Genomic DNA, 64,475 nt, shown 5'->3' on the forward strand with positions numbered 1-64,475 from the left:
GCGTCGGGGAGGAGGAGGAGGGTTTGGGCTGAGCGCAGGCAAAGGGCAGCGCATTTCTCAGCACCACATCGCTGCAAGCACCTCTGGGGAGCAAAGGGGCGAAGACAGAGAGAAAACTGGGAAAGAGGGGAAGAGCTGATGGGGGAGAGCTAGCAAGGAATGAAAGGACAGGGTGGAGACATAGGGCTGGCAGGATGATTAGCACCAGATGGCAGGTATCAATTATTTACCATTTATGCACAATAAAAAAATACAGTTTAACGATGGGAAGAGCACAAAACAAGCTCAATAGCAATTCAAAAGCATATGGAAATAAAATGCGGCAATTTAAGGGGTTGTAATAAATGTGCATCGTTGGTTGTAATGCCCCTGCAAGAATTACAAATGGTAAGCCTTAGTGAATTACACTTAAAAATAAATGTAACATAAAAAAGAAATTAGGTACACAAATAACTTTACATTCAAGCATTTATAAAAGAAAATCTGTTTGCAGCGGCTAATTAGAAAAAGGGCTCTAATGAGCCTCACTTCTCTTTACCGTAGAGACAAGGCTGAGATGTTAAACGTCGATATAGGTATGGTGGGTGCCATTAAAAACTCGACTTCCCCAACTTCCCAGTGATTTCAGAAATGAGATATCTCTTTTCCAGAGACGGGAGCTGAAACTGTGGTGCCGTTAAAGCTCCGCCGTGTCTGGAAAGGCCATCTGTACCTCTCTGCGGACACCCAGATACTGGCACCGCCTTCCTTTAGTATTACCACTATTACTCAGTCGCTGTATCAATAAATTAATGTTGACTGGTGGGAAAAGAGGTGACTACCTTAAATCTGAAACCTGCAACTCCCAGGGAAGATCCTGCATTGCTGTTAGTGGTGGTGTTTGGTTTACCGTAGGATGGGTACCGCTCTGGTGGGAAGAATGACCTTACCGCAGCGAGCAGTGCCAGTGCCACCCGAGCGATGCACTTCAGGTACAGCAGTGTGTCAGAAGGAAACAAGGAGGTCAGAACAGATTACTCATTTCTAGTGAATTAGAAACTTCCCATCAAAATATCATGGAACTGATCACTTCCCACAGAACATATGATTTTCACTTTCCATCGGCAGCACTGTAAAACAAAGACAAGTCAGCTCTTTGATCTGCTCCCCCCAACCCAAATTATTGGGAATGACTTTGAAGTTCTCCACAAATGCTGTTTCACTGGGAAGAGGCATTTCCCCCCTCCTTTGCTAAGGAGCCCTGGTAGCAACGGGAGCAGTTGCTGAAAGGGGCTGGCCCTGTGCCCTGCGGTTTCCCTTACAGAGAGTCGCATGGAGAGATGCCCCGTGGAGGCTGTGGGCAGCGATGCCAACGGACAGGGCGATGGGCAGGGTGGCTGCCCCCAGCCTGGAGGAGCCTCGCCAGGCGAGTTGGCCACGGCAGGGCCGCAGGACACCGGTGTGGACCACGACCTGGCTACATCTGAAATGAGAGCATAAGCGCCTGGCGTGTTGCGGGAGTGTATGCTCACCCCTCAAGACAGAGCAGGGAGATGCCGCTTATCCAAAGTTCTTGCATTCACCTCGCACGCCGGCATCACTTCCATTTTTTTAAATATTTAATCTTTGCAGCCTGGTTGCCATGGGAACCTTCACGCAGAAATCTGGACTTTGGGTTAATCAGAAGGATCCTTCCCATGGATGGGCAAGAAGTTGGATTTTCCCCCAGTGCAGTCCAGCACAGTGCCATCCCTCGACGAGGGGTTAGCTCTTCTTCACTCATGCCCAAGGGTATTTCAGCACCCTAATATGCTGACCCGAAGTCTTGGGGAAATCCCCTCACGCTCAAATAATTCCAGCTGGAAGTTGTGGAATACCTTGGAGCACTTACTATGGAAAAAGCTCTTTTCCACAAACGGTTGAGGACACGGCTGTGACGTCTGGTCGGATGCCATGGGGTGGCCCTGGCTCCCCCCGCACAGGCCGCTGGGCTTTCAGCACGTGGCGAGAGAGCAGAAGCCACAGGCTGCCTTTTGCTGACTGGGGAATAAGGGCTCCCAGTTCTCATCGCTGGCTGAAGGTGATCGTTCCCTTGCTCATTCCAACACTGCTGCGAGCAGCAGGACCTCGGGCTGGGAATGCAAAATAAAGCAGGCAGGTTATCAGCAGGGCTCACACTCTCCGATTCAGCCAATATGCACCGGTGCGTGTGGAAAGGCAAGCCCACTTAGGAATTTCATCGTTCTTCCAGTTCATCCTCCAGCCAAGCTACTGGAAACCACAGCCTGACCAAAGCACAGACTCCTCACCCCATACAGTTGTCCCAGTTACTCCCCAAAAGGTTCCTCAACCACTGGAGGTGCCTGGGAGTGCGAGACGCTGGCAGAAATGCAGCAGTGGCCGTGGCCATGCCGCCAGCAGCGAGGGGGTCACGGAGCAGAAACCAGCGTTACGCAGAGTGTTTTACCACTCATAAGGACCAGGGCGCGTGCTAGCCAGATCGTTCTTACAGCCTCACTCCAGACTTTTTGTTTAGCGTGGACGATTTTACATTACTGAGCCCTAATTGGGACCAAATTGGTGGTTCTTGCACTCCTTTCCTGGCCACCTTCCCCTTGTGCCACCCAGGGAAGGCAAGGTGTGACCGGTACCCCCGCTCCCAACCCCTGCCAGCAAAGGGGGGAGAGGGCTCCCTCTGCACAGACAGCATTGCTCCTTCCCTCTCCTCTATTTTTAGAATTCTCCTCCCACTCCTGTTTAAACATATTACCTAGATCCATAATATTTGCCAGCTGGGGGTAGTAATCCTGGCTCCCAAGGTGCCTGCGGCATTTACACAAAATTAGGGAATGGAAGGAAACCATCTCAGCAATTATGTGAGAGATGATGGTGAGCCAAAAAGAAAAATGCATGCAAGAGGTGCACTCTCCTGCCAACAAATTAGAGCTAAATTACAGAGTCTGGGAGTCTTCAAATAAGTTAAATGTTGCATTACAAATTTAGTTTAAATTAACAAATTAAACAGGAAACCTAGCCGCTGTTGCATGAGGGGAGGCGTTTTGCAGCTACAACCTTTTCTCCTGTCACCAAATGACACAGTTATTAAAAAAAAAAAAAAAAATTAAAACAATTTCCTTGATGCCGTCACTCGCAGCCCTCCTCTGCTCCGAGTTGGCCCTGGTGCCGGGGCCGGCAGTGGGTGAAAGCCGCCCGAGCCTCTCGCAGGTCCTCTGCAGCCCTGGCTGAGCCTTGGCATGTGCCGGTTGTTCCACCAGCCCCGTGCCTCCCCGACAGGACCAAGACCCGGCCACGCTCGGCTCCGCTGCGGCCGCTTGCAGGCACGCTGGCTGTGGGGAGCAGCAGGTCCGGGGCGCAAAGCATCCCCAGCTGGCTGCGGCAGCCAGGTCTGTCCCGCTGCATCCCCTCCAACAGCGTTTCGGCAAACAACTCACTGCCGACTGCCCTTTTTTATTACTTTACAGCACAGTTTTTCCTCGAATTTTATGGCATTTCATTAAAGCCGCCAGAAGGTGATACTGCCCCCTTTCCAGAAGTGAAATAAATTCAAGTTTTATCGCTTCTGGAAATGCTGGAACAGCTGTCAGGACATTTGATGGATTTTCTCAATTACAGGACTTGTGGAGCATTTTATACTTACATCCGCACCAAAGTCTAATATACTGTACTGGATGTTTGTTCCCCCCCTTCCGCCCCTTATCTCTTTGGATCTCCCTCCCTAATAATGGTCAACTTGTTATTTTTCTCTTAATTCCTTTTTTTACTGTAACCTTTCTTCCTCCCTAATAATCATCTAGCGATTTCTGTCTTTATTTCCTAATAACGCTTAACTTTTCTGTAAAAGCAGACGGTGACCCCAGAGCTGGCGAGTGCCCCCATGGCAGCTTAATCAAAAGATCACACACACCCTCCCACATCTTGGTGTCTTGTCGATTGAGGGGCATGGGGGGAGAGGCTGAGCAAGGAGGACTGACTCTGACTCTCTGGGAAATGAATCCCCTCTCTACCTCCTCCTTGAATTCAGAGCTTCCCGCTGTGGGCAGCATCCCAAATGCAGGGACCCATCCTTCTTGGCAGGTCCCCTGTCAGGGCCGGGAGCACAGGAGGCAGCCCACAGCCATCCCCACCTTCTCCTAAATACATCCCTGATGGATGAAGGCTCATTTCCCAGTGCTCCCGAGGGAGCTCTTCTCATCCAGGCTGCTCTGGGGACTCTTTTCCAAGTGGTCTATGTGAAATCATTTCTCAGGCTCTTCTCCGCCCCATCATGTACCTGACAGGCTGCATTGGCTCACGTGCCATCATGAACGCATCCCGTATGGATGGAGGCATTTCTCCATGTTGTGTTTTTCAGTGAGGATGCGCCACTGAGGCCTGGGGATCAACGGAGGGACGGATTTTACCAGGGGGAAATTATCTGAGCTCACTAATAAAATGCATGAGGATTCCAAATTACCCCTTTCCTTTCTTTCTGGCTCTAATGTGAAGAGGAGCGGGATCTCGGGGTCTGCAGCTTCCTGAGGCAGCAAGCAGCGCAGGGGTTCGGACAGGAACGTCCCCTCACGGGCAGCCACATCCTCCCTCCAAGGTGAGGAGAGGGCTGAGGGCAGCAGAGACAAGCGCTGTCGAAAAAGGCTGCTGCTGCTTTGCACCGCTTCAAATAAGCTTTTTAAATGGGTGCCTTCCTCTGAGGCACAGGGAGAGGGAATCCTGCAGAAGCAAGTGCCCCAGCACTGTGTCTGCCACTAGGAAAAGTTGCAATGGTCAAAAAAAGCACGTGTATTTTGAGAGTTATCTCATTTAACCCCAAACTTCATCACTTTGAGAAGATGGGGGGAGCCAGGGGGAAGAAGGAGATGTCTGTTCTCTGCAGGAGCAGGAGGGAAATAGAGTTGAGATGAAGCTGTAACCCGTCCTAGAGGAGGTCCAGCATTTGTACCCTCTTTTTGCCGAGATCGGGCACCATGTGGGTTTCCCACCTACCCCTCTACACCCCACACCTCACCCGTGAGAGCTGATGGAGAGGTCTGAAGGAGCAGCTCCACGCAGAACACCACAGATCCTCAGCAAATTTCCACAAGCCAAGGTGTAATCCCAGATTTATTCAAATTAGAACAATTAAAGCAATTAAAGGCAAAGAAGTGCTTGGGGAGGGAGGGAAACTACTACAAAACAGGATTGCTATTACAGTCTATCAAATTGGCACAAAAAGATTAAAAACTTGATTTAATTTTTTTTAAAAAAGGAAAAAAAGAAGTCTAGTGTTCCCTAAAATAGATAATGCATCCTGCTGAGAAAATCACTCTGCATACAAAAAAGAAGCCAAGGTGATTATATATAACAAAACTAATCTTCTCTATTGCTTTAATCACCTCAGACCATTTCACCTGCTTATTTGGAAACTGTTAACCCGGGGAAAAAAATTATTGTGAGAACGTCCTCATTTCCAGCGCTGCGCTTGAACGGGCTTGTTTTCCTAAACACCCAACCCCGGAGTCTTTAACAACAGCCATTGCTCTGCAAGATAAATGTTTGCTTAAGACTGCTCTGTACTTAATACATATATTCATGCCTTGAGCGCGATGCAGCGAGGGAAGAGGGTGCCGGGAAGCCGCAAGAGACCGGCCGGGGTCGTGGCAGGAGTCTGTCTGTCCTGCCACTACCAATAGCCCGCAGTAAATTTTACCAAAGTTTTAGGGGAGCGTAGCATGGGGGCCTGGGGGGCAGCCGGGATGTGGGGCGCGCAAAGGCAGCACTGCCCGTTTTCTTCCCAAACTCCTGGCTCATGAGGACAGGACGGAGCTTACCTGGGGCCGTTCACAGAGCTAGCAACAGGAGCGTCTGTGGGATGAGCAAGATGGAGGGTGAGCATCTCCCCTTTCATACAGCACCTTCCACCACGGCAGTTCCTGGAGCTCCTCGCACGCCAAAACCGCCGTCACTGGGATGCTGCAGCTGGCCAGCAGCTCATACCCGCACCCTCGAGCAGGTGGGCACCAGAGAGGGAGAGCACTGCGTGCCATGAGAGGCTTTAGGTTGGCAGAGTGGATGTACCCCACAGAGCTATCAGCGGGTTCAGGCTGGCAGAGCAGTGCGTGCACACACGCGTGTGCACACATGTAGGCATGCGTGGCGTACAGCAGCATGGTTGACCCCCCCTGCCCTGCGCACCAGGCCCATACACAGCCTGCATGCCGCCATGGCACGGCCAGCGCTGGCCGGGGGCTTGATGCCACGCTCGAGGGGATGGGAAGGTGCGGTGGCTGGTGCAGGGGAAGCAGCGCTGTTAAAGCATTCGCACGTTCATGTGCTGGCTTCTAGACGGGGTGAGCTGGGAAGAGCCCTGGCTTTCAGGTCTGCAGGGTTTATTGGTGGCTGCCGCTTCTCCACTGCCAGCAAGAGTGGGAGCACTGCGCCAGGCTGTGGAGACCTTAGCAAGCTACGTCCACAGAGATGGATGTGTGGGCCCTGTGCCATATGTGCGTGGTTATCTCGATATTAATCATATCTGATTCTGAGATGCAACACCTCTTTTGCTAAATCAGACACAGTACCTTAAGCACCGATTCTTTCTTTGCCCAAGCAGTAGCTTGTGAGATTTTATAGATGGTTTATTTTTATATGTCACTGCTTTGATCAGCAGCCTGCTGAAACCCACAGAAACCCACCGACACAGGAGGTTTTGTGTCAGGGCTACAACAAACAGGCGGAGAGGAGGCTTCCAAGCAGCAGCAGCCTGGGCTGGCACCAGGCACGGCTGCCATCACTGGCAGCTCCATGTTGTGGCGGTAAATTCTTGCAGGTCTCCATAACTCACCCCAATCGCCTCACTTGCTTTCCTTTCAAATGCAGTTTCACCATGATCTCCAAATTCAGGGCTGGCATGAGTGATACTTGTTATCTTGGGATGTCAGCAAGGACAGGTGAAAAAATTATTGGTACTGGCATACAAATCGGGCTAGGCAGGAAATATGTGCACTGTCCTTCCAGAGACTAATTACCCCGAAAACCTGGGATATTCAGAAAAAGAGGAAGACATGGAGCCTGGGTGCATGGAGGGAGTGAGAGGACAGCAAGCGTCCGCCTCTTAGCCGTAAATCACAGAAATCGAATTAGATCATCTCAAATTGAGGGACAAAAAGCCAGTTATAGATCCATTTTGCAACGCCAGCTGACATGGCTTCCATTTGTGACTCGCTGAGTGACATTACTTATCCTGAGTGCTGCTCTGACAATATAAGCACTTAATGTGAAGATGTGTAAAATTACAGCAAAATGAATGAAACCCAGGAAATTATGTAAAGTTTATGGGGTTGCTATTTTTTTTTCCCCTTTTTTGAGGCCTCCTCTCAATTTCTGTCTTTTAGATGAGGATCCAGGCAATGCATCAGCTGACAGTGCCTTCCCAGAGCAATGGGCTCTTCTGCTCTTGATGCATCTGAACAACTGGAAACTAATACTGGTGTGCACCGAGCAGCAAATAGACCTTCATGTTGATGAGGCAAATCCTGCAGCACTTAAAAGCAAGCTATTCTGAAGCGTCCCATGTATCTCCATCTTCAAAGTGCAACACACTTATGGAAATTGCAGATGCTGTGGTGCTATTTGTCTGGAAGGAGACATTACAGATGACATATGAATCTGATTTCTGAAACAGATGAGGTCCGTGAGAGGATTAAGGAAACGTCTATAAATTAAGATGCAGAATAAAGTTCCTGCTTTCTTCATGGGCCTCTCTGTCATTGGCTTGAGAGTCAAGTGCTCATGACTGCTTACTTGGCAGAGCACCAGGCATCCCTCCCTTGCCTACTGCTAGAAACAGGCAGATCTTATGCCACAATCCCCCTTTGGTAGAGCAGGTGAAACCCCAGTGCCCAGGGCAGACCCCCTCTCCAGCCACCCACAGCCAGTGCCTTGGCAATCGACCCCTGAGAGCAAGGCGTGCAAAATGCTTATTTATCCTTTTTTTTTTCTTTTTCTAGCTGTCTGCTGCCAGCTCATGTGGTGCACATTCCTGAAAGCCATTGGAGGTAGCATGGAGATGTCACTCCAGCTGGGAGCACAGGCGAGCGGGCAGCTCACAGGCCTGGGGGTACAGCCCGCGGTCCCCACACTGGATTCAGAGTCCATAGAAGAGGCAATCACCTCAGTTCAAGACCCACATGGAGATTTCTGGCTTTCTTCAGTGGTTTTTTTTGTGCATGAGATAGGGTTAAATGCAAGGGGAGGCAAGTTCATCTCTCTCTGCAGTGACCGTAGTGTAATTAAACCCATCTCACAGCCCCAGTTGCACTCCGCAGCAGCCCCTCTTGCAGCTGCACTTCCCAAGGAGACAAAATGTGGTAAGAGAAACCAAATTCCTACTGCCATCTTCAGCTCTGCCCTAATAATGCATGTGCGGTGGGGCTGTGCGGGGGCAGCCGTGCTGGGGTAACCCACACACCCCTAAAAGCTCCCACAGGCAGACCCCATCCCGGCTGCACCCAGGAAGAGTGCCCGGCGCCATGCTGGGAGCGGGCACTGGCTGCCAAGCCAGGGACCTGTGCTGGATGGACACCACCCCAAAATCAGCACTCAAGAAATAAGTGTCTAGAGTCCCAAGATGTTTGTATGACTCTTATAGAGCATTCACAGTGAACAGTGACAGACAAAATGGGAAAGCATCAAAATATTTTGATTTTTCTTCAAATCAGATTTTTTTGTTGTTGCATTGGATATAGATGAATTTTTTTAGAAAGGGTGAAATAACTTGAAGCCATGAAGGTCTGTACCAGCCAAACAATCTGAACCGATCTGAACTACATCTTTTTCCTTGACTTGGTCAGAAAATGCACTGTTTGTGTGACTCCACAGACTGCATAAGAGAAAACACACAGTAAGAAATTACTCTTTCTTTATGAGCACAAATCTAGGTGGATAAGGTCAAAGGTAGAAAGGCAAATAAAGGGAACAAAGATAACCTGGTCTGACTGAGGTTACAGCAGATGCCATTGCTGGTACCCGTGTTTGCTTGAGCAGACTGTTGGCCAGCGCTATCCCCGCGGGACAGTACTGTCCGCACAAGGAATTAGGAAGGAGCAAGAGGTGAAGGACCAAAAGATGAAGGAGCTTCCCTCTGCCTTTACAGCCTCACCTTTCCTGGCTACAGTGGAAGCAGGGCAGCAGGCACCCAGCTGAGACCAAGCCCCAGAAAGCAGCCCGGGAGCGTTCAGGCTGCACTAGCAGCACGAGCCACCTCACAGAAGCCGGCTGCAAGCCATTTTCCTTTGTGTCAGCACAGTCTGCTTCACAGGAACAAGGAAAATCTCCAAACCTGGAACATAAAAAAAGGCATCAAGCGAAGACACAAAAGTATTTCCATTTGTTTCATTGCAGATAACGGTGGCAGCTACCATTTCAAGATCAAGTCTTGCTCTGCTGAAGACCTCCAGCTGACACATCACCAGTCATTTACAATCTGCCATTAAACATATACAGTCATTACAGCTCTTTTCTGTACTAGTTGCAGCCTCAGGACTTTTTGCTTAGGCTGCACATAAGTTCTTGTTTGGAAGATTTAAAAGGAGAAAAAAAAAAAAACAATCTTAGTCTCCCAGAAGCTGTCTCGCAGTGCTGGGCGGGAGATCATGGTGGTGCCCCAGTGAGGCGGCAACCCCGTCCTGCTCAGCGCTGGGCATGGCACTTGCACAGACATTTCAAGGGGGAGCGGGGCAGCATGCCCTGGCACAGAGCCCCAGCAGGAAGGTGCCTCCCCAGACGCCCCGCGCCCCCAACCAGGCTCCTCCAGCCCCGGGAATGGGGGTGGCTGCAGGAAGGGTGTGGGACGCAGGGTCCGGCCTCTGCCTGGGCTCTGTCTGTCTGTGGTGGGTTGACCCTGGCTGGACACTAGGTGTCCACCAAAGCTGCTCAGCCACCCCTCTCCTCAGCTGCACAGGGGAGAGAATATAACAAAAGGCTGGTGGGTCGAGATAAGGGCAGGGAGGGATCACTCATCAATTACAATCACGGGCAAAACAGACTCGATTTGGGGAAAATTAATTTAATTTATTACCAATCAGATCAGAGTAGGATAATAAATAAAATCAAATCTTAAAGCACCTTCTCCCGCCGTTTTCCCTTCTTCCTGGGCTCAACTTTACTCCTGAATTCTCCACCTCCTCCCCTGCAGAGGGATGGGGAATGGGGGTTGCAGTACATTCATCACACATTGTCTCTGCTGCTCCTTCCTCCTCAGGGGGAGGACTTCTCACACTTTTCCCTGGCTTCAGCCTGGGGTCCCCTCCCACAGGAGATAGTCCTCCATGAACTGCTCCAGTGCGAGTCCTTCCCATGGGCTGCAGTTCTTCACAAACTACTACAGCATGGGTACCTTCCACAGGGTGCCATCCCTCAGGAACAGGGATGCTCCAGCATGGGTCCCAAGTCCTGCCAGCAAACCTGCTCCAGCATGGGCTCCTCTCTCCACAGGGCCACAGGTCCTGCCAGGAGCCTGCTCCAGTGTGGGCTTCCCATGGGCCACAGTCTTCTTCCCCCGTGGGGTCCTCCACGGGTGCAGGTGGATCTCTGCTCCTCCATGGGCCTTCATGGGTTGCAGGCCTCACCATGGGCTGCACCACAGGCTGCAGGGGAATCTCTGCTCCGGCACCTGAAGTACCTCCTCCTCCTTCTCTGACCTTGGTGTCTGCAGGGTTGTTTCTCTCACATATTCTCACTCCCCTCTCCATTGCTACTTTTCCCAGCAGCTCTTTCCCTTAAATATGTTATCACAGAGGTGCTACTACTGTCGCTGATGGGCTCAGCCTTAGCCAGCGGTGGGTTCCTCTTGGAGGCGGCTGGCATTGGCTCTGTCAGACACAGGGGACGCTTCCAGCAGCTTCTCACAGAAGCCACCCCTGTAGCTCTCCCACTACCAAAACGTGGCCATGTAAACCCACTCCTGCCCTCCCAAAAGCAAGACCAGATATCCAGGGAAAAGTTATACCCTCTGTTGGACTCACTGCTGCAGTAAAAGCAGACGGAGGAGTTTCGCTGGTGTCCCGCAGGCCACTTGGCAGCCACCCCTGCCCCACACTGCACAGCAGCATGGAGAAGGGCTTGGCCCAAAGTCCGCCTGGTTTTTCCAACTGCATCCTTTGTTCAGATCAGAAATATCACCTCTCCCTACAAACCTTTCATCACTTGAGATACCTCCCCACAGAGGTGACATGAGAGGAATGATGGGGAAAGAAATGATCAAAGAATGCTATTATCAGGATTTTTGGCAGCTGAGCTATCATTCCAAATGTAGGCACGGCAGACGCTGCTCTGAAGCACTGACAGGCTCATGGCTGCGTAGCAGCACATACAGGGTAAGGTGTCCTTAGCAAGCAAGGATCTAGCGCAAAGAAACCAGACTTCCCTCCAAGGTGTCTAACCTGGGGTAGTTCGTGTGAGCTGGCCTAACAGAGCAGACACCATTGTCCGAATTTTAATTTGGTTGAGTAAACGGCATCCAGCCCAGCACCCTCTGCAGATGAAGCTAACCGCAGGTTATCTGGACTTCACAGCTCTTTAACCCAAGGTTATTCCTCTTGGACTGGAGTTGGGCGTGCTCTAATAGAGCCCCAGTGCTGCACTCACAGAAACAGCATGTTTCTGAAGTATGGTGGTTTCTCTTGCATTTTTGGGTTTCTGTGGGTCTCACACTTCTGCCTTGCTGAGATGTTTATGTCAGCCAACACATGAAAATTTGGCACTGAAATAATACCGTGTTGCATTGTTTTCTCACTGTATAGCTCATGATCCCTCTCATTCCTCACAAATCACAGTAGTTTTAAGGGCTGCCAAGCCTTGAGGCCAAAAGCAGCTTTGGGATATCTATCCCACCGTCATGTTTGACATGTTGTAGTTGATGTTGCAATGGAACTGTTTCCAAGATGGAAATCGCAGTGAAGGCAAGCCCAGAGAATGAGAAGAGGATGAAAGTCAGTGCTCAGGAGCACAAAAACTGCTGTGACTCAGGACGGGTCTCATGTCAACCATGAGAATCTGCAGTGGGAGACATCAGGAGGGAGGTAAGACCTGGCTTTGCAAACTCCAGAGTTTCTACTGCATTTCCATTTTGCAGAAATCAAGATTCATCCAGAGGCAGTTCACTGGAAACTCCGAATTTCAGCAAGAAACCTGGATAGACAGTGTCCAATTTGTTTCTTCTCTGATAAAAGGATCCATGAATGAAACCAAACTGTTGCCATGGATCTTTACATTGATTTTGTTTGCTTATGCTCCCAGAAGAGATAAATGTATTTGGCAGATTGACACAGGTGTGGTGAGCAGAGGGCTAGAGATCACCCATGCCTTGGAGCTCAATAAAAGTGAGCAAATACTCTCCACTAAGCACCCTCAGGTCTCCATGTGCTGCGCTCCAGCAGCGTCCTTGCCGCTGTCCTCCTTAATCTCTTCCTACAGATAGAAATGGGCAAGAGAGTTCCTCTCTCAGAATAACTTACTCTCCATCCAGGGCAGAGTCTTTCCAATGTGACGCTATTCAAATTAAACCACAAATCTTCTCTTCTAGGGATAACACTCTGCTGTCTGCCCAAACCTGTTCTCCTTTTCTTTTGCCGTTTTGACACCATTAGCCTTCTGAAAATGCTAGCACACACACAGAGATAATACTGTTCATTTTCTCGTGCTTGGAAAGGCACAGAACAGCCTAAATTCAGCCAAATGCTTGGCTTTGGCTTTTCCCTATTGTATAATATCCTTTCGTATATAGCTCTGCGTGGCAACTCATTTATATCAAATCTTACCAGTTACAGGAGGGGGCAAAGGGGAGCAATCAACAGTTACCTTGCCAAAGACACCTGAAGTCAACGGCCTCCCCTTTGCCCGCGGGCAGGGATGGTGTGACAACTGGTGCAGGCTGCCTGCTGTGAGCGTGCCATGAAGCTCACTGCTCTGCAACCCAAAAGTTGGCCAGGAGATACAGACCCACGGAGCGGGTGGCGCGGGCCAGCCAGCTACTTGCAGAGCGCCTTGCAGTCACCTGCTGCCTTGCGGCTCTCCAGAAACCAGGAGCTTCCTGGGGCTGCTGGTCGTGGCTGTGCATTGGAAACACGAAACATTTGTAGCCCTAAGGGTTAGGGGGAATGGCAGAGCGGGAGGGGAGCTGGCACTTCCACAGCTGTAAGGACAGGGGCTTTCCAAAAAAAAGGATGCTTTGTATTTAAGCTGCAGGTGAGAAGCTGCTCTTCAGACACTAATTTCTTCTGCAGATTTTCATGCAGGTGGTCTGGGTGCCATTTCCCCAGCCCTCGGCAGCGGTTCACTGGGGGTCACTGGGAGCAGCCAAGGTGGGTGTGTGTTGCAGCATCAGGAGGCCCTGGGCAACACTGAAAATGCTGCTGAGCATGTTCCCAGCAGTGGCATGTGGGGGTCACTTCAGTGGGACTGAGGGCCATCGTCCCAAAAGGAGGGACACCAGGTCAGAAAGGGGCCTCAGGGAGGGCTGGAGGCCATTTCCCACCACAGCCCTCACCTACTCCAGGAGATCACCCCGGGGGGAGAGACGGAGGGAGACAGCAAGGATTTGTCCCCCCATCAATGACCAAGATTTTTTAAATGAGTAGATCCCTTCTGTATGCACAGCTTTTACATCAAGCATGGTGTAGAAAAAAATCAATTTGTTTTTCTCAGTCCAATTCCCTTCTGTCTAATAGGTCTGTTGTAAACGCCAATTTTACTGTCACTTACACTGTGCCCATCTGAGCTATTTTATCAATAGTTAAATAAGAATGCTTTAAAGTAATGTGATTCTTTATTTGAATTCCAATTTGTGTTCAGATGGTTTGACACAAATCTAGTAAGGAAGGCTCGCTATTTTCATAGAACAAATTAAATTATATGTTATATACCCATACAAGTGAATATGTTATATAATTGGATAAATAAATATTTGTGATTAGATACAATATCTCATTGTTACCTACACATAATAACAAGGCTCATGGAAGTATTGTACAAATCACGGTGCTTTAATAGTTAGCAGTCCATGAAAATCGACCTGAAAGGCAATGGACAAGAACATGCACAAAAAGAGGTTAAATGTAGTTATTTGAACCAAGGCTTCCTGCTTGCCTGTTTAAGTGTGATTCCAATCGGCTTACAGTCATTTTCGCTTAAGCCAATGCGTCTGGGCAGAGAGGTCAAAGCATAATCAGTTGTGTGGAAGATGGCAGTGGTGGATAAAAGGTGATGATGGACACTGTTGGCGGGATGGATGATGGGGATGGGGATGGGGATGGATGGGGATGTGCCACCAGCTACAGGGCACAGTTAAAGCCTGCAGAGCCAAAATTGGTACCTGGACAACCAAATGGTTGAAATTGCCTGTTCGCAGGGAGTTTGAGAGAGAGCGTCGATCTCTGTTCGTGTTGTCAGACACTTTTCTCCTGACTCTGGAAGAGAAAATCAGTTCCTTTTAGGCTAATAAACACAGCCCAGCTGGGACTCAATTTGTTGTTTGGATATTACAGGCTGAGAGACAGACCGGAGTCCTGGCATCTTTTGAAGAAATTGTGGCTCCCTCATGCAGCTAAATTAGTAATAGATAGCACACGCCTGCGATGGAAACCGAAGAAGGCTAATGGTAATCATTCCTCTCTTCCACCCACACTCTTTTTTGCCCACATTTTGCTTCAGATCAACTTGCACTACTTTTTAAGTGTTTCCACTGTTTTTTTTTCTCTTCTGAACAACCTCCCCCTCCTTCCCACAGCTCCTGCAACCTGACTTTATAGTAAATGGGCGTGCTAAAAATTGGAGCTGTCAACGTACACAGGCATTTGTTAAACCAAGACAGTGAGATAGTGATCCTGAAACCAAGCGGCACATGCAGGCTCCTGTCTTTGTACCACCACCAAAATTATTCACCCAATTAGTGTTTGCTAGCTTCTCGCGTGGAGGAAAGATAGCTAGGGAAAGGTAAGATTTATTTTTTCAAAGTGTGAAAGTCAGTATAAATAATATTTTCTATATGATAGGAACTGAGTGAAAACCAGCAGGCTGTACTGGTAGAAATTGGGTATTTACCAGCAGAGTAATGTAGAACATACCCCACCTCCCAGCATCTGCCTTTAAGCTAAAATGTGGGCACTCAGGGACAAATCTGAGAGTATTCCACGAATTATTCCCTAACAATTTCCTCTCCTCCTCCTCATTTCACTCTGACAGCAGTTACTGGGTTTGCTTTGGTTTTTCATTTCAGCTTTGACTTCCACTGGGCCTCATCCAACAGCTTTTTCCTCCATGTGCGACAGATGAAATGCCATTCCCATTTGAAAGGAAAAGCTCTCCGACCAGTGTGTTACTGGGAAGCCCAAATTCCTTCTCCCTCATGCACAGGGCCGATGTTGCCTCACAACAGCAATTGCTTCATGGCACGCAGGGTCCCCAGCACCTGTCAACGCCAGGTCAGTATCCATATTATATTTGCCGTGTCTGGTACTTTAATGAGTGCTCATAATATCAGCCTTCCCTTTTTCTAGCTTTTACAGCAACAGAAAGTTTTGGAGTACATGAGGCCCACAAGCTGTGAAGTAAGTGATAAAAGACAAGAAGAAAGTCACCATTGTCTGGAGCGTAAACAGGCCTTTATAGCTTGTCTAAGCCCCTCCTGGTCAGCAATCCATTTTAGTTCTTCCTTCTGTGTGACAGTCTGTCACATGGAAACGCAAGATGCTCTTCAAAGCCTTTGTGACCTTTGGTTCAGCCCAAAGCAGTTTTGCTGACATCTGGCACACGAGGGACTTGCCACAATATGAAATAACAATAACCAAGCTTCTGCAGGGCTGTCATCTGTCGATCCCAAGGCAGGGAAAGCAGCACAGGGAAGGGGAGAAGCTGAAAGGCCGTACCTGAGCTTGCACTGCAGCGCCCAGGCAAAGTCACACCTTCGCTAAGGCATGGAGGAGACTGAGACAGGGGCAAAGGAGGCAGCCTGGTGGGAAGGGGGTTCAGTGGGAACACAATTCATCACTTATTTTTGGATAAAGAGTGGGGCCCCCCAGAAGACACTGGGACTATGTGAGCCAGGATGTCTCTGCAATGAGAAGACACTGTGTGAAGAATTTGGTCTCAATTCACAGTTAAGTCAGAAGAAAGCAACCAAAACCAGAGATGGTTAAGCAGGGGTCAAGCAAAGTGAGAAGAAATTCAGCTTAATGAGGAAGACAAAGAAAAGTGAAACTATAGTGGCAAGAAAACAATGACTTTGAAGAGGCATTTTTAATAAACTGAAGGAAAAGCCTAGACTTTTCCCTAGTCTGCATGGGAGTTGTTCAGATGAGGGGCTAGGCTGGGCTTGCTGCAGTGTGCTTGGGGAGCCAGAAGATGTATTTTACTGGCTATGCTTGGAAAACACAGCACATTGTCAAAGCATTGAAAAGCTGCTTGTGCTCATCTGTTCCCATGCTCCTGCCCTTGAAACATCCTCCCTGATTCTGGGGGAATTGTATTTGAGATTTCAGAAATGGGCCGTTGTTTAGCAGAGAATGTAACCAAAAGCGTACAGGGCTCAGAAATTCATTGCTACACTGGCCGGAGTTGGCAAATCCTGCTGCAGCAGCCTGTGAGCCGGGGAAGCTCCTCTGCTTCTCACAAGGTGAGGCATAGCAGGGAACGGCTGTGTCCCTGGCTGGGGACGAAGGGCTTTCCCTCCCCGGCTGCTCTGTCAGTGGAAGAAGCGTGATCCTGCTCCGGTAGGATGGTGCAGCAGTGGGGCTCCATATTTCAAATGGCAGGGGTTAAGCAAAGTGACCAATTTCCTTGGGCTAATTGAGCATGCAGTCTGCCTACTTGTAAAGCCTGTATTTGGCCAGGGAGATTTATTACTTTTAGCAATAATGAATGTCCAAGAGCAGTGAGGGCAGACCTGAGCTGCAGTTCATTAACTTTAAGTGGGATGATGTTGAAAAAACATTTCTATTTTTGGTCACTTTGTTCTGAGTTAACTGTGAATTTAGACCTACTTCTGTAATAAAGTGCTCAGGGAGTCCAGTGAATCTTGTTCTCTGTGGCAGATACTAAACCTGTAGGGTTTTGTCCTTATCCTGATGAGTAAGCAGTTTCAGCTGGTCCTGAGAGGCTATGAAATGATAGAAGACTGCTCTGTACAGGAGTTTGAAGTTAAACCTCCATCTATCTAGCCTTTGCCACTGAGTTTCAGAATAACACCTCTTTTACTATCTTCATCTTCGCCTCAGAAAGTCATCATCAGCTGATTGTTTTGTCTGTGCTACTGAATAGCCATGACCATCACAGGGCTCTGGTGGCACCCTCCACCTTCCCCTGCATCTGCTTTAAAATCAGTTGCTCTGTTTGTATAGGATGGAAAGTGCGATGCAATATTCCTTACACTGGAAAGTGCTGGACAATTTACTGTCTACATCTGTCCCCCTCCACATTCATTATTTGCAAATACTCTCATTTTCTCCCTTTCCTTGGGAGAATACCTATTAGTGGATGTAGCTGTGAAGCTGCAGAGGATGTCCTACCTTCTTTTCTCTCCAGCAATTCTTGTGCCTAATGTCATACTTGTACAAAACACGGTCTGTCTATATCCCTGTGCTGCAAGACCGCACTGGTCCTCTGGAAATTGTCAGCGAGCATTTGATGCTGAAAGACTGTTTTGTTATAAATCATTCCCAGAGGTGGCTGTGGCCTGTAAAAAAACACTTTTGTATTGCTCTCTTTACAATGGTGTGTAGACTGAAAATGCATCTGTATCTGTATTCCCACAATAAATATTCTCTTGCATGCTACCAGTGTCAGCAGTGCAGACTGCTCCAGGTTGCAATGTACACATCATGACTCTGCCACTCCTTACCGCCAAGCGCAAACCTGTCTGGATCACCCCTTAGCCTCTACGAACCCCAGGCCACGGACAATCAACCTGCAATGCTGTATGCAAGGAGTCCCCTGCCCAGGGCAACCAACCCAGAAGCTGCAAAGCTAATCAATTTGCCTCGGAGGTTTAATTGTAATAAAAGTAATTAATCTTGCTGGGTTTCACTCATCATCAAGCAAACTTTTGCTGCTGAAAAAGAAAACTGCTGAGCATTCCAGTTCACTCTGCAAGCCCTCCTCTCCCTATTGGACTTTGTGGGTAATTGACACATCGTTACTATCCCATTTTCTACAGATTCCCCAAGAGGAAACGGTAAAAGGAATGACTAGATGTTAGTGAGGGAAGGGGGTTTTGCAGCTCAGACTTTCACTCCTACTCCCAAAGAAGTTCTGGGTTTGCTTAGTGTCCCAATTTTGCTCAGATGTGATGAGAGGGAAAAAAAAAAGACAAAAAAAAAAAAAAAAAAAAACACACACAAAAAAAAACCCAGAAAACCTGTAAGGGAAGGAGGAACATGCAAAACAGCCGTCAGAAGGTTTCACAGCAGTTGTGTAAGGGATGTTCACCCAGCCCTGCCACTCAACTGGTATGAGTCAGGGCTGAATCCAACTCCCATCCACATACGGTCTAAGCCTCAGCCAAGGGGCAAGAGATGAAGATACCAAAGACACACAACATTGGGCATAATCTCAAATCACTGCAGGCATCTGGCCTATCCGAGGCATCTGTTTTAGTCTGAGATAAATTCCTCTCCTGAGTTGTTTGTTATATGGGAAGCCTAAACTGGCTGACAGAGAAGTAGCCAGTGCTGCAAGCTGCCCTTTGCAAACTCATCAGTGAGCTGACAGACTTTAAGAGAAGTGCTGAGGAGCTGGCTGGAGGGTTGTGAGTGAGAGCAGGGCTGGCAGGGATCAGCAGGACCCCAGACTATCAGCCATGCCCTAAACAGGCAGCAGGATCAGAGCCACACAAGGAGCTGCTTAGCTGCCTCAGGGCAGTCCTGGCCAGTGTGGGGACCATAATTCAGTCCCACCAGCGGCACTCTCATCACTCAGGTTGAGCGTGTTGCCCAGGTTTCTGATGGGAGCTGTTCATTGAGATCTGGTTAGTGCATTTTAGTTGCCTTTCGAGGACCAGAGTTTACTCCCTTGAAGGCTTATTGCTGCAATTCTTCTGCCTTGCTGCACGAGGGCAAGCAATCCAGTTCTGGGAAACATGCATGCATGGAGAATGTATAGGATTTTAGTAATTTGGGGGAGCAATGAAGCTGACGCAACACAAACATTAACAAAAAGGGAAAAGAGAAGGATGGGAAGACAGATAAAGAAATGCATGAATCAAACAAGAGACACTCAGATGGCTACATTTGTTCTGCTCATTATATGTATTTTCTCACAGAAAGTACTTTACTCCTAAGAAGAGCACAATGGCTGATCCCTTATGCTTTGATCTCAGAATCACTCTCTGAAATGCATGAGTTTTAGCAAACTTCAAAATCCACACAGCAAAATGTCCATGTTTTAGATGAATTAAAACATATTTCTTAATTTGAATTTTCTTAGTTTGATTTACATCTGTATATGGTAACAAAATGCATAGAAGATACTTCATTAAACACACATTAAAATATTAAAACTCTATGCAATGGGGCTAGAGTTCAAATGTCAAAACACTATCAAAACCAACCCTCTACCTCAGTATCTTGCAGAGTGAAATGAGAAGGATGTGATTGTGAGACAAGCCTTTCGCACCTCTACTGGTGATTTCGAGTGAGAAGCATTTCCGTTCACTGTCAATGAATAAACCAAATTAGAAACACTGATTTTAGATTTCTCTCCTGTCTTGAAAGCTTTAAATGGCAGAAAAATTCTGTTCCCAGTAAGAGTTGTAAAAGACTTTTTTAGTGGATCAAGCTTTCATGTCCTAGCAGACTCTAAAAAGAGAAAATAATTTCCAAAAATGCTGTCAGCTGCACACTGCAGACAGGATCAGGTACCAGCCAAAGGCACAGCGCAGGGGCAGAAGCGGGCACGGGGAGGGTGGCAGCCGAGGCCATGCTGTGCGGCAACATTGGCACTCCTGTCCGCAGGCAGGGCAGAGGAAAAAAGTGCCGCAGAAGCAGAAAATGAGCTGTGGCTCAAACCATAGTACATGTTGTCAATAAAACAATGTTTCATCTGTTTAACTTCAGCTGCCTTTTTTTTTTTAATATCAAAGGTGGGGGTTTTTTTTCAGTTTATTTTAGAATAATTGTAATAAACAAAATCAAAGGCAAAGTAAGTAAACCTGCAAACGCTCTCTGCACTGCCTCTTGTAATTTTTGATGGAGTTAAATGAAACTCAGCATAAATAAAATCAGTTCAACCTTTTTGAGAAAATAAGACTTGGCAAGAGCAAAATGAATTTAATCCGCACACCGGTGTTGTCCAGTGCAGCACCTGCAGCAGTTACGGCCTTGCAGTTGTGTCTCACTGGGTGGCCACAAAAATGAACTAGATTTGGAGTTTCAAATCTTGTTATGCAGTGCCATCTTGAGGTTTTGTGAAATGAAAAGTAGTGTCTTCAAGGCTATGTGTAGTTTTTATCTGATTGTAGTTTGAGAAGTTCATTCTTTAGGGTGTACGATCGGGTGCATTCGACTATTTGTGAACTGGGGAAGACAGGGCTGGATTCAACCAGCTGGAGCACCTCTGGCCCGTTCCCTGCTCCATGGTGGCATCAACTCTTCGAAAGACCTTTCCTAGAAAAAGTTCACCTATCCAGCATTTAAAATCCCCAGCGATGGATGTTACACTGGCACTGCAGAGGAGGTTGAGGGTCACAGCACGTGGCTGCTCCTTTTCTCTGTTTCTCTGACACAAACCCATCTCTTGTCCCCTGCCCTATCATGACGTCTGTCCCTCCTGAGAGGCGGTGAAGCACGGGGCTGGCGCCATGGCTGCAAACTGTCACCTTGGCCATAGCTGCTCTGAAAACAGTGAGTTTACAGCTTCCATGCCTGGTGTCTGCACCTCTGCCGGAACAGGTTTGTCCCTCCAGCACCAGTGGAGGCCGGTTGCTCAGGGCTGAGGGATTTTGCAAGGGTACTTGTGTCACGATGGAGCAGCAGTCACCCTGCGCCTGTTTTTGGGCCACCATGGCTGGCCAGCCACAGGGCCAGAGAGGGCCAGGGAGCGGGACAGGAGTTGCAACTTGGAGTGAAAACCAGGCAGCAGAGGAAGGTTTAGAGGAGCAACAAGAAAGACGTAAGCACTTCAGTACACAGGGCAGGGATGGTGGGGACGCCAGGCAGCCAGGAGGCATCGAGGAAGGGCAGCATGGCCTCGCCGCAGCACCTTGCTCACCATGTTGTGCCTGTGAAGACAAGGGATGTGTGGGGCTTGGGTCGAGAATCGGGGGCCAGAGGAAGGGGAACTGGGTGGCTGCCCTGGCAGCAGGGCGCCCAGGGAAAGGAGCGCTGCGGGGCCAGAATGTCCCCCGGTGGGGAGGCCGCGGAGGGGCATTTGTGCGCGGGGCCGTGCTTGGTGCACTCGGGGGGCCTGCCGCCCTCGGCGGGTCTCTGGGGAAGCCGGGCCCGCGCCCGCCACCGGACCGACTCGGCCGTTTCCGTAAGCGCTCGCGGCTTTTCGGGCCTCCTCGGCCCCGCTCGCGCGCCCGGCGGGAGCAGGGCGGAGGTGGGGGGGGGGGGCAAAGGGGGCGTGCGCCCCCTCCTCAGCCCCGCTCAGTGTTTCCCGCGCGGGCCACCCCGGGCGGAAGCGCCGTTCGCGCCTTCCCGCGGCCGCTCGGCTCTTTCCGCCTCCCCTCCGGGGCGCTTCGTTCGTTTCCGCGGTCGCTCGGCTCTTTCCGCGGGGGCCGGCGGCGCGCTCGGCCGTTCCCGCCGCCTGCCGGGCGCTCGGCGTTTTCCGTGAGCGCTCGGCGTTTTCCGTGCGGGCCGCGGCGCGCTCGGCGCTTGCTCCCTGGCTGGCGCTCCTCAGTCGGCCGCTGCCTGCCTGTCGCCGGGCTGGGAGCGCCTGTGTGTGTGTGAGTGACGCGGCGGAGGTGTAGTTTGACGCGGTGTGTTACGTGGGGGAGAGAATAAAACTGCGGCGAGATCCTAGGCGCGAACGAAAGCAGTGACGGAGCAGCCTGGTAACCGGTAAGAGGAGGAAGGCGCCCAGCAAACAGGGGCGGGGGGGAGGGAAGGAAATGGAGCCCGGCGGGGACCAGGGGAGCCGCCGGGCGGCAGGACGCGGGGGCCCGGCCTCGCACCGCCCGCGGGAGGGGCGCCCGCTTTAAAGATGGAGCCGAGCCCTGCAACATCCCCGCCGCCGCCGCGCCGCGAACAAAGGATAATGGCGGATGGGAGCCGGCCCCGGCGGCGGCGGCCACGGCCGGGCGGCGGCGGCGACTCTGGCGGCAGCCAGCGGCGGCGCTCACCGCGGCGGGGACGGGGGATCGCGGCCCCCGGCCCCGGGAGGAGGCGGCGGCGGAGGAGGAAGACGACGAGGGGGGAGCAGCGGGAGGCGGCCGTGTACCCACCCGCGCCCCCTCCCCGCGCCACCCCTCCGTGTTCTCGGCAGCCCCGCCGCAACCAGCCCCTCTGCCTCCCCCCGGCGCTGCCCGCCTCGCTCGGCGGCGGCCCCGGGCGCGGCCTCCCGGCCGGTGCGGCCCCGCCGGGCTCCGGGGACGCGGGGCCGGCGGCGGGGCGAGCGGGCAGCCCTCCTGCGGAGCCGCCCCGGCCCCCTGCGCCCGCCGCCCCGCGCCCGGAGAGTGTCGCTTCCCTGGTGACTCGGGTGCGCTGTGTAAATAAACAAACAAACACACTCCGGCCGTGCTGGGAACGAGGACGTGGGGTGCTCCTAGGCTCTGTAACGAGAAGTTCTTAATAAAATCTGTGCACGGAAGCTTGGGCCAGCGCTTGGTCTGGTGGTTTACTTTTATTTGCAGCGTGGGGCACGGCCGTCTCCGGCAGGCTGTACCGGGGGAACGGTGCTCGGTCACCCAACACCGCACTCCGGGGAAGTGTCGGAGGGAAGAGCCTTAAGCCCGGTGCGCAGATCACGTAACAGCGATACGGTTCCCTTTTGCTGCGTTGTTTCTTTCCTGATAGTATTTTTAACCCAAAGTGAACTTGAGCCTGGCTGTGGCTGGTAAATCTCGGTTTGAGATTGGCTTTTGCCATTTTTCCACAGACTCTTAGGTGCTGCACAGCGAGCAGGATTTGACCTCTATCCCTGCTTTAATAGCAAATGTCAACTCAGCTGCCTTTTCCACCTTACACTAGCCTTACCTCGCTGCAGCTGTGGGGCTTTTTTTCCCCATTTTCTAGAATAAAAGATACTATTTTGACTTTACTTCTAACTTCAAAACCTGGATATCTGCATTTTTGTGTACAGTAATAAGTAAAAGTGATGTGGCAGTCTTCTTAAAAAAACTTATTCTAACCAGAGATTGTTACACCTCTCAAATGTATACAAGGATAAAAATTTTTTTTTTTTTTTAGGTTATATGACTTTTTTTCCTGAAAACTTTTTTTTTTTTTTTAATTTTCTACTGCCTCTTAAATATTGAAATGCCTGCACATAATCAGCTTCTGAAATAACACCTCTTGTTTGTTTGTTTGTTTTGTTTTTCCCCTGCGGTTAGAAACAAGCTTCCCATTTCTTAAATAAAGGACTAGAGACTTATTTAGGAATATTGAGTATCTCTGTTCAGTCCCATTGTGGTCACCAAACACTATTTCAAAAACCAGGAATTTTGAAACTCTACTTACATGTACTGGAGTGTCTGCCATTCTCTGTATCAATAAATGTGGATTTTTACAGTAAAATATGAAGTCCCTGAAATAAGTTTTTATTCAAGATGGATATTTGTGATTCATGTGTGTAGACAGCTTTATTCCTCCTTGTATGTGAATTTCTGTTTTCTGTCACTTCCACCACTTCTTTTGAAATGTAGCTGTTCATAATGATTAAAGAGAGCATAGTGGTTGGTGTATTTCATTCATTCTTGGTTTGATGGAATATGCACTTCATTTTAAATACAAAAATGTGACAGTGAATCCTTATTTGTTGTTTTTTTGTTTTTTTTTTTTGTAGCTCTAGAAACACAACACTTTATTTCATAATAGAGTGGAAGACTCTCAGTTCTGTATTTTCTAATACAGATCTCTGCATTTCCTTGACAGCTTTGTATCCTCACAGATCAGAGAGAAAAAGAAGCAGAGAGATGGTTGTGTATTTGCTAATCATCACTCACAGATGACCTAAAATTAAATATTTGCATGTAGGAAAGAAGGCTATAATAATTTTTAATGCTTTAATTTCATTGATAGAACATCAGTGTTTAGATTAGTACTCTCAGTTGTGTGTCTGCATCTGTAATGAAAGGTCTGCATCTGATAGATATATCCTTTTTTTTTTTTCATCCCATACTTTTGGTGATAAGGGTGTCTGCTACTGTGGGTGGGGAGAAAAAAAAAAAACCAACAAAAAACCAAAAACCCTAAGGGTCTGAAAGGGGAGAGGGGTCTGTTGATGCAGAAAATTTGGGAACATCTCATTTAGACTGTCAAGTCATCAATCTGTCTGTTTCCTGGAAGCCTGCACCAGTGTAGCTATTGCTGGTACTGATGTCAAATATAAAATATTCTGTAGGAGCTGATCTTATTCTGGAGAGTAGCTGTTCTGCTGCAGTAAGAAGCAAACAGCCTCTTCTTGCCTAAGTTCAGCTACGGTTCTGTAGGTGCAGATTTTGATAGTAGACAAGGCCCTCACTAGGAATTTCTGTTGACACCCTGTTGAAACAAAAGGGATATTCACACTTCACCTCTATTTTCGGATCGCTGGAAGCAAGTGGAGATCAGTTACTCATGCTGCGCTTCTCAAGGCTTTTGTGCAGTGAGAAGGCTGTGCTAGCTTTCTGCCACTAATCTAAAGTTAGTTTCATGGGACGTGACAGCAGTCCTCATCTACAGAAGCAACCCTGCTGAATTCATTTTGAGCTCTCTGGTGCCCTACCTGCATACAGTTAAAGTTTCATGAAAAGGCAGTGGTTTTTCTCTGAGTCAAAAATTGTGTTGCCTCAGCTGCAGTCTATGCAGTCATATTTCATGGTGATTATGAAAATCTGAGCAATCTGCCGTTAATGATCTTTGTACATCACCCAGCATGAAGGCGTTGATACCTATTTTATTCTTAAAAAATGTTAGATCACTTGTTTGTACTCCAGTTAAAAAGGTGAGTGAGAACAAATGCAGGATCTTCCATTATTCCATGTTTCTAAGACAGCCTTGTGAGCTGTGTAGGAGGTTAAGATGTGCCAGGGTCTAGTTGGTCTAGGTAAAAAAAGCATTTGAAAACAGACAAGGATTCCTCATTTCTTGCTGCTGCTGTTTTTTTTTTTTCTGGCAGTGCTGGATTTAGAGTATCCTGTGTGAAGTGGAGAGAATAGAAAACTGTAGGTGGTGGAAGAGCCACTTAAAGGGGAGAGGATAAAGAATTTGGACCAAGTTTGTTCCTGTTTGGATGCATATATATGTGTTCTATATCTGTAAAAAAATCATACATACATGCAAGTTTAAAGCAGCACTAATGCTTGTTAGGTACTCTCAATGATTTTGAGCAAAGTGCATAGGTACATGATTTCTTTTACCGCTTAAGATAATAAGCATACCTGGTTTTCTCCTGAGAGTATTGTGAGATCTGATGTTTGTTGGAAATTAAGCCCATTAGGTGACAAATGGGAAAAAAGTTCCAAAGATAGGAGAATCCTGCCAATTGCTGTCAGGATTTCATTGCTTTTCAATTGGTCTCTGACACAAGACTACACTAGCTACTGTAGACAAAGCTGCAGGAAGCCTTACAATGAACTATTTTGGCACTACCTTCATGCAGGAAACTGAAACAAAAATGTTGGCCCTTGATGTTTTCACACTTTTTGGAGGGGAGAGTTCCAGTGATGTGTAAAAAATCTCTGATCCTTTACGTGTTGTTCCAGCGATAGTTTGTTTGGTCAATGAGGTTATCAGGAAAACTTTTTTCCCCACAGTTGGAAGAACTGTAAAGTTGGATTGTGTTTTCCTCTTCTGGAAGAAACTTTTTCAGATAGCTTTTTAAACTCAGAAAAGAGCAGGTTCTTTTCTTGAGCATACTCCAAAAAAAAAAAAAAAGGCAGCCTGAGAAATCCTGGAATTTCTGAAGTTTATCTGCTTCCTGACAGACTGAAACCATAGTTCCACTTTTTTTTTTTTTTTTTTTTTTTTTTTTTTTTTTTTTTTTTTTTTTTTTTTTACAGTATAGTGGCTGAAGCAGCCTCCATGTCTGGTGATTTGTTCATGTCTTTGTGCACTGGCACAAATGTTTGGGCTACTGCATGGTAGACCTGACTGGGGCAATGATCCAGCAGGATGAGGGGTGGGGAGCCTGGTTATTTTTCACCTGGATCGTTCCCTGCCCTGATTGCTGCATGGCTGCACAGTAGCCGTACCAGCATAATCAGGGGAAGGGATGGGGCTAGAATCAGGAAGAGAAGGGCAGCCTGAACAGCAATGCTGCTAAATGAGAAAATGCAGCCTACATAATTATTTTTTTTTTTAATTATTGAGGTGTTTATAACTAAGCTGGATAGCATAGATCCTGTTGTGGTTGTTGCTGCAGCGCTGGATCACCTAGCTAAATTTAAGTTTTTGTGTGTGCTAAATATGAACAAATGAACATGAGCAGCAGCTGTTCCCAAACTTGAATATCTTGTATACATACTATTTGTTTTGTTACTTATTTACTTGGCTGGAACACCTTTTGTCTGGTTTTTTTTTAACAACTATTATATTCACTTCCTCAGTCCTGCTCTCACATACTTTTCTAACTTCAAACCTCCCATTGCCGTTCTCTGTAGCTCTTTGGTGCAGTCTTCTTATAATCTCTCCAGCAGCTCTACCACCTCCTGTGAAATTTTGGCTCCAATATTATATGCATTTTTCTGATAGATGCAGTCCTAAATCCTCTCTTGTTCTCTACTGCTATTAAAATATCAATTGGGTTTTGCTTTCCCTTGCACCTTTCCTAGGGCTTGAATGTAAAATCTCTTCTCATCTAGCTTATCTTTTGTACTGCATGAAATAATGGATGGGAAACATTATTTTCTTGCCTTTTTCTGATGACTCTTCCTCTGGCTGTGTGTAGTTGGCCTGGCCTCAAACTCTGCTGGTGCCTGTCTGCTCCTCCAAGTGACATGCAATATGAGCAGGATTTGTAAATTTATGCCTTTGTAGACTGTAGGGAGCTTTTTCTTGGAAAAAAAAAAAAAGCCTAGGGCGTTACTGTATAAGTAGGACCCCTGCCCTTCCCAGAAAACTCATCCAAATTTTTCTCTTTTGTGCTGATAGGAAAATTCTGGAAGATAACTAAGGGAGAGAAGATGTGAAAAAGCAGTGTGTACTAATGCCATAGCATAATACTAGCAGAAGTAGTCTGTTGTGGTTTCATCTGAGCTGATACAGCTGTATGTGGCTCTCAAGAGACAGATGTCTTGCTCCTTCCTTTTCTCTTGCTCCTCGTTGTGTGGTGTTTGCCCATTCCTTATGCTGGCTGTAACATTCATTGTGTGTAAAATCTAATGAGCCAGTTCAAATCACTAACCTGGGAGAAAGCTCTGCTTTTTTGTCATGTTAGTTTTCTTCTACCCAAGTGAGCTGAATTGGTTGGTGATTGTGATGCTGTTAAGCACCACCACTGGTGCAAATTTGCAGGGAGACTGTGGGGAGAGGGAGGAGAGGGACACAACTTTCTCCCTTCAGCAGCACAGAGCTGGGTCAGCAGACCCACCTCCGGGAACGGCAGTGCGTCTGTGGTTCGGAGTGAAAGAAGGAAGAGTAGGGCTCTGTCCATGGTGATCAGAGCCGTGTCAGTTTGTCTTTGCAACTGGGAAAGCTAGAGCACAGTAAATGTCTGAGTTGAAGGGGAAAAAAAAAAGGGAGGAAAGTTTATCTCTTGAAAGCCTGATGACACCTGTGTGGTTGAGCTAGCTGCTCCTCATCAGAGACAGGTTTCAGTCTTCTCAAGAGGTTGGATCAGTGTAACTCTTGGGTCCCTTTCTTTATGAGGAGCCCAGTCAGCTGGGGAGAATTATATATAACATTTCTTTAACCAAGCCCAAGTTGAAAGACAAAGCTCCAGAAGGGGTCCAAGTCCAACAGCTTGGTGTAAATCCCAAGGTATCTGGGCCATGAGCTCGTTTTAGTTTCACTGTTACTACAAACTAACAGATGCCTTGGCGTGTCATCCTGATTTTAAAATAATAATTGTGGCTGAAACTACTAGCATGAAAGTTGTAGCATAAGGTTAATGTGGAGTGTATAACCAGTGCACATTATCCTGGGCTGGGTAGAGGAAGAAGAATGTTACCTACTGCAAACAACTGCTTTGTCAGCAGTGTGGCTGCTTTAAAAATGCTTCTCTCTGCCCAATCCTCAGCACTCCAACTGCAGAAAGATTTCAAAAGTTTTCACTTAGTTGAGAGCGTTGAAGCAAAAGAATAGTCTATACTGCCTCTTAAAAAAGAAACAAAGCTATTAAACTGTAACAAAAAGTATCTTGCTTCTGCAGATACAGGATATTTTGAATTTGTTGTACACATGTGGCTTTTTATATGGTGATTACCAGCTTTGTATAAATAATTCAGTCTATCTTACTTTCAGGTAACCAGTTCTAATGATAATCTATTAATAAAACAGTGAAAGCATTGGTCTGAAACATACATTTTGTTGTGTTTTCTTTCTGAACTCATTATAAGTGTTGTGGTTTTTTTAAACAAGACTTTCCAATATTTACCAATTCACATAACTTCATGCTCTTACGCTCTGGGTTGAACTCTAGAAATAGCACATACGTTCCAAGCATCAAACTGAATGAACAGTGTTTGTTTTAATAGTTTATGCCTCTAAAGCTTGCAGTGTAAACATATGAAGTGACATTTTTTATGCGTTAATCCTTTAGCCACTGACATTCAGGAGTGGGTTAGAAACATTAGCAATGGAGCTGTCCCTTCTTCCCAACAGACAAAATCTCAGCATGAACACAAATTCTACCTGAAATTCCCTTGTCAAGTTTAACTGTGCTGCTGATAATACCTAAAACTCCATGCTTGCCCTGAATTTCTTAACTGATTTGATAATGCTCTGAAGCAGAAGAATGATAGGAAAACAAGTGTGATCTATATCACTTTGAGATTTCAGCCTCTGATCTATTTCTATCTGCAGTGTTTTGCTGAGGTGACCTACAGTATTCAAAGCTCAGGCTTTTAAAATTGTTTTTACATGAACAAAACAAATGGGCGATGAAATTCAGATATCTAATTTAATGTTTTAGGTGACCAAATAAAGAACTTTAAATATTGACAGTTGCCCTCCCTCATTATAGGGTGAGAAAGGAAACATTTATTTTATTCATGGGAAAGTCCCCAGAATTTCTGGGACTTTTCAGAAGATTTGGTTTCAGGACACAAATTTACATTCATATTACATTAGAATGTCATCTTTAATCAGTGTAATCTTTAAGAACCTTCAGTCCAGTCTTACATGATACTATTCTGAAGTGAATACTTCTATGTGAAGTGTGTGTTAATATTTTCACATTAAAATTAACAGAGACTCCAGAAACATATTACTTTGGAATGGAAAGTTTTCAGCTAATAATAAACATTTGTATGGTTATCTGTCTTTATCACATTCCTGCATATACTTCCATTAAATCATACCTAGTATGTGATTTAAATTATTACAATTAAGGAAACACCTGTATAGAGGTGATTCCTTTCTCTCTTAGAGGTGTAAAATTACTATATGTTGTATTCTTGGCTCTTGGGCTTGGAGCGCTCAGGTTAACCAGACTGATGTGAGTCTGTCTAATGCTCTGATTAATAAGTTGTTCCTGATCTGCTCTGAGCACCAAAAGAGAGCTGAATGGGCTTCTATATAATTTCAAAGTAGCTTTAGCTTTGTTCACTTAAACATTTGTCATGGACCCAGTGAATCTCTGTACCATGTATACAGAGCAACGCCTGTGCAAGAGGCACTGTTACTAAATACCTTTGTCTTAACAACATCATAATCCTACTTCAGTCTTTCTAGGAGAGTAGCTCTGTCAAGCAGTCAATCATTGCTCCTGCTGAGAACAAGTTTGGTAGTTGCCCCACCTCGGAAGTAACCATTTATTTAGTACAAACGCGTGTGGAGTCTCTCCCTACAGAGTTGCATGCTGCCACAGGTTTGGGGTTGCAGCAGTTCCTCCAGCTGATGTCTCTGACCTGGGATGTCTAAAGGTTGCTTGGCACACGGGCAAAGATCCTTACAACGTGTCAAAACATTGTCAAATACTTCATGCAGCATTGAAATGGAGCTTACTCTGCCAGAATGAGTGATGGGGCAGTAAAAGGCCATAAGACACATACATGCATATGGAGGAGAACAGATACGATCTATCCGAATGACTCTGGCGGGTCAACTGGAAATCTCAAGTCCTGACAGGTCTACCCAGTGGAAAAACGGAACACATGCACTGACTTTGAGGATCTTAATGTAGCTAACTTGGCATCATTTTCTGCTCCAAATACTCCTTTCATTGGTGGTAGAGACACAGTCCTCTTTTCTCCCTGTCACTGGGGAAGGAGGTCTCTGTCCGCTTGCAGAGTTAGCTTTCCTTTCTGTCACTGTGGACTGCCTTAGCTTTTCTGCTGGAGCACCTTCACGTACCAATGTTTGCTGTGAAAAGAGGTGGCCCAAAATGTTCTGCTTGTTGACCAGCACAGCAGGATAAATTATTTATGTGGCGTATCTAGATAGCTGGGTGGTACCAGAGTGCTGTTTCTAAATTGTTCACTGTGCCAGCCAGCTGCAACCTACCTCCTTACACAGGGGTCATGTAGGTGTTTTAGCGTGGCGTGGAGCCCAAGCTAGCAACCCGTACTGAGAGGTAGGGTGTACCAGCTTGTCACAGGGCCGCATTAGCAGAACAGAGATGTTAGTTTGTTGTACTCAGTGCTGTACTCTCGTTCCTTGGGTTCAGACTGCATTAATACGCCCTGTGGCTTTTAGATGGGTGCTGGTTCATGTCCAGTGCACTTTGGCCACGGGCTGAGGAGGTGCTGTCCCCACCTCTCCGTGTGCAGTACCTGCTGTTTGCAGAAGTGAGCACTATTGGTGAACTGCAGCATCTGGTAGCATCACAGGGGCTGCCTTTTGGAGTCATACACAAACACACACACACACAGATACCTCACTAGTCTTAGTACAGATGTAATTGTTATCTTCCTTTTTTTATTAAAAACTGCCATCAGACTAGCGTATAGTCATGGTTTAGCAGTGACATTAAAGTGGAAATACGAGAAGTGACTGGCTTCACATCACTGCAGTTGTTTGTACTAAAAGCTTGAGATCTCATAGAATCGTTTATTTCTCAGTTCTCCATCCACTGCTGTTCCAGTCAAAGGTAAAATGAGAGTTTGACTAGGGCCAGAAATTAAACCGCTTCATGAGTGGCTATGCTGATTATTAATTTGCAAGGTTAGTAAGAGATTGCAAGAGTTGCAAAGAGGCTGTTCCTGGAGTTTGTGATGTATTCAGTGGGAGCATTAGCTGCCGCATGCTATCCTAAAAAATCATTTGATGTCCATAATTTGTGTTGTGTTAAAGATGTCTGTGTACAAATAATACTGTTCAGATACATCGTTGTGATATTTTTTATTAAGTAACCAGCAGCCGCACAGTACTTACAGCGGACAGGTGGAGAAAAGGGGCATGTTTTTTGACAATTTCACATGGTTTCATTTTTGTGAAAGAAAAGCTTGTTTCTGTAGTCAGTAGGAACTACAAGAAATCAGCATAGGTTGAAAATCAGGTGCTTTTTGTTTTGTAAAACTCATGTCAGAGAAAAGATGGTAAGCTGTAGTAAAGCGTGGTCAGTTTGTGTGTAGATGCACTGCCTAAATACGATATTGGCAACAGATGTGTTAGAACTACGGAATGTGCTGAATTCTCAGAAACAAGCAAGTTCTCATTAAGTCTTCATTAATAGATTGTATACGCTGCCCTGGTCATCCTTAAAAAATCTCTATTTTCTCTAAAATTGAGTTTGCAGACATATTTTGGGGTGGGTTTTTGTTTGGTTGGTTTTTTTTCCTACACGTAGTCACTAACGGTGTTTATAAGTAGTTATCACAATTCTGTCACAGATGTAAAGCATGTGAATTAGTCTTTTAATACCCTAAGTGCATTCAGTAAGAGGACAAATCATTTATAAACAGAACATATTTATAGATTATATTTTCAATAATAATAATAGTTACCCAATGATTTCATAACCTTCTGGGAATTTGTTTTGACATTTTGTTTTGTCTAAGTGAAATCTGACAGTATTTGGGGGGAATTTCTGAATGCAAAGGGGATAAGACAGTGCAGAGGCATTTGTTTGCTTTTCATGGTTAGTGCCTTAGGAAACGCTTGCTCTGGTCTCTCACCTCCACCTTATACTGGGCTCTTTGCAGAACTGGTGCATTCACATAAGACCTATCCCAACTATTAGATAAGGTATTGTTGTTCAAATGGGAAAAAGTTTGGCGTTTAGTTTTTTATATATTTTATATATATATATATATGTAGGTTGTTTCTTTTTTTAAACTGAGCAGGAGGGTTCATCCTTACTTTTAGTGCTCAATTCACAGTCTTGAAGGGAAAGGTTGTAATTCACTAAGGTCCCTTGGTGATTCTGTATTGAGCAAGAAAAAGCAGTCTAGATTAAACTTGAATTAAATTATGTGCATGTACCAAGTGTGTGCTGGATGTTCTTGTATTTTTCATAGAATCTGTGATACAAGAAATAAATTGCAGTCAATTGCTGTCAGAGTCTCTTTTCCTCCTAAAAAGCCTGAAGACAGAAACACTAGATATTAGTACAACACTGATAGTGTGGATTCAAATCAGGAAAATTTAGCAGTGAAGAGTGTTTAAGCAACTTGCACTCACACATCTTACCTGGGCATACCAATACACCTTCTGCCTGCTAAATGTCAGCTTTCTTGTGTTATGCTAACAGAAAACAATAGCTGGAGGTGATCACTGGTTTGGGTACTTGCTGCTGTAGCTGTGAGATGAAATTTTTGGTCTTCTTCCCTTGTTTTAAAATCTGACAGTGCTTTTTCTTCAGTGAAAGGGAGATTGAGCATGCAACACAAGTAATTTGTTCCAATACTTTCATTATTTATATATCTGTATCTGTTAAGTATGAGAAATTTTCACTGACTTTGGAAGTGCAGCTTCAACTGCACTAAAAGTTTTGGTGGAAAAGTCAGAAAAGCCAGAAAAGTTTGTTATGTGTAATCGAGGCTCCTGGCATTTTTTTTTTTTTCTGTGATCTGTAAGAAAATAGTACATTGTTCGCCTCTCTTGCATTGGCTATTACAGAGTGTATTCAGTCAGCAGAGAGCTTTCAGACACTTCTCGGAGTGTAATACTGATGTAGACAGAAGTGGAACTACAGGTATTACATTCAGCTGATGATCTAATTCTGCTCTGTGCAAGATCTCTCTGCAGTGAGATTCATTTTTTCTTGTAAGTTCAAGATGAAATATTTTAACTTCAGTGACAAGGATTTTTCCAGCTTTTTATTCTTCAGTTTGCTTGGCACATTGCTGTGTGTGAATGCAAATAATCTGAAGACTTCTCCATTTTGGGCATTTTCAGTAAAGGTGGTTGTTTGGGCCATTCTTTTACTTCCACTTCTAGTTGATTTGCCCAGCCCTTGCACTGCCCTGGCCCAGAAGCTGGCATGATCATGAAGTGGCTGTGGGGTGAGCCTGTTCAGAGAAGTGTGAAAAGGTAGATTTAAGACGAAGCAGCAAATGTAGATTGTCTTCACAGTGTGACGCACCATCCTGTCACCCTGGGGAGAGGGCAGGAGGAGCAAACGCCCTGGGGGCAGCAGCAGGGGCAGTGCCAGCTTGGGATGATGGAGAAGCTCTGGTGTAAATTGCAGTTCGTGTGCCAACCCACTGTAGTCATTAGTGACAGAGAGATAATTATGGGCCTGTCTTGTCCTGTTAAGCGTTTATTACTGGTTATTTGAAGTCCCATGTGTTAGCTGTAAATAAAATTATTTTTCTCTGAACATTTTCTGTCTGGCAGCCGTTGAATGGAGTTCATAAAGCAGCTATTAAGCTGCGGCTGAAAGGGCTGCCATGCTGCAAGGTAACAGTGGAAATGTTTACAGATTTCATGTGAACGTCCTTGGTAATTACACAGAGCAGGTGAAAACAAATAATACAAGAGTGGTGTTTGATGACCTTTTCAGTGCTTTCATGGTGGATCTGTGGCTTTATAAAGCCACATATAGTAAATACGGAGTCAGATTCCTGGAACTTTGGACGGTGGAGCTGTATTTACTTCCTGAAGAATCGTACTGGCACTCCTACTGTGAATAAATCCAAATACAGGGCTTGAGAAACGGGCATTGTCTCCATTTCCCTTCCCTCAGCCCCTTTGCTGCACTGGCCATTTGCTGCTGTGAGCAGCTGGGTGTCTGGATATTGAACTGGATCCAGAGCCTAACGTGGCAGGAGAGGTGGCCTCTGCAGGTGATGGCTGGGTGGGTGTCTGACTGGATGTGGCACAAGTTGGGCTCAAAATGGGTGTAGGTTTGTTGAATCTCTGCTCTGCAGTGTTTGTGGAGGCTGTCATGTTGTTCTTCAAAATCTGGGTGTGTACTTAAATAAAATCAACCAGAAGTCATAATCTAGCTGTGGAGGAGAAGGAGACTTGAAAGCGTGTCACTTTGTAAAGCTGTGCTTGCCTGCTCCTTGCCTGCGACAGTAGGTTTGAGGCGTAAAGCGAACCATATTGCCTCCAGTTGTAGTTATGTTATGTGGCCAATAACTGTCAGCACAAGCTGACAGTTAACTGGTAACAGTGAATTGTCACCATGATGTTGCTAAAGACAGAAGAGAAAGGCTTTCAGGGAGAGGTAGTATGTTTTATGGTGCCAGCTGGTACAACTGAAAAGCACAGAAAGCTTTGGGGCATTCAGGACCTTCATGTACGAAAGTGGATGGAAAGTTATACCTGCTGTAACAGCCACAGTGAGGTATTTTGGTTCTTGGTTTTAGTGGTGTTTGGGAAAAGACCTCTACCTTTTTCCTCCAGTCCATCCTGGGAGACGAAGAGCAGCCTTGTATGCAGAGCAGGAAAGCTCCATGGCTCATGTGAGCAAGGAGAAACCAAGCAGCAGAACCTAACATTCAGGAGAGATGCTGAGTTCATGGGGATATTTGGGATGGGAGATAGAAAAAGAAGTAAGAAGGCAAGGTATAGTGGAGAGACCACAGATGTATCAATGGGTGGGTACTAGACAGTGGAGAAGATGATGTGAAAGCTGTGGGAAGACAATTATTTTCCTGGCTCTCTAAGCAGGTGGGAGTGGAGGTGACTCTGCTCATGCTCTGAATACATAGCATTGATGTTCACTTTAAATAAGAGAGATTAGAGGAGTTACCATTATCTGTAGCGCACCTAGTTCAGCATCCTGTCTTTAAGATAAAGAAGATCAGTAGGTACTTCAAAAGACCACTGGAACCTGCAAGAATTACATGTGACATAATCTTTTCCCCACATGAAAATCTTTATTTGAATTTTTAAGGATTAGAGATTGATTTAAATCCTGGCTCATGGGGTTTTATCTGCCTTTTAGTTCTCCACTACTTTTGCTATGAGATAACCATACTAATTCTGGATATTCTTGTTATCTGTGTGCATGCCTAACCCCTGTTTGAATCCTGATAAATTGCTTATCGTCAGCAGCATCAGTGCTCTATTTGTGTGGTATATGAAGTATCAACTGTAACATTTTTTAATAGATATTTTTAAATTTTCATTTTTATATGTCTAAATTTGCCACCTTTCAGCTTTGCTGTTCTTATAATCAGACAGTGAATATTTCTAGTTTACTTAGCCTGTTACTAATTTAAATATATATTTTAATTGTTTGAAGCATTTCTCTCCTTTCTGGTGTAACTAATACAATTCTATCCAGTCTCTTCATACAACAGGTTTTTGTTGCCCCAAATGTTTCTTTCTCTGAACACCCAACAGAACCCATTTTTAAGATGGGCTCCCAACCCCTGCACTGTCATCCAGCTGATGTATTGGGTCCGTCTATATAAATACAATTTTTAAAGATCACCCTATATCTTATTGCTGTTAAGTAACTATCTAACACTTTAGCTTTTCATGCCATAGATGCGTGTTAAACAGAAATCTGAAGTGCACTATCTACCGTAGTGCCTGAGCCCTTCCCCAGGTTTAGGCAACTAATGAGATGGGTTTATTTGGATTTTTCTGCAGTATGTGTAGTTCAGTTTCCCCTGCATTCTGCAACTGTTTGTGTTTATGAGCATCCATCTTCTCCTGTCCTGGTGTAAATTCAACTAGTACAGTTAGTTATCTTCTGCTGAACTTCTTTCTCCCAGTCCTGATTTGTCTAAAACAAATCACTGGGTGTCAGCTGAATGTTTCACTGTTTGGCTCTTCGCCTCTGGAGTTTCAGATCATTGGTAAGTATGTTATTAAGAAAGTATTAGTAAGTATAATACTAGCTCTTTTGAGCTAATAAAGAAAATTGTGTATTACATAAAAGTTACCAGTTAAGCTGTCTCTACTAGGTAATCTCATCACCTTTCTTAGCCTATGTTCAGAGTTCCTAACCAGGGTGTTTTAGGCAAGCAGACTTTCGTTTTTAATAGCTAGCTGTTTTTTCATTTAGTTTCATTTAGAATACTTGGTTCAAGAGGAATACTAAATTTTTCTCAAAGTGAGGGTGTGTGTCCTCTTCCTGACAAGATGGAAAGTAGCCTGAAAGGAGAGGAATGAGAAGAAAATGTACTCCCTCTGCTCCCATGTTGCTTCCCTGCCCCGGACACTTGTTCCCCACCGGGACACTTTCGGATCCCTGCCTCCATTCGAGCAGCCCCAGTGTGGTGGCTGCCAGGCAAACCAGTGCCAGAGAGCAGGGTGGACCACTGCGAATGGTGCAGGAGAAGCCAAAGGATGTGGTGGCGGGGTGGGCCTGAGCACCCACAAGAACAGAAAGGCATTGGGGTATTGGTCAGCAAAGCTTGTCTAGACTAGGGATATATGAGAACTTAGAAAGGATGTGCAAGGATGGGCATTCATTTGTATGTGTGAGGTGGTGAAGGTTTCAAACCAAACATCATTTCATCTGTTACATTGTAAATTGCGAGAACTAATAGGAATTGACAACCTTAATTTCAGCCATCATGGTCTTATCTGTACACACAGCTTAATGGGTATTTATGTTCTAGGTCCCTGGTCTTGTCTGTCGATATTAATTGTATTGTACTGTTAAAGCAAACATGAAACAATGTGGTAGTGTATCTGGAGTGTGATGTTGTGACGCTCGAATATCTGATTCCTCCTTTTTCTCACAAGTTGTTGTAAAAGGTAGTAGCAAAGCTGTTAGAATAAAAATACTGTGATGTGTAAGTGCAAGGTAAATTGAACCAAATTCAAGGCTACTTAGAACTTGCAAATAACATGAGACTAAGAACTTGCCCAAAAACTACAAGTCACGTTGGGAACTCGCTTGAACTGTATGCATGAAGATGTAAATCTTGCAGGCAGCTTCCTGCATTGCTTGGTGCTTACTGTATGTTATGAGGGGGTTCCTTTTAGGTGTTTGCAAGTCATGTTAAGAATTTGATTTTTGAAATGTTGGTATTGTAGTGGAGCGAGAACCTCAAACAGTTAATGCTTTTGCTGATTACCTATGCAAAAGGAGATGCAGGTGCAAGCTTTTAAAACCAGAGGCTTTTTTTTCTGAATAGTGTGTGAGAGGATTGGAAATTCTTCCTAGGAAAATATTGCATTTATCAGCAGGAATTTGGCAACATCTGCCATTGTGAACATTGCTAAATACCTGATTCAAGAGATACCTCACTTGCACATATCGTCTATTTCTAATCCCGTTTGTATAGCAATTGACTCCATACTGGAGTCAGGATTTCTATCAGCAAACAAAAGCATTATTAGTTTTGCAGTATACTTGAATTTGTAGCTGGGAAATTGTTTTTCAAAGTTCTTTTCAGATACTTGGCTAGAAGATGTTGCTGATGCAAAAGATCTGCTCCTGAAACAGTTCCACTGAGGTAGTCTTTTGGCTGGAATCACCATGATACATGCATAGGAATTGGGAAAAACTTGTTAAATTGTTTCATGGCCAGTTTACCAGTATATAGGTATAGGCAGAGTATTGTTTATCTGTGAGCGTTTGTCAGAGTAATGCCTGGTTTATGTGGGACGAAAAATCATGGCAACAGGGAGAGGCAGAACAAAATTCCAGGCACTTAGAAGAATTTAATTTGCTTTTTCAAAAGAGTTTGTAAGTTTTCTTTCATTGTTTGTTTTTAAGCAAAATCAGGTTTAATTATTTTTCTTCTTTTTGTTTCCTAAGAGTTTCTGAACAGATGTTGGAACTAAATATTTAGCACTTAAACATTTCAGTGTTCAGACACACAAACACAAAAGCTTATTTGAACAATCACTTTCAATACTAAACATACAGATTTTAATATATATACATTTACTTGCTGCATTTCATATGAAATGCAGCTACTACATCGAAATGCTGGTTTATCTTTGTTGATTAGCAATCATTTGCTGTAAGACTGAAATTTCATATTATACTCAGGGCTGAAGTGTGACTCTACCGCTTCAGGCAACACATCTCTGAAGAGTATTCTCTTACCTGTAATACCACAAGTATAGTTTGCATTGAAATGGAAGTTTCCTTGACTTTGTGTTTAAAATGAAATGTCTTGAATGTGGTCATGGTAGCACCACCTGTATTGACACTTCTAAGTCTTTTCCTCAAAGGGGCCAGTAAGGTTGAGCGAGGAGAAGGGCATTTCCCTTCTTTTCACCTTTCTTCTGATCTGAGCATCCTCTGCCTCCAGGCCCTTTCCCAAAGCAGAAATGGTTGTTTTACTCCAGCTCTGTGCTGCCTTAGGCTAGCCAGAGGCCTGGGTAGATTGGGCAGCACGAGGCAGTACACAGGATTAGCATTGTGGCTGTGGAGGTGATATCCATTCTTCATATTTGGTGTTTGGAGTTCTGTATAATACAGTGGTATTGCTATATGACCATTGGGAGCGCTTCCTTGTGTTTTGAAATATATTAAATATTAAATATTTTCATATCAGTATTTAAGGAAGAACTGAAAAGTAATTTTCACAGATCAGTGCAGAATTTAACATTCATTGCGCTCTGCCTACATGCATGGTTTTGGAAGTTATGCAGCCTCTTTTTATAGAGTTGTGTGTTCTGATCTAGACTTGCTCAGTTACTGCTTAGAAATTTAAGTGTATTAGGAGCTCTACAAGATACAAAACTTAGGTCATGACAAACTACTATGTACCTCTAAACAGAAAAATATTTATTTGCAGTAAGGTTTGTGTAGAGATGGCTTCCATCATTGTGTATACTGACTTTAAAACTACCGAGTGGAAAAGACTAAGTTGCTGTGATGTAGGGCCGTACACAGTCTGGTTGTGGAAAGTATTTGCATTGTATTTAGTTCAGATGGAAGAAGGCTGAAAGCTAAATACCCAACACAGAAGGAATTGCCATTGGTTATCTGCAAACCACAGCTGTGGGGGAGAAGGAGGGCTGTAGCAGGGCACATTGTCACCTTGGCACTAAGGGAGTGCCATTCCTGAGAGACTGCCGGTCATTATTCCAAATTCCGGAGGTACTATATCATGGAGCAATTGTTCAAGCAATTTTTTTAAGATGAGCAAAACACATTTTTTTCCGATCTCATTGTTGGAGGAGGCTGGACCTGTTTTTCAGAAACATTGCTCACAGAAAAGTCAACCTGAGGCAGACACTTGGCATGAAAAAAATTTGCCTGAATGCTAATAATTTGGCAACATTTTAATAAACAAATGAAAACAATATGTAGTAGTGGGAATTTAGCTGCAGTGATTGCTACCAGATTCACTAAGAATAATGGACTTGCATACCAACCCAGACTTACGACAAATATTGTGATTGTAGGTAACTAAATGACCATGGAATCTGGAGCAGAGAACCAGCAGAGTGGAGATGCAGCCGTTACAGAGGCAGAATCCCAACAGATGACAGTACAGGCACAACCACAGATTGCAACGTTAGCCCAGGTATAAAATCATACGATGTAATAGTTTTACCTATTGGATAATTTTTTTTAAGAGGGGTAATGTTTGCTCATGGGCCTGAGAGAAGATTCCATTGATACAATTTTGAAACAAGTGCGATGTATAGTTCCTTTAATATTTGTCTTCACATTTTTAAAGCATTAGAGATTTTTAACTCCCCATCACACTGGGCTGTGTTAGTTCTGGAGAACTGTATGTGTGTAAACTGTGTAATGTTGACAGAATAATGAATGAAAATACTTCTAGCATTTTTTATCACAACCATACCGATGAAAGGTATTTTTTTCAAAACATGTATTACTGTCTTTTTTATATTGACTGGATTGTTTTGTTGTTATATTTCCTGTTAGAAAATTGTATATAGAAGTTTAATTCTTAAGAAAACAAACTGAAAATATAGATAAGTAATGCAGCAAATACAACATCTTATCAAATGGGATTAATATTATAAACATTATAATCAAGTGGAACAACCTGTCATTTGACAACTCGTGTTATCCTGTTGTCTCGAGAATTTTACAGAATTCTTGGCTGTTTAGAGAGACAGTAGTAGGTCATTTATTATCCTAAAATTATTTTGGAGAGACAAGAAATGCGACCTCAGCTCCATCTCTAATTTTAGAACCTGGTTTTGGTCCTGGATGCACTGATGGTTGGCAGAAGCAACTCCATTGTGTAAATGAGTACAGAATCTGTTCAGCTCTCTTCTATAATCATTTCATTTTAAAGCTATTTGCAGTCTGCAAAGAACAAACAGGTTTTTTAGATCTCATAGTTTGGCAAATTGAGTGTCTTTTAAGTGGCACAAGTGTTAAATCACTTATCATTTCATAAATGATTAATGTCTTTTAAAAGTCATTACACCTTTTGGGAAACCAGAGGTAGTTCTATTCAAGTGATGATATAGGGATTGGAGCTGTTAAAATGCACAGGGTGATTTTGTTGAGTGAAGCTGTAGTGTGAATTTTCAGGACACCAGCTGCCCTGCACCAGCTTGCCTCTTTGGGCAGTTTGCTCACTGTCTAACTTAGGCACAGGATGTAGGTGGTGTGAATAACACTTCAGTGTGAACTGATGGAAGTAGTTTATTTCTCCTGCAAAACCAGTAATCTGCTTCTCACTTGGTATGCATTAAGCTTTAGTCCAGAGAAGCAAGAATGTTTCAGATTTGTGTGCTAACATACTAACCTCCGGGCAGCTGAACTTAGAGGTATGTAATGGGTTGAATGCACTTTGCTTGGGCAAAATTACCTCAGTACTTGAATGAGATTTTTTTCCAAGTAAGAAAAAGCTCTACAGCTATGGTTAAAATCCATGTGAACCACAAAGAAATACATTGTATTTTTCCTACTTTCCTCTGTTGTCATTCACTTTATTTGCACCATAGCTTTTCTACAGGATTTATATTCTGCATGGAGGTGATACAACAGTCTAAACAGAATTTCTTGTCTTGTTCAGATCAGTGTTATGTTATTACGATATTTTTAATATGTGAAGTGGCAGTGTTTGGCATTAGGGAGCCCCCTCAGAGGCTTAGGCAAATCTAGGTAACTAATTACGTGAATTTAATTCTTTCATTATGTCTTGTAGAGTCACCCTTCTTGTAAGCTTATTTAATTGCTTCATTTTTAGTGAGTTCAGAGTGGTTTTCAGAGTCAAAAGGAAACTCGCTCCAGTTCCACAGGGTATGAGTCAGAGACATCTGCGGAAGTTACACTCTGCTTTTGGCTTAATCCAACCACAGAGTGGCCTCCAGTTGATCAGCTTTTCTGTCATTGCCAAAGACTGTTTAGTCAGACATGCATTATTAAAAAAGGTCGTTGGTAAAGGAATATAATTTGCCAGAGGAAAATGCGCTCATGTTAATCTCAGCCTCGATTTTTCTCAGATGCAAGTTTAGTACCGCCATGTAATGCTGCAGCTATTTTCCTGAAAAAGGAAGGTAAAGGCAAACACAGATTTGTGTATTAGGTAGAGACAGCTGTGGAGGAGAGAGGTCTGCATGTATCTCCCCTTAATTTTGTTGTTAAGCAAGATTTCCTTTTAAGTGACGGATGTTTATAGAAATTCAGAGATCAGCTACTGCAGCTTTTTGAGAAGCACATGTTCGTGGGGACAGCAGAGGATTTACTTCTGCATCCGGTACATAGCAGCTCTCTGAGACTGGGTAGGACAGTGCAGCCCCTTCTTGCATTGTAGCTACATGGATCAAATTTCTTGAAAGTGCTGTTGAACGCTGGAGGCTTGTTAGATTTTCCAGACTTGGGTGTCTAGAAAGAAGGCTGCCTAGCCAGTGACCCACGGTCTGGCTGTGGCCTGCGAGAGCAGCTCATGCTTGCCTGCAGTCCTTCCCTGAGGGCTATGATGGTGCGACTCGGGCACAAACTGAGGGCCATGTGCGCTGGTAGGGCAGCCCTGTCACCCCCTTTCCTTTCAGGAGACCCCTGGCCATGAACACATGTATTGTGTCACCAGACAGTTGCAGAACACTGGATGTGCGCCGGGGCGTCCGCCCAGCCACGTAGCAACCTTGGTGCGTGGCCCTTCAAGCTGCCCATAATAGTTCTTGTGACCTGCCAGAGTGAGACGTCCCTGCGTGGTGTGAACGGCTTTGTGCGGGTATCTCTGTCCTAGGAGTCTGAGCCCTTGCGCAGGACGTGTGTGGCTGTGCACACAGTGCTAACGTACCATGCTGAAGTCATCAGTGTATCCCCGTTGGCGTAGCCGCTATTTCTCCAGTCTGTGCTGGAGAAACAAAGTTGTGTTTAGGAACTGAGAGTTTAAAATGTGGGCAATTTTTCCTCATAGAAATAACTCTTAAGACTAGACTTTGTATTGACCTGTTACGCTGAATCACAATAACTGCCTACAAAGCATTTATTTCCGCTGCAAAACCCCTGGGTTTTCTGTGTGAGCACATGGCCAATTTTCTTTATTTAAATGGACTTTGCCAGCTACTCAATATGGTTTAGTCTCTAGGAAGGCTGAAATGTATGACTCCCTAAAAATTTTAACGTCTTACATCTGGCAAACTGCATTTTCTTGAGTGAGAACAAAAATAGCTCCACTGCCATATGTTTCTGCCTTTGACTCAGCAGTGTCTGTAGGAGTACACCCAAGTCCTGACAATATCTAACTGAAGTAAGTGAAAGGTAACGTATTTTTATTAGGTTACCTCAAAATAAAGGCAGTTGTGTTTTTCTCATTCTTGTCAGTGGTTTTACAAGTGATGTTTTGAGCCTGCAGAAATTCTGTATTAGATTAATTTGTAAAGTAGGTCAGATGTTGGGCTTAGGCAGTTCAGGAGGTTTTATATTACGCTGAAACATTTGGGTCATTTAACTGAGGTCTGGAAGAGACATAATTCTTCACCAAAAAGTGTTCTTGGTAGTGAAATAAGAAGATTTTGCAATAACCTAATTTATGCTCACTGTCTCTACTTTGCAGGTATCTATGCCAGCAGCTCATGCAACATCTTCTGCACCCACGGTGACCTTAGTTCAGCTGCCCAATGGGCAGACGGTTCAAGTGCATGGAGTGATCCAGGCAGCCCAGCCGTCAGTTATTCAGTCTCCACAGGTCCAGACAGTCCAGGTACTGACCCAAGAAATTCCTAATACATGAATTGGGCCTTTTGCGTAGTCGTGCCAGGGCACTGGTTACTAATGTGTTTGTGTCCTGGGTTGTGTTTTTGCTTATATAAACTTCAAGAGCCTGTTGAAGGCAGAATCTATACAGTATTTGCTACTCTGTGACTTTTTTTCTGTTCTGGTTTAACCACTTTTCACTTTCAAACATTGCTGAGTTTCATTTCCTTGTAGAATGTGGTTGGTGAGTTTAACAGCTTAATGATTTTTCTTACAGTATTTCTGTACTTTTTCTCTCTGCTGTATTTTCGTACATCTTTATTGAGTAAGAGTTCATAATATTCTGAAGTGAACAAAAGGGATTTTTTAATAATGTAATCTTTAATCATTAATGAGGCTGATGTTCTCAGATGAGAGTCTTTGCTACTTAGGAAATATTTGCATTGGTTTACAAAACAGATGTCTGTATGCTAATGGTGCTTAAAATAAACCTATCAATCCTCTCATTAAAAAATTGTTTTAAAATTTGCCTGTTGAATGTTGTTTGCTTTGTAAAGTCTTAGCATTTTTTCTTTTGTAGAGCAAGACAGACAAATAATGCAAAATGATGAGATACCTTGAAGACATAGGCGACAAGTAGTCTGAAATCTTTAAAACTTGTAACTTTTTTTTTTAACCACTTTAAGCTCAGTGTTACTGAATGCAGAAAGAGAAATTGCTCGGTGTACAGCAGCTACACAGGGCAAGGACTGTACATCGTTCCTTTGCTGTTAGAACACTGAGCCCAAAAAAAGTTTAGTTTTAAAAAGTGGGTATTGTGACTATTTGATATAGATATTTATCTGGGTATTATTTTACCAAATAATAAGGCGTGCATGATTTAAAACTAGGCCATTCTGATAACAATCTTTGTTTGCTCCTTGTCAGCTTGAATGCTGAGTTTCTGGCAGGCTCTACCCTCCTCAGACACTGGAGTCAAAAGTTTAGAGTTTTCAGATAAGCGCACAAGTTACTAGCCCAGGGGTGGAAGATAAGAGTCTGACAATGAAACCATCCTTGGAACTCACCTGGATCAGTGCAAAGCCCTGACGTGTTTGGAATGCTGCAATATTCAAAGCCAGGCAGTTCACAGTCAGTCTTGGGCTTATTCAGGCCCTTTATCTGACAACTGTGAGATCTGGGCGCTAGCAAGCTTTTTGAGCCTTTAGGAATCTTCCCTACAGTTTATAAAATATCAGGCTTTGAGCCATGTTTCTCACAGAGGCATTTCTCTATTCACTATTGTTAGCTTTTGTATATTTGTCACAAGTGTAGCCTTTTGGAAAACACTCTCTGGTTTTATGTATTTGAGGTGGTCATTCTTGACTGGATCTGTTACTAAACAGCTTGCCCTTTCTGTTCATTGCCTAGGTAGAAGCACTGTAGAATACTTGCATTGTAGTGTTTTTCACAGGATGTCAACATTTCCTTAAAATAAAGACACTGGAAGTGTCTTGTTAAGTTTGAGTGCTGTTCTTATTTACAGATCTCCACTATAGCAGAAAGCGAAGACTCACAGGAATCAGTAGACAGTGTCACAGACTCACAGAAACGAAGAGAAATTCTTTCCAGACGACCCTCCTACAGGTATGGAGGTTAAAAGCAGAAGCATTTTGCTTGATGGATACATTCTTCACATGGGGAGACAAACAGTGTGATTGTATAGTTATTTTTAGGTTTACCATATAACTGAAATCTCTCTTCTGCAATGTCTTTCCACAGAATAGGATGTAAAGAGATAAGCAAATAGGAGGAGGAGGAAGAAACCTCAGCTGGTAGCTCATTAAGACAGAAATGAGTTGAGAATAAGCTAACTGCCAAATTTGTGAATGAGGTATCATTGTGCTGGGTGCCTAGAGGTAGCTTTAGTGGATACTTAATAGATGAAATACACTGAAGTTTTGCAAGCAAGTGGCTTCTGTTTGATCTATAGTCTTCAAAAAATCAGCTCTGTTGTTTTTCATTATTGTTGAAATGCTAGCAGCATTCAAACCTAATTCCTTTGTCCCATGAGACTTTCAATGAACATGTGGTGCTCTGTGGCTCAGAGAGAATTTCTACTTGAGCAAAATTGATTTTGTTTAAAGTTTAAGAAGTCAGGGTACAAGTTAAATGTAGGCATCTAGTATATTTAGTTGTCATGGCAAATACTTCTGCGGTAAGACCAACTGAGCTGCTCCTTCACATGGTGTTACTCATATGTCACTTTATTAATTAAGCCCTTGCACTGCTTTTTCTGACTGTACTAAATCTCACTTTTCATTCTTAAAATATGCTAAAATAGCGTTAAGGAACAGCTCTGGGGTTCAGCAGATTTTAAGTGACCTGTGGAATACTCCTGCTTCAGACAATTCAGATGCTCCTTTTTTCTTTATGACCATAGCTTTAGAAATATAAGCTAGACTCTGGGCCTGAGTATATCTCACCTGTATTTTTTTTAGCACTTCCAGATGATTTTCTACCTTCTCCAGCAGCCTTCAAGGCTGTTCTGCTGAAGGTAGTGAAAGTCATTGCTGAACATCCCTACCCATAATAGATTTGGAAAGATATTTTTATTTGTGGGGAACAGTGTTGCTAACATCAAGGCTGCCACAGACTTCCTTGCAGTCTGCTTCTGCAGTGAGACACTTGCTTTTACTATATATGGAAGAATGGCTGTATATCGTGAGACAACAGAGCTAAGTAAACAAGCAGCAAAACTGAGAAGAGAGGACTTCTGCATGCTGACTTCTCATTAAGATGGACTCCTTTGCATGCACTGATACCACACCGCAGACTCAAACCAGATCCTGGTGACTCAGCAAAACTTTGTGATTGTAAAACTTGTATGTGCAGCTCAGACTCTCTGCCGGCACAAGGAGTCATGTCAGAAAGGCCGGCCCAGACTGCAGCTCTGTTTAGCGAGTTCCTCATTGGCATTATTCAAGCTGCTGTAACTGGCCGCAGAGACAAGATAAGTGCAGACAGGTTCACAGAATTGAAGAGCTATACCCCTTCCTCAGAAACTCCACTTTGATCCTGCTGCTGAAGTACATCATGTGCTCCCCTTGTCAGTTCATAGCTCCTACATTTGTAAAGCTGCCATCTTACCTTCTGTCTTAAATCCATCTTTATGATGGCAGAGGTAGGTTTTAACCACCAGATCCTATCTGACGTGAGCTTAAAAAGTGATGGGCTGTAGTTTCTTCTTTTCTGTTTTGAGCTTCTTGAGTTTTATTCCTCATCCTCCCTGCTCTCTCCATATTTTTTAATCTGTTTTGTCCTCTAGTTTTTCTGGTCTAACACCTAGGTTGCAAACTCTCTGGATGGGAATTTTTTATTTGTCCAAGTGGTGCTTGGCACAGTGGAGTGCTTGTGCAATGCTGGGTTTCCTGCATGCACTCAGAGTCAAAACAGCAACAGCAAAGCTCTGTTTGTCAAGTTGCTTAGGAGAGTGACTGCTCTCCCCAAATAGCTCCATACAGATGTTCTGGCTCCCAAAGCCTTAGGAGCCTTATTTAAGAAATTAGTGTTGTCTCGGAGCTTGAGCTCTACAGCTGTGCTTGCTTCATCACACTTTGAGGTCTAGTGGCAGTCCACAGGAAAACATATGAGGAGAATTACAAAAATATTGCCCTTTACCTAAGTAGCATTTTGCAGTGACGTAATAGAATATGCCAGCAGTGAAAAGGGTTTGACAGTCCTCTGAGGGACAGTGTTTGGTCTAAATGATGCAAATTGCAGTAAGTGCTATAGTTAGCCTTACAGTTATGTTCAGTGGGACCTGTAGCAGTGGTGGTGTAGAGCTTTTGGCTTTGGATAATTAACCCGTGGAAGAAACTGTACCCATGCTAATCTCACAGTTTTCTCAGGCAGGGCACCTGTAAACATAACTGCACAACTCCACTCAAAGCACTCAGCAGGTGTTAGGTTATAAACTGGTGGCTCTTTACAAGCATTTCTGCTAACTTGCTTTATGCTCAGCTCTCTAGCTGAGGCCTTTATGACCTCTGAAATTGAGCAGTTTCCCTGATGTAAGTGAGGAGGTAGGTTTTTACGTACTTTTGCTCTTCAAATCTTTATGTGGCTCAAAGCAGGAAACAAGTGAAAATGGATGAGAGAGAAACATGTTTTTAAGAAAAAGGGAAGGTTGTGATAGCTGTATCTTGGGTTAAGAAGACCCGTTGAGAAACACCTGTATCTTGTGTTGATAAGCACAGCTGTTCTCTGCTGGCTCCCTTGCCCATCTGTGTACGGCACTTTGAACAATCCTCTCCAATAAGAGTTTGAAGATAGTGCAGGTTTTTCATTCTGCACCCGTGTTTTCCGTACTGGCTTCCTGCACTTTTTGGTTTTCTCCAGCATTACGTATCAGATAGACTTTTTTTTTCTTTCAATTTTTATTAAAATCTGTACAACACACTGTCTTTGCCAGAAAAATTTTGAATGACTTGTCCTCAGACGCCCCAGGAGTGCCAAGGATCGAAGAAGAGAAGTCTGAAGAGGAAACAGCAGCACCTGCCATCGCCACTGTTACGGTGCCAACTCCCATTTACCAAACCAGCAGTGGGCAGTACAGTATGTAGTCTGATGTTTCTCAGTGGTGCTAGTGAGTGGGGATGAGAAGATGGAGAACTATTATTTCTAGAACTGTTTGAACTAGGAGAAAACAGGAGGTGAAAATAAGGTTACTTTAATTTGAGTATGTGATAACCATACCTTTTAAACACATTCCTATTGTAAGTATTTGAAATTAACATTCTGGGACTACTTGCCAGTTAGTGCAGCTAATGCATCCTGAGGCAAAACACGAATTAACGATAATGCTGTTATAAACTTCTTAATCTAAGGAAGCAGATGAGGTAATTCAGAAGTTTCTTTTTTATCTGGCTGACTATTAATCCACCAAATTGTAACCTCATTAATAGAAAACACCTTACAGTCTGCAATTATATTTTGAGAAAATCCTGAAAAAATAAAAACTTCAACAACTTTATTTAAAATATCTAAAAAAATGTACGTTTCTGTGTTTTCTTTATTCATTAGATTTTATAGATAGGTGCTTTGACTTAAAGGATTGAAGATACAGGAGTAAAGCTATAATTCACGTGCTGTCTTATGCAAGCAAACACAGTATTAAATGTACAAAAGGAAGAAAGAACTACTTGTTTACATTTACATCTTTTTCTTAAAATCTCTTCAAAATTTTGTGTTCTATTTACTTCTTAGCCACTTTGCCTAATACCCTGCTTAATATTATTGGAACTGAAGTGGTTAACTTTGCTTTCCTACCATAACTGAAAAATAACTGCTTGTGCAGATACTTGAGATTTTGGTGTGTCTGTATATAGGAACATAGTGAAATTCTGTGGAATCACAAATGAGGGGTGATGTCTCAGTACACCTGCATGACAGGATTGCAGGAGAGAAAGGGAAAAAAAAAAAAGACTGCTTGAAGGAAAAAAAAAATTGTGAAACTGGACCTTTATGAATGAAAACTCTGCTAGGAAGGTGCTGAGGGAGTTGTAGAGAAGGGGAGATACAGTCAGAAGAAAAAAAAAGCCAAAGAAAGAAGAAAGTGTAACACAAAATGGATAGTAATAACAGCAGAGGAGACTGAAGGGCATAAAGCATGGAAGAGGAGAGGAATTTCAGATGAGAAGAAAAAAGAAAGGACTGAGGAAAAGACCTAAACCAACCGAGAAGAAAATCTTAACTAACAAATTAGGAAGTATTCCCCAGGGGAGGTTTGTAGCTCCTCTGTGTGGTGCTGTTTCATCAGAGAAAGTAATATGTTTTAGGCTGTGTTTTTTGCACCTCTAAAAAATACGGATCTCAAAAGAAATTGAAAATTTCCTTTCAAAGCATGATTTCTTTAATGTATATTAAAGCCATGTGTCTGATTTGAGGGTGTATAAGGGTTCATGGGATTTTACTCAGACCAGTATTCTTTCATATCTAGGTTTAATACTGTAAGTTAATGACTAAATTAGTTTCTTAAGCGCTGTGTCAATTTTTTTTTCTTCAGTTGCTATTACCCAAGGAGGAGCAATACAGTTGTCTAACAATGGCACAGATGGAGTACAAGGTCTCCAGACACTGACTATGACGAATGCAGCTGCAACCCAACCTGGCACCACCATTTTACAATATGCACAGACCACAGATGGACAACAGATACTTGTACCCAGCAACCAAGTCGTTGTACAAGGTGAGAAACTTCACAGCCAGTCATTCTGCATAACATTTTCTCCATGCAGATGTAAGTTGCCAACCTAACTCCTTCACATGTGTCAGGAAACAGAATTAACAGCTTTGGCCCAGGTAAGTCTCCAAAACAGAAGGAAATTCTGGACAAAGCTATTTGTCACATTTTCTTGGAGCCTTTCCCTTCAGATTGATAAAATTGTGGATATTTTTAGTTTACTTCTTAAAACAATATATTTAATTTTGTTTTCCATGCTGTATTTCCTGCATTTTGTTCACATGATTTTTTTTCTAATATGTTCTGCATAATTTTTTAACTAGTCACCAAGTACTTAATCACCGAGTCTTAGAATCATAGAGTAATTTCAGAAGTGCCTTAAGAGATCATTTCGTCTAGCCCTTGACCTATAAGTTGGGAGTTTTTTAAGTTTTGGTTTATTAAAACTTGGAGGGAGTATTAAAAATCTGTTTATTAAAAATAACAGAAGAGTCTACCCCTGCTTTTATGATTGTAAAGCAGATGATTTAAAAATTATCCAGTGAAGAGGTCTCCAGGCATCAGTGAAAATATATAGCCTAGAAAAATACTATTGTTGCATTGATCTTCTGGTTTTTGTGTTCTTAAGGACGTGATTTCTTTAGGTGGTATCATATTTGTTTACGAGCTCAGGTAAATATAACACACTCCTAGATTACAATAAACAACAAAAGAGACCCAAGACCTTCTAGAGAAGTAGCGAAGTTGAGTGCTTAGCTCTCACTGTCCCTTTTTTGTTGGATGGAGTAAATGCTACTTTTCTGCACCCTTTTTTCTGTGCCAAATGCTTACGCATGCAGTTTCTCCTTTCACAGACAGACATTTGGAGCATAGCTAGAAGTACTGTTTGCCATCCTTCATTTTCTTAAAACTGCCCAAAACCCAGAGCAGTAAAAAGAAATGTACTAAGAGAAAAGCACAGCCATACAGCAAGAAAAATCAAGTTATAAAGGACAAGTGAAGACTTCTTCAGCAGGACTGCCCAAAACCTTGCATACATCAATAAAGTAAGACTGAGATAGCAGTGATGACCCAGATGGTGGTCATCCCTCCTGTACTGTAGCCCAGACTGCATGGTTAGATAGATGACTAGGTGCTCTCCCCACCACATTTAACGGCACTGTCACCAAACTGACGTGATGTTCCCTTGTGTCTTTCAGCTGCCTCAGGAGATGTGCAGACCTACCAGATTCGCACTGCCCCTACCAGCACCATTGCACCAGGCGTAGTCATGGCATCCTCTCCAGCACTTCCAACCCAGCCAGCAGAGGAGGCTGCACGGAAGAGAGAAGTGCGTCTAATGAAGAACAGGCATGTACATTTAGATCTTCTTTTTTCCAGTCAGCTCTGCATAGAACTAGAGGGTTAAGCACTAAGAATTCTAATCTTTCTTAGTCATTTTATGAATGCTTTCTGAAGAATTTGCCTTTATTTAAAGATGCAAAGCAAAGAAGCACATCTGCTAATGCCATGTATCGTGACTATGAAACCTTAAGTAAAGGTGTCAGGCTCGTTCTGTTAGCTGTGTGAATTTGTTTGTTGCCATAAGGAGAAAAGTCATTGGAGAGGCTTGTATGACTGCAGATACATTCTTACAAACACTGAGGTGAGTTGGTATTTTTGAGTTAATATATTTATGTCATTTAATTTCCTGGATTCTTTACCTTAGCCTCCTGCGTGCATTCTCCTTGCTGCTGGCCCATCTGCACTCTTCATGAGTGCTTTCTTGATTGTCTCACTTGTTCTTTTTAGCTTTGGGTTTTATCTTCGGGAGGCAGAAAGACTCAAGGAAAGGCTAAAGGAGCCTGTCTTGTGGAGCCAGTAGTGGCAGCAGAGGGGCTGAAAGAGAGAGAGGGGAGACTTGGGCCTGTAGGATTTAGTGTCTGAAGAGGAACAGCCAAGCCTACTGAGGTGGGGCATGGTGGAGGCAGCGCAGGAAGGGAGCAGCAGAGAAAAGTTGGCCATGATGCTCCTTTAAGCCTACTGCTATGGGAGAGGGAAGGAATGGGCCTGAGCTGACCCATCCCACCAAGCCTGAATTCCATCCACAGGCCACAGATTTGAGCCTCTGTGTTACACTGTGATACGGGCAAACAGCAGTGCTTCCCTCCCCTCTGAGGAGGGAAAGCCCTGTGAAAGCACTGTTTACTTCATGTGTCAGTCTGAAAAACCTGTGATGTTGTACAGGTGCATTTATCTTCTGTAGATTGCTGACCTGTGAACACAATATAAAGTTACATGAGCAGACCCAATACTTATCTGAGGGGCTTTAATGAAGTAAATAATGCTGAACAGCAGAGTCCACTTTTTAAAAATATTTTTGTACAGAATGTCACTCATCTCCCTTTTTCATGTGTTTTTCTGATATCGCTGAATAGTAGACGTCACCCTTTCAGGCTCTGCATTTGAGAAAAAATAAATTAGAATTCTGAATTCCCTCATTTTGTTAGCAGTATTTATTCTGGTAAAATAAAGCTTTTGTGTTTGGGAAAGCCAAGAAAAAACAATGGGGAATTACCCCCACTTGAGTTAAGTAGACAGCTTTTGGAACAGTATCATGTTGCATGTGGTGCTTTTAGCCTGCGTGCTTAAAAGGTATTTGCAAATCTAGGCTCTATAACAAAGCAGGGGAAAGGGATATAGAGAAGCAGATGGTGAGGTGGTACTTAGTGGAGGATTATAACATAAATATTCATAGATATTATTGTGCAAATTTTCTGTGTAAATTTTACATTTTAAAAGCTCTCTTCTAATTCAGTATAACTCTAGCTGTTCATAATGAATAACTAACACATACGGACTTGAGGTGGCTTAATATACAGCCCAAGCTGGCACAAAAATCACGAAAAGAAATAAAAAGTTGTTACCCAAGAAGACAGGCTAGTAGTTTGCACTGGGAGGCACTTCCTGGTCCAGTAGTACTTAATCTTTTGGTGACACAAGTAACAGCCCAAAGTGAGTTAAATTGTAAATGTTCTACATGGCCCACTGAAGTGCTGCAAGCATTTGAAATTGTATTTGTAGGAGTGACAAATTGATACCTGAGTCCTTTCAGGGGTTACAAACTAGGTTTTCTTTAACCTGTCTCATTTGTGGAGCTGAATTTCAGAAATTACTTTTAGAGTCTTCTTACCAGGTAGGTCCTGGAACAGACATTCTATTTTACCTAGTACAACTACTATTTCTCTAATAAGCGAAAGAACTGGGTTCAATTTTGTCCTCTCATTTCCCTGAACATTGACTGTATCACCAATCTATATAGTATTGACAATGAATGAATGCTCAGACTGTCCTTTTGAAGCTGCTCTGCTTTGCACCTAAAGGTTCAGGGCAAACAAGTGTGTACATTTACATGTATCTGCAGTGTGCTGCCTTGACAAGCTCCATTGCGGGAGGAGGGCCCTCTGCCTGGACTCCCATCCACCTCTGGCATTTAGCCTTGTGCTTACTTTGCACATTGGTACCATTACTGTTGGTGTGCAGGATAGCTTCTGCCTTGGTCTTACTGCCTTCAGGATGCCCAGCAGCACATTAACACCTTTCAGGTATTTTTCATTGGAGTTCTTAGTATGTTACCAAGTTACCTACAGGCAGCTCAGTCTTTACAATTAAGTCTTAAAGGTTTGGCTGTCTCAAGATCTGCTTCAACTCATTAACACTGACATGGTCTTGGCACAGCAGATAAGAACGAAAGAATGATATGGTGGCTAGTGACTCTTTATTTTGTGATTATTTTTTTTAGTCATTTATATTATCATTGCAATGATGCAGACATTATTACTAAAGTATTGCTGAAGAACTAATATATAAATGTTCTAAATATAGGGGGTTTTGCACCAATTGAACATCCTGACTATTATTATTTGTTTGAACTGCAGCAAAGGGAAGAGTTAAGACTGTGAAGAGATTAATAGATGAATATTGGTCTTATCCATGCTTTTATTGTTGATCTATTTATTATAATAAAATCAATTAAATTATTGCAGCAACATTTTGCTTGGCCTAAAGGCTCTAATGTAAATCCTGTAAGCAGACTTTTGTCACTGAGTAGGATCCTTTTCTCACAGAAGCAGAATTTTATTGGTGCTGACTCACTGGTATCTGCATGGAAATGATCCGTGGATCTTGAGTGTGTGTGATTTGTGAGGAGCAATTGTGAGGAGCAACTCAGCCTTTTTTCCTAATTTGCATTTCTTAACAATACCTCCATATTCTAAAAATGGCAGTACTAGGTAAGGGTTTGACCTGAACAGTTGAGTAGCCCGTGTCTGCAAGTAATTGTTCAGAATTTGAATGGCCTTTTTTGCTTTGCAGAGAGGCAGCACGTGAATGTCGCAGGAAGAAAAAGGAGTATGTGAAATGTCTAGAAAATCGAGTGGCTGTGCTTGAAAACCAAAACAAGACACTGATTGAGGAGTTGAAAGCACTTAAGGACCTTTACTGCCACAAATCAGATTAATTTTGGATTCCCATTTTCACTTGTCCAGGTGGGATAGAGACTGATTCTGGCTATACCCAGAAAGACAAAGTAAACTTTTTATTTTCTAAACATTTCTTTTTTTCTATGCGTAAAACTGCCTGAAGCAACTACAGAATATACTTCATCTGTGCTTTGCATCAAACTGTGAATGTTCAAGTACTTGCCTCCACTTCTCCCCCTACAAGATTATTTTCATCATCCATCTCAGCGTGAAGAAGAACAGGCTTATTTCTCGTCTCCCCATCCTCTTCAAGGAGTAACAGTGATCACTTGGGAAGTTACTGTGGGGAGGGTCCTTTTGTAATGGTTTCAAGAATTTGTGCTGAGCTCTTTCCATTGCCTTAGAGACAGAACCACCCCAGCCTCTTGGCCCAGCGAACTCTGGGCCGCAATTGTGGAGCATGCATGGTGCAATGAAGAAGCAATGGTTGCCAAATTGGTTTCACGTATTCATTATGAACTATAAAAATACACGGCTAAGTAGCATGCCAAATGAAAGGCGCTTCACAGTCACATTCTTGGTATGGAGGTAACATACCTTTTTCAGACTAGTCCAGCAGGGGTTTTGATTTGTAATCCATATTAAGCCCTCCTGGACTAGTAAAAACTTTTCCATACCTCAGAAACAAATGCATTGAAGTGAGCTTCACTGGTCAGTTGTTGCTTCTCAAAGCTTTTGTTTGTAAGTGTGTTCAGCATTCTGAATGCAAAAAAAAGCAAATACCAACTTCATAGGATATTGGTTGGGAAATGATATTTGGATGGGAAAGGATTTAAGAATAAAAAAGGTACAATAATGACGTTTAGAAAACAGTCACGTAGTAAGTAAGGGTAACACATGAAAGCACTACCTATTTGTATGCAGAACAACTAAGCAGTTGAAGTGTGGCCAACTCCACATACATACTCCCTGATGACAGCATCGTCTGTGTCCCAAGTCCTCTCAAGCAATTCGTTTATTTCTATTTCCCTACCACTATCTTATGTAATGGAAACTGTTGTACTCAATGGAACCATCAGCCTGGTTTGCTAGATTCTTTTTCAAACTTTGAGACTGCCTTCCGTGAATAAATTAAATTGCAGTACAACAACTATCAGGACAACCTCAAATATCAAAGAGGACTTCAAACACAAATATTCCAACTTCTGCTTTGCAAGAGACAATATTAATTATTTGAACCTGGCCAGGCTAGCTAAATTCTTAATTTATTTGGAGGATTTTTTTCATGTAAAGGGTCAGACTTACCGAGTAATTTATTTCTGTAAGCAAAATTACTCATGTGCCTCAGACATTGGCAAAACACAGTTTTTTGTGTGCGCTGAGGAAATGTGATCTTTCCCAGATTTACATTGTTTAAAAGGTAGTTCATGTTTAAAAACAGCTCTGTACTAAGCATTAGGACTTCAAAAGAATCATGCTCAGAAAGAACAAAAAAAGAATGTCAAGAAGTTGTCAAAAAGAATGTGTCAAAAAGAAACATGTGCAGTTTGTTTCCTGGCTCTCTGGAGCCAGTCTCTTGATACATTAACTTGGGTCATTTGATGGCGTAAGTTTACTTTGGGCTTCTGGTCAAACATTCATGTATAGAGACATATGAATAAGACTCTGGTCTGTACTAATGCCTTGCCTAGTAAAGTACTAGCTAATATTTTTTTCCCATTCACTCTGTCTGTTTTTAAGATAAATTTTAAACATGAGCTTCTGAAAGGTTTTATATTCAATGTGATGTTGTAAGATGAACATTTGGAAGACTCTGCGCAGTAGAGTCTCAAACAGCTAAGCAGTATTACAAGTTCTGGTTTTCTTATTTGAGAGGGCATTCAGTTTCCAAGAGACTTTAAAAGGAGCAGGGTTAGACTTGTAAGGTTATTGTTAAATCTAGATTTATCAATAATTTCAAATTACATTTGTATTTCAGGGAGAGAACGTAAGTATCAGAATTATGAAAGAATTTGTTTTCACAAGTTTTGAGGGCTTTTATAAATGGTTTATTTTTATCTGCCATAGAGAATTGATTTTCATGTTTTTATTGAATGGAAGATGAATTTATTAGTTTAGCAATGTGAATTTAAAGAGGACGCTAAATTCTCAGCAATGCTTTTATTAAAAATGTTTGATTCTTAAAATCAGAGAATACAAATACATACGACAGTCACCAGTTTTTCAGAACTAGTGCTGAAGTAGCAGTGTTAGTAACGCAGGAGTCATTCTTGTAAAACATGAAGATCATTATGGTCTGTTGTACACAGTTATATGGAGTGTTTCCTCCAGCTTTGAGAAACATGGAAAAAGCTGTACATGCATACATTAAGGCTGGTTCTTTTGTAGAAACATCTGTTTGCAAAAACTGTTTTTGCAGTGAACCTGAATGAGGCTAGCTGTGATCTGAGAGCTGTTCCTAGCGGGTAATGAGCACTGCCTAGCGCGTGCTGGTAATCAGCCTGGGAGCTGAGTGGACCAGGGAGCCTAACTGGTACCCAGACAGGGTTCTTCTAATACAGGGTTGGTGCAAATTTGTGTGGCAGTGAGAGGAGAACTGTGTTACCGGTTTGTCTGTGCATGATTTGCAGGTAGTCTGTAGTGTTACTGGTCTGAGCCTCAATAGCAATTAACGTTTCACTAAGAAAAAGAACATTATTTTAAAGTACATAGGGATCTGCAAGGATCTTTATTTTTACTTATACTGCACTGAGGATTGAGGGACTTGAATTTGTTTAACGGAAATTTTAAATGACAATAATAAAAAAAAGTATTAGACCAAGTACAGGGCTGGCTAGGGTTACTGAATACATGCTTTACTATTCATATTGACCCAAAAAGGGAAAGAATATGACAGAGGAATCCATTCATATGTTATTTACCCAGTAGTGAGGTTGGGGTAATCAGCTTCTATAAACTAAGGCCATTTGGAAGTAGGATGGCAATTATGCTGGGAGAGGGGAGGGAGGGTTAGGTTTATGTCTCACAGTTGTGAGTTTTCAAGAATTCATAGCCTGTTTTACCTGAAGAGAGGGTTAGAAAGGGCTAGATCCATTATGTTCATAATAAACAAGAATTGATTTGAAATATAATTTTTGTAATGTCATTATTTTGCAAAACAACAGCACCAATCAGGCAGTTAAGATATTGTCAGAGGTGCTCTTTTAATTTAGATATTCTTGGAAAATACATATGTATAATATATGTACATAAATATATATATACACACAGTATATAATCTACAGCTCTGAGAGCTTTTAAGTCAGGAATGCTGAGTATTATAGTATATGGAGGTCAGAAAAAATTTTTACTTTTCTGGGTGTGTCTGGGTGTGTGTGGATGTGTGCGTGTGTGTGAAAGCTTCCCCCTGCCCCAGTAGTTCTGGGCTGCATTATTCTAGCGCTTATTACTGATTTGTTTTGTGCTGTTTCTCAGTTATCCATTTTCAAGAATGTTATTTCATCTTTCATGGCTTTTGTGAGGTTTGTTTTTATTTTTTATGATGGAGATTTTTGAAATTATGTAAACAGTTGTTTTACAACAACCACCACCCCCTAGAATAATTCACTTTTGTGCTTTTTCTCTTTGGCAGCTATATATCAAAGGCAAAACAATTGGAAAGGTGGTTAAGGTGTTATTTTCTAAAGGAACCACTGGTAAGACTTCTGTTTTCCTCCTGGGGTAGTGGCGATGCATTTTATTTAAGCAGCAATTTCACCAGAATCAGGTAGTTGCCAGCACCATTGCTTGTATCTGAAAGCACAATTTTAGCCTGTCCTCTTGTCAGGACTGTACAGACACCTGTAGGTTCTGGCTCTTCTGTAGTTGGCGTTTGCGTTGCAGACCACTGTCTTCTCTGGTATTTGTACGTTGATCAGAAAATTGATGGGGTGTTTGGAATCATGAAGAGGCTCAGGAAAAAAAAAAAGTTAGATTTAGTAAGGAAAAACAGCCCTGATAGTTTCTGATCTAAGTTTGTACAACAGGTTTTTTTTAAATCTGGTCTTCCAGTAGACAGCAGCTGCAAGTAAGTAGTCATCTGTTAGCAAAAACTGGCCTCTGCTTTTTTATTTTATAATTTTTTTAATTTATGACAAACAGCCAGTGTTTTTTGTGGCTTAAAGACAGGTCTCCCCATCAAAGCAAGTTCATTATCAGTGGTTGCACATCTATGACAATTCATAGAGGATTCATTGGTTTTCTATGACCCTGTTTTTATTGTCATTTTTTCACCCTGAAGCTGGTTAGTGATGTAACACTTGCCAATAATCTAAACAAAAGGTCATGTATTTATTTTTGTTACACTATATTCTTTGTAAATGTTTAATTAAAATGTGCACTTTTAAAAAAAAAAAAAACACAGAACAGAAAAAAAAGAGCAATTGGGTTTGCTTGAGAAGCTCCCCGGCACAATTGTAATACTGGTGCCTGCACACAATTCACTCCTCTCCCCAGAGCAGTTGATTCCCCCACAAATTTAACTTGCTGATTAGCACCTGGCATCCAGCAGGCATTACTTCAAAATGGCAGGAGTTCTGAACTGGCAGTACTGAAGACTCGAAAGAATTAAGTGTGTGATGTTTCAGAGCAGTACATACAGGATGGATGTGAAATTATTTTTAGAATAGAACTAGTTCAGTGATCCCAAGTGGGAAAGGGAGGTTAATTTGGAAGGAAGGCTAAACTCTTTTTCAGCCACTTTATTCCCCTTTTCTCGATTCGAGATTTGGCTGCAGATTTTATAAGCTCCATTCCAAGAAAATAAATCAAAAGGCTTTCCAGTTCTTTGACACCAGGAAGTAAAGATATATTGACAATGTGTCACCCTGTTTTAAAAGATTTAAAAAAGCACAACTACCTTTCTTTTGCAGGAACAATGATAATTTAGCTATAACCCTGAAATCTGTCCCTGTGAGCAGGTTTTAAAAGTGTACAGTACATTGATGGTTCTCTGTACTGTGCCTGGGAACTCGTTTCCCTGAGGTTTTGAATTTGCTAGCTGTAGAAGACACTGATTTTGCAGAAACCTGAATGTATCATGAAGCTCACTTGATCTGGGAGGAGCCAGACTGATGAAGGGAAACAGGGTGCTGAAATCCTATCTGCTGTGTGTGTGTGACAGGTTCGGGTCTGTGGATGGATATGCTAACATCTGTACATCTTTGGGGAAAAGGGACCAGATCCAGTTGGTAAAGAGGGTTTGCATTTCAAGTGTTTTGCCTTGGAATGTGTTTTTCAAATGTATTTAAGCTCTGGCCCACAAAGAGACTTGCTTGGGCTCATTTGCGTAGCACAAATCAGTGAGTTCAGGTCTCGCTTTCACCAGCGAGAGGCGTGAGAAGTCAGCTGTCCTCAGGAGCTGTATGCTGGCAGGGAAAGGGCCAGGGACAGGCTGTAATGATCGGCGGTTGGTGCACTCATAAGCTGACTGCTTACTGTACTCATGACTTGTACTCAGGAGCAGTCGGTTCACTCAGCCTTAGCTATGTATTTCTCTAAATTAGGGGATAGCTGAGTGATAGCCAGGGGGAAGGAAGGCCTTGAGTCAGTTATCTGGAAATGGCCACTCTTAAAAACTAAGGATGTTTGGATGCTCTCCAGAAGTTGTGTTTTATCCAGGTGCCACTCCATTTTTTGTGTGTAATGACATTTATTTATATTAAAACATTAATTTTAAGTTCTAGATCTTTGAGTTTGTGTGAGATTTGAAACTGTGCTGCTTATATGGACTTCTAGGGATGAGATGGGGAACAGGGCAAGAAGAGGTGCTAGTTGGCAGCCAACCCCTCCACAGACTTGTCCACAGATTGGTTATTCACTTCAAAAATGAGTTGTTTCTACTCTGGATTTAGAATTTGAAATTGTTTTGGAACAACGTTTTTCAGGGAAGCTTCCAGAGTGAGGATCATTATTCTCCCTTTGTAATGTAAGCTGGAAAGAGTAAGTTCACCTTATCTGCATTTCTGATTCTTTACCCAAACCATGTCAGCACAGAACAGGGTATTTAAGCTTGACTCCCACATACTTGTGGAAGTTAAAAGACTAAATGAAAATCCATTATTGGGGGATAATAAATTCTTATTTACATGTCCCCAAAAATTCCCGGTTGTGGTTTTTTTTACTTATTTTTTTGTGCTTTATCTGTGTTTTTTAAAAAAAATTGTACTGGGTTATAATGCATTTTATTAACACTATGTACATATTAGCTGCTTTGTGTTTAAGAATGGTAGTAATTGCTTTGTATATTAAAGTGATTCTTGTGAATTTGTGAATTATTGTCATAAAGAAGTGCTTTTTCTTACTGTAACCTTTGTGGTATAAACTGTCATAACTCCCTTTTTACACAAACATTTATGTGCAGTCACATAAACATGCTTTAAAAACCTTTACAAAGTCTCTTTTTTGAGCAGGATGCTCCATTTACACTAATTTTGTGGCAAATGGTAGCTAGAGAGGAATATGTGAGAAGACAAGACTGTGGTGTCCTCGCATGATCTGTGGCCTGCTGTAAGTATTAATGAGATATGTTCCCCAAAGGGAAGGCTTGTAAAATCTTAATTAAATTGAATTAGATTAGTGAGAAGTTAAGTCCTGTAAAACAAAGTTTCTCTTCCACTTCTGATATTTTTAAACCCGCTTTCCAGTACCCATTCTGGTGGCAATTAGTTCCGTTGTTTAATAATGTGTGAAAGACTTTTTCTTTTCACAGTTTAAATATGCTGCCTTTCCCACTTTTAAGCATTCCTGTAAACCATGTACTACTGATGTTAAGAACAGAGCAGAACAGAAGGCAGCAAACACTGCAAGGATCGCAGCCCACTTATGTAATGTGCAAGGCTGGATCCAAACACTGGGATGAAAGCCAGAAGAACACATTCAGCACTGAGGCAAACACACCTCCAGTGAAATCAAGGGGAAGCAGTAAGGTCAGCTCATTATGGCGGGGATTTTGTGGTTTTCACAACTGAGCATTTTCATAATGTCATTCATGTGCTTGCTCAGAAAAATCTGCATCTCAGTAATGAGGGAGAATCCCAAACAGGGATTCATCCAGGAGATAAAAACGCGGTTTGGCTTGAATTTTGCACTGAAAAGAATCGGGTAACACAGATCCCTGTGCAGTCAGTAGTCAGCTGGTATACCTCATTCTTCTGACACTGCTGCACCTTGAAGCTCTTTGTCCATAAGATACAGAGCTGAATTTCATACTCCATGTCTTGATTTTAATCAAGCATGATTTTAGTTGCAATTACATTTTAGAAGTTTGTTCCCTTGCAGAATGGCATGTTTCAGGGATGGTTTCACAATCTCAGCATGCTCACGTCTTATCTAGTCACTTCCCTGTGACTTGGATCCTCTCCCTAGGGTGAGTATTTTATTTCCCAAGAGACTATTTATGCACTGCCCCATTACTCAGGGACCCGTGCCCAAACACATCCGCCCTACAGATGAGTTCACAGCATCTGTGACAGAACAGGACCAATGCAATGTGTCGTAGTTCAACCCCGATCAAGACCAGACTACGCAGTCTCTCTGAGACCCCCCACCCTCCGAGAGAATAGGCCCCCCCACCACCTTAGGCCCCCCTCACCAAGCAAAACCACAACACAATGGAACCACCTAAAGCACAATCACAGTGACTTCTCTAGTGGTGGGATGAACAGGGTGACAGAAAGTGCTTGGGCAGGTTGTCAGTGTAATTGCCAATGGCACTGAAGCATTACCGTGCATCATCTCATAGGAGAGCAGAAGCCTGCCTGGGACCAGTCGGTCGGGACACCAGCATTTGCAGGTGTCTTTGCAGAGGGCTGCTTTCTGTGTGCTCACTCACCGGGCAATTATGCCTCTGCCACTTCTGTCCTGCACGTCTGGCGTGGTTCACTCCTGACATCTCCGTGAAGCTGAGTGTGATGGGAATATGAAAAAGCTGTGAAGCCCAGCCAAGGACATCAGAAGGCACTGCTTGCTGCCTGGTGCAGGTGGGTGTTAGCACTGCCCAGCGGGAACGGGCTGTAGGTTTCAGCTGAGTTACAGCCTCATGGTCGGTACCTGCCCCTCAACACTACCTTAAAAACCAACCAGAACAAATGTGCTCATGGTGGTGGCTTTAGCGCAGTATTCCTGAGTCTGGTCTCAATCTAAAGGAGTGCCTGCACCCCAGTAGCAGTCAGAGGTGTCCCCTTGAGGGGGTGACACTTGCTTAGCTGGGGAGGGGCCACCAAGAACTCAGCTCTGCAGGTCAGGGGCAAGGACTCACCTGAGCTGCCACTGTCACCTCACGCTTTTCTCCACAAGTATTTACTTATGGGCAGTAGTGTTGCTTCAGCCTTCAAACATAGTCCCCTGGGTTTGCATACAGCTGCTGTGCAGCAGCAACACAGCAAAAGAAGCCAAGCCTGGTCTCCTCTGGCACATGACTGCTCTCACAGGAAGGCTACGGGGCTGTAACAGCAGCAATGGGAAAACACACTGAAAGCTGCTAAACAATTAGAAAGAGATGCAATTAAACTGATTTGTTTTAAAAGTACAAAACTTTTCCTATCGTCAAAGCAAGGCCTGGAGTAAAGCTCCCTTTTTAAAAGTGTAGGTTGCTGCCTTATTCTGTGCTATTTAAGCAGGCTTCTCTCAATATTGCAAGCTGCAGCCTCTTGCACAGCCAGGCAGCAGGCTTTCCCTATGGACCAAGCCACATGCACTCAAAAGCCCGAGCACCAGCATGCTGCTTTCTGCCAGCTCCAGCCCGCGAGAAGCCTAATATACAGTGACCACAGACGAGCTCGGAAACAAGGAAACGCCAGTGGGGAGGAAAAGGAAGAGGAATGGTGAGAGCTTACAGCCACACTCCAAGAAACTAGAGCCAGAGGGAGAGCGGGAAAATCTTGTAATTTTTTTCAACCGTTGCTCACCCAGTTGATAGCACAGAAAAAGCCATGTCTGGCACATTAAAGCTCATAAGATGTTCTGTTTTTAATTAAAGGTGCTGTCTTTCTTCCTTCAAAGGAACTTCAACTCCAGTTTCAGACTGCAAATTCCCAGCCAGCTGCGTAAGCACTGTTTTAGTGACACCATGTGGCTTCTGAGGATACTGTTGTAAGCAAGTGTTTTAGAGCAGCAACTCTTCAGGCCGACTCCAGAGCCAAGCAAGGAACTTAGCTGAAAACACCCAAGAGACGCATCACGAATGAAGCACAAGACCTTCGGTCCTCATTCTTGGGAGCTGTAATGATAAACGTATCATTTCCAGATTACAGGCCGCACATCACTTCTGGACCACAGTCCCTCTGCATCTTTTTCAGTTAGGAAGTCTGATGGAAGCAGAAGTGATAAAGAGCTCCTAATGTCCCTGGCTCAAAGCGGCTGCTAGATTTTGCTGATGCCAGTGACAGAGATATGCACATGATTAAAGCCTGAACCTGGCCTGGGGCTTTCTAAGTTAAATTTACAGGAAAAAAAAAAAAAAAGAACCACGACTGCTTCAGTACTGCAGGCATAGTCTCCACACTTGCAAGTCAGGTAAAAATACCATTGATATCTAAGTTGTCTTACTCTGCAATACTGATTCCCAGCTGCCCCATGCCCCTCCCCAGATCTTGTCCTTTGTTTCACTATGCCTCTTCCATTCAGCAGTGACAGCAATAGAACAACTTTATAGCTGCTGCCTTTGTTGTTTTTGCCCTTTAAGTGGCTTCTTTTACCACAACTTTGAAGATACAGAAGGCCTGAAGAGTTAAAGCATTTAGAGCTGGAGTCTCAGCTTATAGTTCATCCACTTTTACTTTTCTAGAGTTAAGGAAGTAATAAGGTGAAAAAAACACATTCTATTTCTAAGTTTCACACAGAAATTAAGTGTGGTTTGATGTTAAACAACAGATCTTTTGATGATATTTTTGAATCCTGGATGTTTCCACAACTTAAATCAGTTTCAAAAATTACATTTGATAAAAAGTCAGTGGAAGACCCTATACAACTCTACTGAGAAATGAAGCAGAGGTTCAGTATGCAGAACAGAAGTACAATCCTTGCTGTATCAGAGCGAGTGACCAGACAAG

At 43.6% G+C, this 64,475-nt stretch overlaps 2 protein-coding genes across 3 annotated transcripts in view; one reads left to right on the forward strand and one right to left on the reverse strand.

The window, feature by feature from the left end:
* Nucleotides 1-21,886: 21,886 nt before the first annotated feature.
* CREB1 (cAMP responsive element binding protein 1) lies at nucleotides 21,887-60,730 on the forward strand. 2 transcript variants are annotated; one of them, XM_086750291.1, is made up of 8 exons: nucleotides 21,887-22,019; nucleotides 39,978-40,099; nucleotides 43,565-43,711; nucleotides 45,230-45,330; nucleotides 48,158-48,300; nucleotides 49,751-49,933; nucleotides 51,127-51,281; nucleotides 54,285-60,730. In XM_086750291.1, the coding sequence occupies exons 2-8, from the start codon at nucleotides 39,986-39,988 to the stop codon at nucleotides 54,423-54,425; spliced, it is 984 nt and encodes a 327-aa protein (XP_086606417.1). In that variant the 5' UTR covers nucleotides 21,887-22,019; nucleotides 39,978-39,985; the 3' UTR covers nucleotides 54,426-60,730. The 2 variants fall into 2 exon arrangements, with proteins under 2 accessions (XP_086606417.1, XP_086606418.1); XM_086750292.1 differs by lacking the exon at nucleotides 39,978-40,099 and having other exon boundaries at nucleotides 21,892-22,019.
* Nucleotides 60,731-63,290: 2,560 nt separating this feature from the next.
* METTL21A (methyltransferase 21A, HSPA lysine) overlaps nucleotides 63,291-64,475 on the reverse strand; it is a 4,400-nt gene continuing 3,215 nt past the window's right edge. The window contains exon 3 of the mRNA XM_086751582.1: nucleotides 63,291-64,475. This exon is cut by the window's right edge and continues 520 nt beyond it. The gene's annotated coding sequence lies outside the window, so the exon portion shown is untranslated.

This window comes from Chlamydotis macqueenii, chromosome 6 (assembly GCF_036417535.1).
Source record: "Chlamydotis macqueenii isolate bChlMac1 chromosome 6, bChlMac1.mat, whole genome shotgun sequence".
Lineage (NCBI taxonomy): Eukaryota > Metazoa > Chordata > Aves > Otidiformes > Otididae > Chlamydotis > Chlamydotis macqueenii.

What these genes read in the sequence shown, in the direction of transcription:
- CREB1 (XM_086750291.1), top strand. Translation starts at nt 39,986, where the DNA reads ATGACCATGGAATCTGGAGCAGAGAACCAGCAGAGTGGAGATGCAGCC. An exon ending in AACCAGCAGTGGGCAGTACA is followed by an intron (nt 48,301 to 49,750) that starts GTATGTAGTCTG and finishes TTTTTTCTTCAG; the next exon opens with TTGCTATTACCCAAGGAGGA. An exon ending in CAACCAAGTCGTTGTACAAG is followed by an intron (nt 49,934 to 51,126) that starts GTGAGAAACTTC and finishes TGTGTCTTTCAG; the next exon opens with CTGCCTCAGGAGATGTGCAG.